Here is a 72089-nt window from a genome sequence, read left to right as displayed (position 1 = left end):
CCTAATGTTGTCCTCTGGAAGTGGATAATTATGTTTTTTACTGGGCCAGAGAAGATGTGTCATAAGCGTCGTAATGATCGGACCAAGCTGCAGCAGGGATGTGAATCATCTTCTTGATTTATTAAAGAAATTAACACTGAACAAAAGAACGACGAAAAACAGTCCTGTACGGTACTAAGACTATACATGGAACAACCACCCACAAACACAAGAGAAAATAAACCCACTTAAATATGGCCTCCAATTAGAAGCAACGACAACCAGCTGCTTCTAATTGGAGGTCGTTCCCAAAACTAACATAGCAATAGAAAAACTAGAAACCCCACATAGAAATAGAAAAACATAGAACATAAACCCAAAAACCCAAAACAAACACCCCCTGCCACGCCCTGACCAAACTACAATAACAAATAACCCCTTTTACTGGTCAGGAAGTGACAGTACCCCCCCCAAAGGTGCATACCCCGGATGCACCTGAAACAAAAACTAACAAAACAATAACCCCAAAATAAAGGGAGGGAAGGGAGGGTGGCCACCGTCACCGACGGTTCCTGTGCTACACCCCCCCTTCCCAAACCTCCCCCCACAGAGGTGGCTCTGGCTCCGGGCTTAATCCCCACTCTAACCTGTCCACCCCTGCTGAAGGCTCAGGGCTGTAGCCAACCGCTGAAGGCTCCGGGCTGAGGGCCGACTCCGGCTGCGCCGGACTGGCGGGCCGACTCCGGCTGCGCCGGACTGGCGGGACGTCGCCGGCTGCGCCGGACTGGCGGGACGTCGCCGGCTGCGCCGGACTGGCGGGACGTCGCCGGAAGCGCTGGACGGGGCACTGTCGCCTGAAGCTCTAGACGGGGCACTGTCGCCAGAAGCTCTAGACGGGGCACTGTCGCCGGAAGCTCTAGACAGGGACTGCGCACTGAAGGCCTGATGCGTGAGACTGGCTTTGGAGGCACCAGACTAGTGACACGCACCACAGGGTGTGGGCCGTCTCTGTCGGTTCCGGATTGTGGGCCGTCTTTGTCGGTTCCGGACTGTAGGACGTCGCCGGAAGCACTGGACGGGGCACTGTCGCCGGAAGCTCTAGACGGGGCACTGTCGCCAGAAAATCTAGACAGGGCACTGTCGCCAGAAGCTCTAGATGGGGCACTGTCGCCGGAAGCTCTAGATGGGGCACTGTCGCCGGAAGCTCTAGATGGGGCACTGTCGCCGGAAGCTCTAGATGGGGCACTGTCGCCGGAAGCTCTAGATGGGGCACTGTCGCCGGAAGCTCTAGACGGGGACTGCGCACTGAAGGCCTGATGCGTGGGACTGGCTTTGGAGGCGCCAGATTAGTGACACGCACCACAGGGATAGTGCGAGGAGCAGGAACAGGACATACTGGACTGGGCAGGCGCACTAAAGGCCTGGTGCGTGGGGCTGGCTTTGGAGGCGCCAGACTAGGGATGCGCACCACAGGGCTAGTGCGAGGAGCAGGAACTGGATACACTGGGCCTTGACTATGCACTGGAGGTCTGGAGCGCACAGCCTGCACAACCCGTCCTGGCTGGATTGTTACTGTAGCCCGGCACGGGCGGAGTGCTGGCACAGGGCGAACTGGGCTGTGCTGAGGCAAGATGGCTGCCATGCGTAGAGCAGGTGCAGGATAGCCTGGGCCCAGGAGACGCACTGGTGGCCAGATGTATTGCGCAGGCATACTTCTCCCTGGCTGGATGCCCACTCTAGCACGGCACTTGCGGGGGGCTGGTATCGCTCGCACAGGACTGTGTGTGCGGATGGGCGAGACCGTGCATACTTCCGCATAGAACGGTGCTCTCACCGCCAAACGCACCCCATAATAAGCACGGGGAGTTGGCTCAGGTCTATTGCCTGACCTAGCCAATCTTCCCGTGTGCCCCCCCTGCCTCTCAGGCTTCCTTGCCAGCCGTGTTCCCGCATAACGTTCCAGCCTTCCTCCATGGTCCTTCTCCAGCTAGTATCTCCTCCCAGGTCCATGACTCCTTATACTCCTCCTGCTGCTCCTTTCTCCGCTGCTTGGTCCTCTTATGGTGGGTAGTTCTGTCATAAGCATCGTAATGATCGGACCAAACTGCAGCATGGATGTGAATCATCTTCTTGATTTATTAAAGAAATGAACACTGAACAAAAGAATGACGAAAAACAGTCCTGTAAGGTACTAAGACTATACATGGAACAACCACCCACAAACACAAGAGAAAATAAACCCACTTAAATATGGCCTCCATTTAGAAGCAACGACAACCAGCTGCTTCTAATTGGAGGTTGTTCCCAAAACTAACATAGAAATAGAAAAACTAGAAACCCCACATAGAACATAAACCAAAAACCCCGAAACACACAAAACAAACACCCCCTGCCACGCCCTGACCAAACTACAATAACAAATAACCCCATGGATCATCCCTACAAGCTCCGGGCCATGGATCATCACTGGAGGCTTCGTGCCTTGGATCATCCCTACGGGCTCCGGGCCATGGATCAACACTGGAGGCTTCGTGCCATGGATTAACACTATAGGCTCCGGGCCATGGATCATCACTGGAGGCTTCATGCCATGGATTATCGCTGGAGACGTCGGACAATTGACCATCATTAGAGGCTTCCTTCGGGGCGCTGGAACTGGTCTCACCGGACTGGGGAGACGTACTTCGGACCGCGTACTCACAGCAGGCACCGGCCTTACCGGGCTATGGTGGCGCACTGGAGGTAGAGTGTGCGGAGCAGGCACAGGGTACACTGTCTCTTGGAGGCGCACTGGAGGTCTGGAGCGCACGGCCTGCACAACCTGTCCTGGCTGGATGGTCACTGTAGCCCGGCACCGGCGGAGCGCTGGCACAGGGCGAACTGGGCTGTGCTGGGGAATGAGGGCTGCCGTGCGTAGAGCAGGCGCAAGGTAAACTGGGCCGAGGAGACGCACTGGAGACCAGATCCGTTGTGCCGGGAAACTTCTTCCTGGCTGCCGGCCAACTCTCGCCCGGCAACGCTGCGGAGCCCTTATTGGCCGCACCGGACTGTGCATGCGTATGGGCGACACCGTGCACATTTCTGCGTAACAAGGTGCTTGCTTGATCCGTCGCATCCCCATAATAAGCACGGGGAGTTGGCTCAGGTCTCCTCTCTGACTCTGCCAAACTCCCCGTGTGCCCCCCCAAAAAAAAAAAATTGTGGGGGTGCCTCTCGGCCTCATGTAGCTCCCTTAATTTTTTCTCCCAGAAACGTCGTTCTGCCTCCCACGTCCATCCTTCTCCTCGGTGCTCCAATCCCCGCTGCTTGGGCCTTGTTTGGTGGGTGGTTCTGTCATAGGCGTCGTAAGGATTGGACCAAGTCGCAGTGGGTAAAGTGCTCATCTTCTTAATTTATTAAAGAAAACACTTAAACAAAATAAACAAACGACGAAACAGTTCCGTAAGGCAACACAGGCTATACAGGAAAACAACCACCCACAAAACACAAGTGAAACAAACACAACTAAATATGGCCTCCAATTAGAGATAACGACAACCAGCTGCCTCTATTTGGAGGTCATTGCCAAAAACCCAACATAGAAATAGAAAACTAAATATAAACATAGAAATAGATAACATAGAACCTAAACCCAGAAACACACAAAACAAACACCCCCTGCCACGCCCTGCCAAACTACAATGACAAATAACCCCTTTTACTGGTCAGGACGTGACAGTATCCCTCCTTAGTCATTACAGCTACACAGAAGAATTCCTATTTGTTAGTGTGGCTTGCGACAGCACCCACATTTTAGATATTGTACAAATTATTTCAGACACATAGTGATTATTATTCTTTACAACGCTACTCCTCTTACCCTGTTTAAGCTAGAAATGCAGTTCAAACTTTAACTGACATTTTTACCACTTTCCCAAAAGTTAGACAAAAAGCTAGCGAGTATGACATCTTTTTCTGCTTCTCTGCTATTCCAATCTGAAGTCAGAAAAAAAATCTCCTACCGATCTAACGATACAGTTGTTTTAGTAACCACATTAACACTTTTTCCCCAACTTTTTCCAAACCACTGAATTTTTTACTACTTACGCAGGACTTTAGACAAAAACGTATACAGTCTGACATCCTGGTCTACTTCTCTGCTATTCAAATCCGGAATCAGAACAGAATTATCTTCTACCAATCCAAAGTTACAGCTTTTTGTCTTATTGACTGACCTTCATATGTCTCAAAGTAATGATGGACTGTCGTTTAGAGTGATGAAAAGTAGCTAGCTAACGTCAGCTAACAGCTCTCATGTCTCATCATTGAGCAGCCCAAACGGATATGTTGCTATGTATACACATGCATTTCTATGGCTAAAATGGGCCATGGGCTAGAATGGTAAAAAATCTTCTTTTTTTTTACCCATCTCCTCTTTCACCGTTTAAGCTATCAACTCCAAACCAACGTTGAGATGTTCAGACTGACCTTTCTTAGATTGCTTGTTAAAAGATTTATACTTTAAAGACTTTTTGAAATATAACCATTTAGAATTTGCATAAATTAACATGAGTTTGTATTCCTGTGGTTTGCATTCAGAGGTAGTTAATCAAAATGGTCCTGCTCCTTGGCCAATTAAGCTACAAGACCAACTTTAAAACATTCAGGCTATCCTAACTTCAAATTATTTAAAACTTGTATCAACTATAACTATATAAAGTCTTCAGAGACTACGGTGAACGTTTCATCCCATGTAGGATCTGCACCTATTTTGTACAGTTCTGGGATAATACTGACTTGCCAAATTTTCGATGTGGAAACTGTCAACTTATTGAGAAATATATGTCTGGGCTGAACATCCAGAGTAAGCAAATTGAGACATTACAGCATATCCAGAAATGTTGGTATTGACTGAAACTTGGATCTCTGGGAACATTCTGGACTCTGATATTAATGTTGAGGGTTATAATGTGTTCAGAGCTGACAGACAGGGTAGAGGCGGTGGAGTGGCTATTTTTATCAAATAAAAATAAATGTTTTGTTTCTTTGTTGAAATACATTTCCCTTGCCAAAAACTGTTGAGCCACTATCTTTAAGCCTTTGTCTGGGAAAAATGTATCCATAACTGATCTACAGTCCTCCCTGCTAACCTTTGTGCACTCGAGGAGTTAACTAGTTTGTTGTCTTCTTTTACTAAATCAGAAGTTATTATCCTGGTTGACCTAAATTGTAATTGGGAAATGCAGGCTTCAGACAATCTAAAAGACGTGTAATGTTCTAAACCTAACCCAGCTGGTGACTAAGCCTACTCGGCCCAACCCTAAAGATCCTTCAAAGTTAACTCTGATTGATCTTATTTTAACAAATACACAAGAGAAATATGTTTCTACTGGTGTCTTCGCCCAAGACATTAGTAACCATTGCCCAGTTGTTTGTGTTAGAGATGTGAGAATTCAAAAATCTGAGCCTCATGTCATCACAAAGAGGAGCTTTAAAAACTTCTTCAGTGAACAGGCTTTAATAAATGATCTTTATTTTAGTGACCTTGCTTGTATTTCAGCTATGACTGAACCTGATTGAGCTTTGAGCCTTTTGATAGATGTCTTCAATACTATTAGGGATAATCATGCTCCCTTCAAAAAAATAAGGGTAAAAGGTAGATTGAATGCCTGGTACACTCCAGAATGATCAGAAGTAATTCATAAAAGAGATGATGCTTGGGTCAAGGTCAGGAACACAGGCTTAGGCCCGGACTGGCAAGCTTTTAAGCAACTGAGGAATCATTGTGTAAGACAAATCAGAAAGGCTAAATCTTATTATTATGTAAACGCTCATTCGGATTGTAATGGGGCTAAATTCTGGAAAACTTTCAAATCCTTTTCTTTGAAGGCTTTTAACAGAAAAATATGTAAAATCAAATCAAACTTTATTAGTCACATGCACCAAGTGTAGACCTTACCGTGAAATGCTGACTTACAAGCCCTTAACCAACAGTGCAGTTCAAGAAGAGTAAAGGAAATATTCACCAAATAAACTAAAGTAAAAAATAATAAAAGGTAACACAATAAAATAACAGTAACGAGGATATATACAGTCCTGGCTGCTTTGCTAGCAATAGACAACAAGAAATCCACAGGGGCCGACCAATTGGATCCTGGTCTACTTAAGTGTGCAGCGCCCATCATTGTTGGCTCAATAACCCACATTTATTATTTTACATTGTTATCAGGAAATACTCCAAAGGTATGGAAATCAGCTCTTGTGCTGCCACTCCATAAGGACGGAGATAGTAGTGATCTTAATCATTATCGCCCCATTTCAAGGATTCCTTGTCTAGCTTAGATTCTTGATCCTTGGTAAATGTACAACTTTGCTCTTTTTTATCTGAGAAATGTATTTTCAATGTAAACCAATCAGGGTTTAGACCTGGGTATAGCACTATGACATCATCCACATTAGTTGGTAATGATCTCCTCAATCCTTTAGACACTAAAATGAAATGTGCTACTTTGTTTGTGGACCTGTCAAAAGCTTTTGACACTGTTGATCATGCTATTTTATGAAATAAGTTGTCCTTGATAGGCCTGAGCTCTGACACCTGTTCATGGTTTCATGATTATCTTAGTGATAGAACTCAGGCCATCGTGATTGATGGGTTAAGTCTGAATTTCTTGAAGTACATAAAGGTGTACCAGAGAGGTCGATTTTGGAACCTGTTCTCTTCACTATTTATATTAACACCATTGGTCAATCTGTTAAAAATTGTACATTTCATCTGTATTTGGATGATACTATTATGTATGCTATTGCCCTGACTGATGATCTGGCTGTGTCAAAACTACAGTCAGATTGTATAGCTATGCAGGAATCCCTTGCTGATTTAAAACTTGTGCGGTAAAAACGAAATACCTGTTGTTTTTAAACTCTCATAAGAGTGTTTCAGATTAACTACATGTTCACTCATTAGATGGTTCTTCAGTCGAATGTGTTTCCTCATAAAAATACTTAGGTATTTGGATTGATATGGATTTGACATTTAAAAAACATATAGATGAGCTGGTTAAGAAGCTAAGATTTAAAGTTGGCTTTTTCTACAGAAACAGATGGTGCCTTTCTCTAAGCAGTAAAAATCTGATTATTCAGTCTGTAAGGACAGACGCTGGGAGACGAGAAGCAAGTACAGGGAGTGAATATTTAATAAAAAACAGACAGGAAACAAAACATGAACAGCGTATGGACAAGGGACACATAACGACATTAATGCTGATACAGGGATCAAACTGAGGAATAGACAAATAAAGAGGAGACAATCCATAAAGTGATGGAGTCCAAGTGAGTCCAATGAAGCGTTGATGCGCGTAACGATGGTGACAGTTGTGCGTAATGATGGGCAGGCTGGCACCCTCGAGCACCAGAGAGGGCGAGCGGGAGCAGGCGTGATAGTACCCCCCTTCTACGGGAGCCACCCGGCGTCCCACCTAGGCGAGCCTGAGGGGCCGGCAAAGGCATGGGAGCCGGATGAGCCAGCTGAGGCGTGGCCCCGGACGAGCCGGCTGAGGTGTGGGAGCCGGCTGAGGCGTAGGAGCCCGACGAGCCAGCTGAGGCATCTCTGGTTCCATCGACAGCGGCACCCGGACCTGACATCACCAACCCCCCCCCCCCAAAACTCTCTGATGCTTCCAATATTGGTGTCAGCATTCTGTAAAAACAGACGCTGGGAGACGAGAAGCAAGTACAGGGAGTGAATATTTAATGAATATAAGGAATACTAAAGTTTCTAAAAGGTGTCTGTGAGTATAACAGAAGATTTCAGGCAAAACCCTGAGACTTTTTCCCATTGAAAAACAGGGGTTTAGGAATATTTTGGCACTTCCTATTGCTTCCACTAGATGTCGCCAGGCCTTTCACAGTGGTTTGAGCCTTGTAGAGCACTCAGTGAATGACAGGAGTTGAAATGCACGGGGGCCATCACCATTATGACGCCATAGGGCGGCCATGTCTGCCCCCACCTTTGGAAACGGTTTTAAAGGCAGTGAAATCATCCCCCTCGAATCTTATTGGCTCTCTTGGTGTTAGTGGCCCTGAACATTTATTTTATACAACGTTTGACATGTTTGAACGAACCTACATGCGCGAGGATTGCTTTCAGTATGAAGTGCAGAGCTGCGTTTGGAGAGAGCCATAGGACGCGCTACCAACATCAGGCTAATGGAACGTGAAGTATGGACTTTTTGACCGAAAATACATCTGTTGTGGACCTGGGATGCTTTCTGATGAAGACAACTAAAGGTAGGCGATTATTGACAATATTATTGAAGATGAGATGGTTCATACTGTTGCATCCAAGATGGCGCCGAGCACTGTATATTAGCTGATTTTCTGAGTATCGCATCTCCTTTTATCGCAAAGTGTGATTACCCAGTAAAGTTAATTTAAAATCTGGTATGACGGGTGTTCTCAAGAGATATTCATCTATAAATGTTAGATTGACAATATACATTTAAAAAATCGTTATAGTATAGCAATTTATTGAAACGAAGCATTGTTTCATCGGGACGCTTTTGAGGGGTAGGTAGTCAACGTCAGACAGAGATGTAAAATGCTGTTTTTATATATAAATATGACCTTTATTGAACAAAAGAATGCATGCATTGTATAACATGATGTCCTAGGGGTGCCATCTGATGAAGTTTGTAAAAGGGTTAGTGCTACATTTAGCTGTTTAGTGATAAGTGGTTGGTTGGTGGGTGGGTTGGTTTTTTGAATATAATGAATAAACAGACAGGAAACAAAACACAAACAGCGTCTGGACAATGGACACATGACAACATTAATGCTAACACGAGGATCAAACTGAGGAATAGACAGATAAAGAGGAGGCAATCAATAAAGTGACGGAGTCCAGTTGAGTCCAATGAAGCGGCTGATGCGCGTAACAATGGTGACAGGTGTGCATAATGATGGGCAGCCTGGCGCCCTCAAGCGCCAGAGAACACAGTCTACCTTTCTATCTGTTCTTGATTATGGTAATATTATTTATCAAAGTGCAGCTCCTAAATTGGAATGGAAATGGTGCTCCACCAAACTGGAAGTCTTCCGACTAGCTTGGAAAGACAGTACTGTACAATATCGAAGAGCCCTCACTGCTGCTCGATCATCCTGTTTTACTCACCTAATTGAGGGGAATAAGAACAATCCAAAATGTATTTTTGATAATGTTGCAAAGCTAACTAAAAAGCAGCATTCGACAAGAGAGGATAGGTTTCACTTTTTCAATGAAAAGATCATGATCATTAGAAAGCAAATTACGGACTGCTCTTTGAGGAGGTCAGAGACCTGGCCGTGTGGTGCCAGGATAACAACTTCTCCCTGTATGTGATCAAAAACAAAGGAGATGATTGTGGACTACAGGAAAAGGAGGACGAGCATGCCCCCATTCTCATCAACGGGGCTGTAGTGGAGCAGGTTGAGAGCTTCAAGTTCCTCGGTGTCCACATCACCAACAAACTATCATGTTCCAAACACACCAAGGCAGTCGTGAAGAGGGCACGACAAAGCCTATTCCCCTCAGGAAACTGAAAAGATTTGGCATGGGTCCTCAGATCCTCAAAAAATTCTACAGCTGCACCATCGAGAGCATCCTGACTGGTTGCATCACCGCCTGTAACAGCAATTGCTTGGCCTCCGACCGCAAGGCACTACAGAGGGTAGAGCGTACGGCCTAGTACATCACTGGGGCCAAGCTTCCTGCCATCCAGGACCTCTATACCAGGCGGTGTCAGAGGAAGGCCCTAGAATTTGTCAAAGACTCCAGCCACCCTAGTCATAGACTGTTCTCTCTGCTACCGCACGGCAAGCTGTACCGGAACGCCAAGTCTAGGTCCAAAAGGCTTCTTAACAGCTTCTACCCCCAAGCCATTAGACTCCTGAACAGCTAATCAAATGGCTACCCAGACTATTTGCATTGCCCCCCCCCCCCTTTTACACCGCTGCTACTCTCTGTTTATTATCTATGCATAGTCACTTTAACTCTACCTATGTGTACATATTACCTCAATTACCTCGACTAATCGGTGCCCAAGCACATTGACTCTGTACCGGTACCCCACTGTATATAGCCTCACTACTGTTATTTTACTGCTGCTCTTTAATTATTTGGTACTTTTATTTTTTATTTATCTATTTTTTACTTAACACTTATTTTTCTTACAACTGCAGTGTTGTTTAAGGGTTTGTATGTAAGCATTTCACTCATGTGACGAATAAAATTTGATTTGATTTGATCTGCATATTTCTCCAAAGCTCAGTTGTCCTGAGTCTGCACAGAATTACGAGGACCTAGGATCAATGGAGACACTCAAGTTTTTTAATCCTGTATCTCTTGACACATTCATGAAAATAGTCATGGCCTGCATACTGGACCTTATTTCAACTAAACTACTGAAAGAGCTACTTCCTATGCTTGGCCCTCCTATGTTGAACATAATAAATGGCTCCCTGCCCACCAGATGTGTACCAAACTCACTAAAAGTGGAAGTAATAAAGCCTCTCTTGAAAAAGCCAAACCTTGACCCGGGAAATGTAAAAAAACGATTGTCCTATATCGAATCTGCCCTTCCTCTCAAAAATTTTAGAAAAAGCTGTTGCGCTGCAACTCACTGCTTTCCTGAAGACAAATAATGTATATGAAATGATTCGGTCTGATTTTAGACTGAGATTGCACTTGTGAAGGTGATAAATTACCTTTTAATTGCATCAGACCAAGACTCTGGATCTGTCATCGTGCTCCTAGACTTAAGTGCTGCTTTTGACACCATCAATCACCACATTCTTTTGGAGAGATTTGGTCTACGTGGACAAGTTCTGTCCTGGTTTAGATCTTATCTGTCGGAAAGATATCAGTTTGTCTCTGTGGATGGTTTGTCCTCTGACAAATCAATTGTACGTTTTGGCATTCCTCAAGGTTCCGTTTTAGGACCCCTATTGTTTTCACTATATATTCTACCTCTTGTTGATGTCATTCGGAAATACAATGTCAACTTTCACTGCTATGCGAACGACACACATGTTTCGATGAAACATGGTGAAGCCCAAAATTGCCTACCCTGGAAGCCTGTGTTTCAGACATAAGGAAGTGGATGGCGGCAAATGTTTTCGTTTTAAACTTAGACATAACAGAGATGCTAGTTCTAGGTCCCAAGAAACAAAGAGATCTGCTGTTGGATCTAACAATTAATCTTGATGGTTGTAATGTCGTTTCAAATAAAACTGTCAAGGACCTCTGTGTTACTCTGGACACTGATCTCTCTTTTGACAAACATATCAAGAATATTTCAAGGACAGCTTTTTTCCATCTTCGTAACATTGCAAAAATCAGAAACTTTCTGTCCAAAAATTATGCAGAAAAGCTAATCCATGCTTTTGTCGCCTCTAGATTAGACTACTGAAATGCTATACTCTCCAGCTACCCGGGTAAAGCACTAGAATCCTGCTAGAATCCTGACTAGAACCCCAAAATGTGATCATATTACTCCAGTGCTAGCATTGGCTTCCTGTTAAGGCTAGGGCTGATTTCAAGGTTGTACTGCTAACCTACAAAGCATTACATGGACTTGCTCCTTCCTATCTCTCCGATTTGGTCCTGCCGTACATACCTACACGTGCGCTACGGTCACAAGGCCTCCTTATTGTCCATAGAATTTCTAAGCAAACAGCTGGAGGGAGGGCTTTCTCCTATAGAGCAACATTTTTATGGAATGGTCTGCCTATCCATATGAGAGATGCAGTCTCGGTCTCGACCTTTAAGTCATTACTGAAGACTCATCTCTTCAGTAGGTCCTATGATTGAGTGTAGTCTGGCCCAGGTGTGTGAAGGCGAACGACAAGGCACTGGAGCGACGAACCGCCATTGCTGTCTCTGCCTGGCCGTCTCCCCTCTCTCCACTGGGATTCTCTGCCTCTGACACTAGTCACTGGCTTACTAGTGCTCTTCCATGCCGTCCTTAGGAGGGGTGCGTCACAGACGTGATCTTCCTGTCCGGTTGTGCGCCCCTCGGGCTCGTACACTGGAGGAGATCTTCGTGGGCTATGCGTAGCCTTGTGTCAGCATAGTAAGTTGGTCTGTTGATATCCCTTTAGTGGTGTGGGGGCTGTGCTTTGGCAAAGTGGGTGGGGTTATATCCTGCCTGGTTGGCCGTGTCCGGGGGTAACGTCGGACAGAGCCACAGTGTCCCCCGACCCACCCCTGGTATCAACTTAAACTCTATTAATTAGCATAAAATAATCCACCAACAGCAACTCTTGAACCGTTGAAGCTAGAGACACCAAATGACGTAAATGCAAACCAACTTTCACATGTTCAGGCTATTCTAACTTAAAATTCCTTAAAACGTTTCTAAACTAAAACGATACACATTTGCATAAATTAGCATAGAATAACCTACCAACAGTAACTCTTGAACCGTTCAAGCTAGAAACACCAAAACAACTTCCACATGTTCAGGCTATCATATCCACTGACACAAAAATACTTTTCAAGAGCTGAAGCAAGTCACATAATTTTTCTTCATGCAAAATTGACATCTAGTTTATAAATGCTATTTAATAAACTGCAAAGGGATATAACAAAATGCAGAATCAATGACTTCGCTTATTTTGATAAACAACATGAAATAACTTGTCTGATTCAATAAGAAAGCTAAAGTTATATATGTGTTTTTTGGTTGTTGAGTCAATTAGAGTTAGACCATGCCAATTTTAAGTTTATCTTATAAAAAAAGAGATAATAATAATAATATACAGTTGAAGTCAGAAGTTTACATGCACCTTAGCCAAATACATTTAAACTCAGTTTTTTACAATTCTTGGCATTTAATCCCAGTAAAAATGCTCTGTTTTAGGTCAGTTGGGATCACCACTTTATTTTAAGAATGTGAAATGTCAGAATAATAGTGGGAGAATGATTTATTTCAGCTTTTATTTCTTTCATCACATTCCCAGTGGGTCAGAAGTTTACATACACTCAATTAGTCTTTGGTTTTAACTTGGGTCAAATATTTTGGGTAGCCTTCCACAAGTTTCCCACAATAAGTTGGGTGGATTTGGGCCCATTCCTCCTCACAGAGCTGGTGTAACTGAGTCAGCTTTGTAGGCCTCCTTGCTCGCACACGCTTTTTCAGTTCTGTCCACACATTTTCTATAGGATTGATGTCAGGGCTTTGTGATGGCCACTCCAATACCTTGACTTTGTTGTCCTTAAGCCATTTCGCCACAACTTTGGAAGTATGCTTGGGGTCAATGTCCATTTGGAAGACCCATTTCCGACCAAGCTTTAACTTCCTGACTGATGTCTTGGTGTTGCTTCAATATATCCACATAATTTTCCTGCCTCATGATGCCATCTATTTTGTGAAGTGCACCAGTCCCTCCTGCAGCAAAGCACCCCCACAACATGATGCAGCCACCCCGGTGCTTCACGGTTGGGATGGTGTTCTTCGGCTTGCAAGCCTCACCCTTTTTTCCTCCAAACATAAGAATGGTGATTATGGCCAAACAGTTCTATTTTTGTTGCATCAGAGCAGACGACATTTCTCTAAAAAGTACGATCTTTGATCCCCTTGTGCAGTTGCAAACCGTAGTCTGGCTTTTTTATGGCGGTTTTGGAGCAGTGGCTTCTTCCTTGCTGAGCGGCCTTTCAGGTTATGTTGATATAGGACTCGTTTTACTGTGGATATAGATACTTTTGTACCTGTTTCCTCCAGCATCTTCACAAGGTCCTTTGCTGTTGTTCTGGGATTGATTTGCACTTTCTGTACCAAAGTACGTTAATCTCTAGGAGACAGAACGCGTCTCCTTCCTGAGCGTTATGACGGCTGTGTGGTCCCATGGTGTTCATACATGCGTACTATTGTTTGTACAGATGAACGTGGTAGGTGTTTGGAAATTGCTCCCAAGGACTTCTGGAGGTCTACATTTTTTTGTCTGAGGTCTTGGCTGATTTATTTAGATTTTTCCATGATGTCAAGCAAAGAGGCACTGAGTTTGAAGGTAGACCTTGAAATGCATCAACAGGTACAACTCCAATTGACTCAAATGATGTCAATTAGCCTAACAGAAGCTTCTAAAGCCAGGACATCATTTTCTGGAATTTTCCAAGCTGTTTAAAGGCACAGTCAATTTAGTGTATGTTAACTTCTGACCCACTGGAATTCTGATGTAGTGAATTATAAGTGAAATTATCTGTCTGTAAACAATCGTTGGAAAAAATGTATTGTGTCATACACAAAGTAGATGTCCTAACCGACTTGCCAAAACCAGTTTGTTAAAAAGAAATGTGTGGAGTGGATGAAAAACGAGTTCTAATGACTCCAACCTAAGTGTATGTAAACTTCCGACTTAAACTGTATATATATATGTGTGTGTGTGTGCGTGTGTGTGTGTGTTATTTCAGAGTATTTAGGCAAGTTAACTGGCTAACTGTTCAATTGCATAGCTGGGATGCACATTGCTCAGTTAATAGACAAGCCAGCTCAACTTCAGGGCGGGCTTTCGCGCGTGAGGAGCAGCGGGTGAGAGTGGAGGAGAGGGAAAAGCAGAGCGCGCGGCCGGAAAAATGTGGGGCTCGTCCTAAAACCTGACGTCAGCAGACACGAGCTTTAATAACATCCCCAGTCCCAGTCCCAGACAGTGGTCCTCGCGGAGGAGATGACAACTAGAAGATTGCCTGGGACTTGTGGAGTGCGAAATATTTTGTTTTTAGTAAAGGAATAATTCTGGGTTCAATGAATTTACAATACCTAACCAGTGATGAGCTGGCTGCTAAAGTGGATTCTTATAGCAGCAGGGATTCAACAGGTGAGAAAGTGCCATTATAATACTTTTTTAGCAACACATGGTTTAAGCCTTATTTACCAAATCTATTTCTTTCTGAAGTGCCAGATCTGATTCATGATTTATTTAGAATAGAATAGTATTATTGATGCTTCCAGTAAATTCGCCGTGTATTCGCAAGTTATCCCTCCATTTGTAAGTTGTACTTTACTGCCACCATGTGGTTATGTGGAGTCATGTTTTGCATTTTACTCCAGATTCAAGAACTTCTTGGACAGTACTGTAATAGCATGGAATCAACAAACATCAAATAGTATGTTTCTAGTTTAATTTGGCCCTATCCGCCAAGTTAGGAGAGGTTTTTCATTAATTCAATACTTCACACGTTAAAACTGCTCACACAGTCTCAAAATGTCTGGCCTCAAACATAAGTTATATCACTCACACTGCATCTAAATGGGAGAGAAAAAACAACTGCTTACACAAGGAGATGAAGGTGAGAGTCTATGATGCTCTATGTTGATTTGACCAGAGTTGTGCTCACGGTCTACCCTCAACATTCAGCTTGCACTTTCTCAACCTGACAACAGACTGCATGTGTGACACAACATTGGTCATTTCACCCAGGTTTGGCAGGGGTTAGAGGTCAGATCAGTTGAACACTCCACATCTGTGGAAAGAAAGTTCCAAGTTTCTTATCTGACCTATATGGCAGTATTGTCAAGGTCACATTAGATGTCAATCAAGATATTTGATAAACCATTTATCACTTTTTTCATTCCCAGATGCCCAAACAGCATTTGATGTTATGTCTGCTTGAGGTCACATTGGTCACAAGGTTACACAAAGGTCACACAAAAGGTCAAGGGGTTATAAGTCTGAACAGGTGATGGTATTCACAGTAATCTCAATAGCAGTTTTGGCTGTCTAGATATGATGGGGGTAAGGAACAATAAAACTTTGTATACACGTACATAAACCGACAAGCACAAAGCTTCTCAGCTCAACAGAAAACCCAGTTCACATTCATGTTATGCAATATGCATATATATATGGATTTTAAGATTTTTTTTGTATTCTCTTCATCCAATTTCCCTTCATTTTTAGATGAAAAAGCTACGTGGAGACAATAAACTGTTATGGTCATGATCAGTTGTTGTCCGTGTATTTTTCATTACCTTGTGAAACACCCCCAGAACGCCCTTTATTGCTAAAAGTGGCACGTTGGCTGAATCCCAAATGGCACCCTATTCCGAAATAGTGCACTATATAGGGAACAGGGTGCCATCTGGGATGTAACCGTGTTCTCTGATGTTGTTGTGTAATGACTGAGCCTGATGACAGCTGACTACTGCTTCAGCGGCAGATCCCCTGGGTACTGGCTCTCTGGTACACCCATGATTAAATCTCATTTATCTGCATTAAACATCCTATGCGCTCAATGGATTTACTATTTATTACTATAATTATATTTGAAAACCGTGAAGGCAACTGATGGGCTGCCAAGAACAAGCTTAGGAAAACAAAAATAGCATGATTACATTTACATTTAATTAATTGCAGATTAATTGTGTCTGTATTACCTAGCTGGATCAGAAGCTCTTTGACTTTTATGATATTAATATAAACATGTTGAGGTTGAAATGTAATTAGAGAGGTTTAATACAGAATAAGAGCCTGCAGTAACCTGCATGGGAATCTCCAAGAAAAGTTAATTTAGCACTGTTGGTCGGCCCATACTGGAGGCAGCGGTTGCTGTTATGACAGCATCAACATTAGTTACAATTGTTTTCATTGAGACGGTTTCCTGGACACAGATTAAGCCTAGTCCTGGACTAAAAAGCCCTAATCTGTGTCTGGGAAACCAGCCCCAAAAAGTTCCCTACAAAAAATCTGTTTGTTGAATGTTCAGACATCAGAAATGAAAGTTTGGCCCTCAGACGTTAGGCATAAAAGGCAGGGCCAAAGTAGAGTGTCTCGTTCACAAAATATGACATTTTAAAGTAGGCCATTAGGCGATCTGGCTACTCCATGTGTAATAATGGGTTATGGAACACTCTGTGTCCTGACTCACACGAGGAAGTCCTGCTCTTATAATGTGAGGCCAAGACTGAGAATCATTTTTGGAGTTATAAATACTGAGCCAGTCTGAGCCAGCGGACGAGACAGTTTCCTCTGTAGGGACTTCAACAGTCTGGATCCAAGACCAAATGCCATTTGTTTGGTTGTAAAACTCTTCCTAGTGGTTTGTTCAGACAGCACATCTGTTTTGAGTGCTTTAAAAAAAGGGGTGTTTTTCATTTGATCACACACACAAAAATTTGGTTTCTGATCTTGGCATAAATATATACAGTTTGTACAGGCAATATTCATGGGGTGAAATGTTGGACACGTTTTATTGTATTGTCACGTCAGCTGTGAAAATACTTTTATATGTTCAAAAGAACTATGAAAAATGGCCTACAGGCAGAATATTGTGTAGACAGGGGAACAAAAAGTACTTTGACTAATCAGCGTCATATTGATGAAATCATTTTGATTTCATATTCTTTCTTGTACCTCCCTTACCCTGTTAATCAACCTTGTTGTTGTTGTACAATCCGAACAAGAAGGTCAGCCAGACCTTTTAGCACATTCAGGAGGTGCAACACTTATCTAGCCAAATAGGGGATTTGGGTCTATTAGTTCTTAGGCCAATATAGGACATGTTGGAAATAAAAAAGATTAAGGACATGAAGCTAATTACAACGTTGATCCTTGGGGCAACAGCCTATTATTCCCCTGTAACAGTTGCTACGTCAACTTAGCAACAGTATTTTGGGTGGCACTTATATAATGTGATTGTGATACAGGTGATCCACGTGCTAACAAGTACATGTGCTTCACAGGAGGTTGGTGCCACCTTAATTGGGGAGGACGGGCTCGTGGTAATGGCTGGAGCGGAATGGAGGAACGGTATCCATGTGTTTGATGCCATTCCATCTACTCCATTCCAGACATTATTATGAGCCGTCCTCCCCTCAGCAGTCTCCACTGATTGTGCTTTTAATTGTCCTAGACATGGAAACCTACACAGATAACATACTGTACATCTTTGATGCTTTAGGAATGTCTGTTCTCTACTTACATGGTTTATTGTGTTACCAAAAGTCATAGCGTTTGACCATAGAAAACTAAAATATGTATTATGTATATCAAAGTGCATAACACTAACTCCTCCCTTTCCCTCTCATCTAGGCCTACTCCCAGACCCAGAATTCCTCTGCCATGCTGCCCCTAGCAGAATCCACAGACCTAGAGCCATACAACCGGACCCAGTACTGCCACTGGCCCTGTGAGTGCTCCCTGGTCCCCCCTTCCTGCCCTTCAGGGGTGAGCTTGCTCATGGATGGCTGTGACTGCTGCAAGGCCTGCGCCAGGCAGGTGGGGGAGGAGTGCAACGAGGCAGACACTTGCGACTACCATAAGGGACTGTACTGCGATTACAGCTCAGACAAGCCTAGGTACGAAAAAGGAGTGTGTGCATGTAAGTGTCATTTACCACACATACTCTAACATACTAAAGACACCAATCATGATTAAAGGAATAATCCACTCAAAAACTATATTTTGATATTTGTTTCGTTAGTTCAGTGCTGATGCAGTCCCAAAATATTTTGCATGTCAGCAATCTGGTTTTCAAGATATCAAATTGTAACTTCCCACATTATCATGATGATGTGGCAAGTTACAATTTGCTTCTTGAAAGTACTATATATTGAAAACCTGATTGCTGACATACAAAACATTTTGGGACTGTATCAGCAGTGGACTAATGAAACAAATACCAAAAGATGGGTAAAATGAATGTGAAACCTAATGTCATGACATGTTTGTTTTTGTTCAGATAACAGTAAAAACAGTCTGCTACATTACATTGTTATCATTACCTTATTCACTGTGTATCTCTCTGTGATGTAAGACTGCTGTCCTGATCTTCTTTGCCAGATATGGTTGGCACGGGCTGCGAGCATGACGGTGTGATCTACCGGAATGGGCAGAGCTTCAAACCCAGCTGTAAATACCAGTGTCTGTGTGTGAACGGGGCCATCGGGTGTGTGTCCCTGTGTACAGACTCCCAGCCCCCCCGGGTTTGGTGCCAGAACTCGAGGAGGGTCAAGATCCCCGGACGCTGCTGTGAACAGTGGATCTGTGACGAGCCCAAGAAGGGGAGGAAGACTGCTCCAAGACATGCAGTGGAAGGTAGGACACAGATCCATCAATCAATCAAACAACTGATCATGCAATCAGTCAGTCAGTCAGTCAATCAATTAATCAGTGGTGGCTGGTGTCACTTCAGATAGGAGTACAGGCTCATTGTAATGGCTGGAATGGAATAAATGGAACCGTTTCAAACACATTGTTACCATTAGTGATTGAGAAATAGTCCATGTGTTCAATACCATTCCATTCCAGTCATTACATGGATAGAGTCCCGTGTATTGAGAATTTTGTACCACTAATAACCATGGTAATATTGAGCAATTCTTTGAGAATTGTGAAGCAAAATAGTTTGAGGACATTGCTTCATAGTAGTTGACAGGTAGTACTGCTGTTGCAGCAGTAGTTGTGTGGGATCTTTCAACACTATCAGCGGTGGACTAGGGTGTGAATGTAGGTTGTTACTCCAGGGGGGAGAAGAGGTGCAGCTGTGTGTAAGAGAAGACCAAACTCTTTTCCTGTACACTCTCTCGCCCTCATTCTCACTGTTACTTTTAGGTTGTTCCAGTGCTCAGTGATCTTGTCCAGTAGTGTGCAAAGCCAAAAGGGAACTTAGATGTACTAGAGCAAGTCCATAAACAAACATTGACAGTAGAATGGCCTTACTGAAGAGCACAGTGACTGTTCCAGCAAGTCAGTTCGTCAAATTTCTGCCCTGCTAGAGCTGCCCCGGTCAACTGTAAGTGCTGTTATTGTGGAGTGGAAACGTCTAGGAGCAACAATGGCTCAGCCGCTAAGTGGTAGGCCACACAAGCTCACAGAACGGGACCGCCGAGTGCTGAAGCGCATAAAAATCATCTGTCTTTGGTTGCAACACTCACTAACTACTTCCAAACTGCCTCTGCAAGCAGCATCAGCACAAAAACTTTTTGTTGGGCGCTTCATGAAATGGGTTTCCATAACCGAGCAGCCGCACTCAAGCCTGAGATCACCTTGCGCAATGCCAAGCGTCGGCTGGAGTGGTGTAAAGCTTGCCGCCATTGGACTCTGGAGCAGTGGAAATGCGTTCTCTGGAGTGATGAATCACGCTTCACTATCTGGCAGTCCAACGGACAAATCTACCTGCCCCAATGCATAGTGCCATCTGTAAGGTTTGGTGGAGGATGAATAATGGTCTGGGGCTGTTTTTCATGGTTTGGGCTAGACCCCTTAGTTCCAGTGAAGGGAAATCTTAACGCTACAGCATACAATGACATTCTAGACAATTCTGTGCTTCCAATTTTGTGGCAACAGTTTGGGGAAGGACCTTTCCTGTTTCAGCATGACAATGCCCCCGTGCACAAAGCGAGGTCCATACAGAAATGGTTTGTCGAGATCGGTGTGGAAGAACTTGACTGGCCTGCGCAGAGCCCTGACCTCAACCTCATCGAACACCTTTGGGATGAATTTGGAATGCCGACTGCGAGCCAGGTCTAATCGCCCAACATCAGTGCCAGACATCACTAATGCTCTTGTGGCTGACTGGAATCAAGTCCCCGCAGCGATGTTCCCACATCTAGTGGAAAGCCTTCCCAGAAAAGTGGAGGCTGTTATAGCAGCAAAGGGGGGGACCAACTCCATATTAATGCCCATGATTTTGGAATGAGATGTTTCACGAGCAGGTGTCCATATACTTTTGGTCATGAAGTGTATGAGTGTATTAGGTCCAGTTTTGATGAATAATGTCTATAAAGCACTTCTGTCACTGCCCATATTCAATTGTATTCTCTCTCTCTCTCTCTCTCTCTCTCTCTGTCTCTCTCTCTGTCTCTGTCACTCTCTCTGTCTCTGTTGACATAGTTGTTCCTGTTGAGGCTCAGGGCCGGAGCAGGAACTGTGTGATCCAGACAACCTCCTGGAGTATCTGCTCTAAGACTTGTGGTCGAGGTCTGTCCCTGCGTGTCTCTAATGCCAACGACAGGTGTGAGATGGTAAAAGAGTCCCGCCTCTGCAACATACGGCCCTGTGAGGTGGACATCACCAAGCACATCAAGGTACATGTACAGAGTATGTGTATGCATACACACGTTTACACACACATATGGACACGGACACACATGCATGCATAGAGGTCATATGTTTGTTTGTTATGATTTCTATATTGAAGAGTTCACATTGCTAAAAAGACCACATTCCCAAGATTCTAGGAACATTACAAAGAAAATATCAATAGCATTGATTTAATCATTTAACTTGTCCTCTTTCTCTCTCTTATCTCTCAGCCAGGGAAGAACTGTATGAACATCTACAGAGAAGAGCAGCCAAAAAACTTTACCATCTCAGGCTGTGTCAGTAAGAAGTCGTACAGGCCTAAATACTGTGGGGTCTGCGTGGCCACGGACCATCGCTGCTGCATTCCCTACAAGTCCAAGACCATCCACGTGGAGTTTGTGTGTCCCAACGGGGCCGTGTTCACCTGGCAAGTCATGTGGATCAACGCCTGCTTCTGTAACCTCAGCTGCAAGAACCCCAATGATATCTTCGCCGAGCTGGAGAATTACTACGGCTACCCTGAGATTGTGAACTGAGACATTTCAATATAAGCCATACGCTTATTATGGGCTCTATTTAATCAGATCTGCTTAGCCAACATCCGCATAGCGGTTGTTTTGATGGTGTTAGAGGTGGAACTGCTTTAGAGCTGTCAATCCACAAGTGGCTCCCGGCATTATACCTAAAGCGGACATTGCCATTGGCTGCGCGGAGTCACATGAACAGCCACTGGAATGTGAGATGTAATCTACACCTCAATTATGATTATAGAAATGCGTATTATTTAGTTTAATGATTTTAAATTTGAGCGTCATTATTTCTATATAGCCTACACTTTCTCCTTCTGAACTTCTAACAGGAGTGTGGCGGGTGTGGATTTGTGCCAATGTGTAGCTGCTCACCGATTTGCAGTTCGACCTCTGAAACATCCACTATGCAGGTGTCTGCCATCGCTGGTTAATGCCTGATCTGATTGAATCTAGGCCTAAGCCTCCATCTACCCCTATTTTCACTTCCTTTTCACTTTCTCAATGTTTTTTGGTTTGTCAGACCTTCAGAAACTCTGTTATATGTGATTTTATTTTATACATAGAGGCCGGTATTCAATCTAAGGCACGTTTTAGAACAGCGCTCCATACAGAAGACAGTCCGCCTTTTAAAGGCAATTTCCCCGGCATTCGCAGAGATGGTATTCAGTCTCTAGATCGTCCATTGGCTCGAATTCCAGACAAAGTATTTTTCTTACAAGGGGATCTTTCTTTTGCTTTTTTTCCTATTGGAAAAATGTGTAAATCAATGTTTTTGTGTTTTTTAAGCTCGTCTTTATGGTCTGTACATGGTTGCTTTCGGAAATAGTTTATTGACTTACAAGTAAACCAAGTGTGTGAAATATTTTAGTTATAATTTATTGAAGTACATTTTGAATACTAAATGATTGAACAAATTGTTTGTCATACAGGTATTTTTATATTCACAGTAACAAGTTTCATGAAATCTCGTTCATGCTCATGTAAAGATTGATTTGATGGAGTGGCTCTGAATTGAGTAATGAGTAAGAGATGAAGTGAGATGCTACTATAGAATGCATGTGCTATATATATGGTTAAAGATCCTGTGGAATCATTTGATCTTACAATCATTCAAAATGACAACACCAGGACAAAAAGTTATAGGTTTTTAATAAATACAAATTGATATGCTATATTTAATGCTTCTCATCTACAGCATTAGGCAGTTATGTATCTTTATAAAGCGATGGAGGCCGGTGTTCTACAAAGCCGGCAAGTGTTGCTGTCATGCACGTAAGAGTGGGAGAGGGTTTTTGATAAGCTCTATGGCTAACTGGGATCTTTATATTACATCATGTGGATCGGCTTGACTTTCTCAAATCCATCACAACAAAGGAGCCTTAATAAGTCCGAGGGTCTCCATGGCACATTATCTTTGTTCTGCCGTGATTGCATAGAAATAATCATTTACATACACAAGAAGAAATATCCAAAAGAACAATTTTGCCTGAAGCCATGATCTGTTAATAAAGCAACATTATGTGTTTGTTTGATTAATGAAAGGATCATCTCATGAAATGTTCTACAATACATCCAGAAGAATGTTAACTTTAGATGAAAGACATCCTAAAAGAGAGGGATCATTACAGGAATGTTGTGTGTACATGATTCTTTTCAATTCCCTCCTTTCCAAAGTTTCAAAGACCAATAGCAATTTGAGAAGATAAAAGACGCCATATGTTTGTTTTTTATCCACTTGCCTACCTATTCTTCCGCCACTTCTCTCCTGTATCCCACAGTACATTAATCATAACATTGAAAAGTTAACGATGAACAATTAGAAAGTCATTTAGTCAGGTACACATTTGAGAAAGCTGTATCATATGTAATAAAGAACTATAGACAAAAAAAACCAAACAGAACTGTCATGATGATAGATTTAAACAAACTCCTGTATTAAGTACTGGTTCTGCAGCCACAGCTTTCTCCCACATTCTCCGTTGCGCTGTGTCACTCTGCTGCGTTGCCACTAACAACTAGATATTCCACCTGACTCGGCAGATGGGAAGGGATCCGTTTATTTCAGAATACGTTTTTCCCTCTAAGGAATTTCCTTCATAATGCAGTAGTATATACTTGCATAGCCTTACACACACACACAACCTCTTCGCATAACTCTTTGGCATAGAGACATTCTCTAGTTGTGTGTTTGTAGGTGTGGTTAGTGGCAGCGCAGCAGGAACCAGGGGGCCAGAGGTTAAAGGTTGAGTGTCATGTAAGGGTCATCTAGCAGGACACTTCGGTGGACTTGAGCGCGGTGCTGCTGTTCGCTGTGCCTTCCATACTGTCCGTGTGGGAGCGGCCACGCTTCTCGTTGGTGTGAGACCGGCTCCTGTTTCCCTCGTTGGTGTGAGACCGGCTCCTGTTGCCATCCATGGAGTGGATGCTGGAGCCGGATGCAGTGCGAGAGCGGACCAGTCTGGTCATGCTGGCGGCGGGCACTGAGGAAAGGAGGAGGAAGAGGAGACAAGGTTCAAGATCCATTCACACACTGTGTTCATGGTCAACTGAATTCTGATTGTGGGCAAAATATTTCATATTTATATTTCATAATCATTATAGAACAGGTTAACTGGCATCCTGTTGTTATCTGAAGGTGCAGTTACTAATCTCACCCACCAGGTGGCAGGCAAACTCATTCTTACAGGTTGACGTGAACACCCACGTTTATTTTGCAAACAGTAATAGGGTAACCAGACTTTTATGTTTCTACATAGTTAATTAAATACTTGTTAATATAATTACTGGTCAGCGTTGGTTACACAGAGAGTGTTTGTTGGAGTGTGTACTTACTGTAGCCCATTCCCTGAATGAAGTACTTGAAGGCCTCTGTCAGCTTTGCAGGCTGTTGGGTGAGCAAAGGAAAGTTAGCAACTTGTTTCCCTGGTATTATCCACATAATGACATATCAACAGACAGATTCATGTCCTATCCTACAAACTGTGATAATGAGAGGCATATGTATGACAGCTGTTGTAGCAGCAGGTGCTGAGCTGGTATTAGCTCTCCAGACCCGACGTTATGTGCCTCATTGCTACTGTCACTAATGCTCTTAAATCAAGCTGCCGTTGTAATAACCCCCTAATGATTATCCCTTTGCCACCCCACCTCACCTGCGTGAACGCGTTAACAAGTTAGAAACGCACCTGGTCAACCATGGGCAGGCCTCCGCAATCCGCCATCTGGATAAAATAAAAATAAAGAAGGCCATGAGATTATGGTCCGTTAACACGTTATTCAAGAGGGCAGAGTTAAGGTATCAGGTTAGCAGTGGTACGACATTAGTCACCCCCCATTACACAAAACAGCCTCCCATTTAACACTTCCTCAACGTGAAACAAGTGTTTTCCATCAGCCTCTGGACAGTTAACAGTTTAGCGTCTGCAAAACGTGCTCATTTCAGGGCTTTACAGAACGCATTAGGTCCCAGCCAGGGGCGTGAATGTCATAGGTAGGCCAGACAGGAAGGATTGTGACCTGGGTCATGTTTATCAGGAGCCAAACCGAGGTAAACAAACTCAAACAGGGAGGGCTCTAGCTGGATTTGGTCCAATAAGAAACAAAAATGTTCCATTGCAAAACGTTTTCCATTACGTGCCTAATGAACAGACCCTGGAGGCTGGGTACAGCAGCATAGCCTCAACCTGCAGTCTCAGGGGTCCAAAGCAAGGCTAGTAAATCAGTCACCAGGTAGTTGCTGAGCTCCTGGAAGCTCATCAGACTGCCTAGCCAATATTATGACCTATTATTAGCAGGAGGTAGATTGTAGGGGGCCACTCACCTTGAGCAGTGTGGTCTTTGTCGGGTCCAGCTTAGTATTGCACTCTACCTGTAGATGCACAGTACAGAGTCTAATTGAGCGACTAAATATTTACCCCAGTAGAGAAATAAATAGGTAACTGGGGGAGTAATATTTTATTGCTAGAAAAGCTTTTGTGGTGTTTGATTTCTTTCCCTTTTTTGTCCCATGTTTAAATCCTAAAAGTTTTAACCTTTGTTAATATCTTGTTGGGTAGGTTAGGGCTCTCCAACCCTTTTCCAGGAGGACTACCCTCCTGTAGGTTTTAACTAACCTGATTCAGGTTAGGTGCGCTAGATTAGGGTTGGAGTGAAAACCTACAGGACGGTAGCCCTCCTGGAACAGGGATGGAGAGCCCTGACTTAGATGAAAGGACAACACGTTCTTAGGAACCTAGGGACTAAAGACCAGAGGTATTACTGTTAATGATTTGTTTATGACCGTTAGGATTACAGTGTGTATTGGGACTTACCACAGCGTCAACAGCCGGAGAGCTGTCTCCTACCACCAACAGAGAAGGACACCTGAGAGCAAAAACATTAATTGCTATTTTGATACGCGAGGCTTATTTGATTTAATAGAAGTTTGGTAATGCTTAGGTTGTGACGACTGTACTGATATAAGTGTGATGCATGTGACATCCCGGCAACTTTTAGAAAAAAAAAAACTTTATATCGGAGTTGTCCCTGTTGACGGTCTATGCATATTCATGAGGCTAGCATAGCATCTCACTCTCCATCCAATCCGAAGAGTGGAAAAGGAAGGAGCTTGACAGCCCTCCGTTCCGCTCTGTGGTCAACGAATCCCATTGTTAGGGCGGAGACTAGCATCTTGTCATTATATCCATATGTGGTTATAGTACTACAGAGACAGGAGTTTTTCCCGGACCGAGTAACCACCAGACCAGGCTATAACTAGGGCCCAGAATTTCCAGGTCAGGGAAAACTCATGGCTCTAGCAATATGCCATGTGGGATGATTGAGGTATGCTGAAAAGTCTGAAGGTTTGGAACTCACTTCAGGGTTCTGACGGAGACTTTCCCACCAGGAATGGGCCTCTCAATCTCCAGATCCCGCCGGCTAAAAGGGAAAAAGGTGGGATATCAGTGAGGCCCAAGCTGAACATACTGACATTTTACAAATATAATATTACATATATGTTTATTATCTATTATAGATATGTAATAACATATATTGAAATATTATAAATACATAGATAAGATACAGTATGTGTCTATAATGAATATGCATGCGTCCTCTGGAGGACTTGTAAGACACGATTATGTATATTAAATAAATACCTGTTTATGTGGAGTCAAAGGATGTTAATGGTAATCTGTGTTATTCTCCGCAGTGAGGAGTCTAGTGTATTTACATGTTGTACGACTTGATTAAAAGGGATACTTTGGGATTTTGGCAATGAAGCCCTTTATCTAGTTCCCCATAGTCGGATGAACTCATGGATACCATTTATATGATTATTCTCTGCAGGAGCCCAGTGTAGTTACCTGTTGTAAGCTTTGACAAAGTGGTGCAGGTTGTACTGGTTCATGTCGTTCATGATGTGATGGCGGTAGGTGGCGATAAGATCGTGGTTGTTGGATATTTCCTCCTACAGAGATAGAAATAAACACCTACTCAGACTCTGTGACCTAGTGACAGTACTGCAACATGTAAGCCTGCCACGAACTGTCCTATATCCATGTAGCCAATAATTGGAATAGATTCAATGGGATTATGCTGATGAGATTTGCAGTTTCAATCACTGTCTATTTTGGTGCCCACTGCTCACCTTCCCGAAGAGATGGCCGATGAGCATTTCGGGCAAAGCAGTGACCTGAAAAGAGATTGAAAAGAAGATTTGTAGATTTTTTTTCATGGGTCAAATAGCAATCATATACATAGCTACGTTAATACTGTATAAACAAGCTACGTGACAATGTTGACAATCTAAAAAGGGCTTTATAAATCATCAAAGTTGATGGATTGTTGTGGATTTGTGGTTGTGCGGAGATGGTCCTGTATAGTACCTTGTTTGCAGCCCAGTCCATCCATCCCTCAGCACAGTGGTTGATGTTAACCAGAACCAGGCCTTCCACCAACGCTGGGTAGTCCAGCTAAAAACAGAGACAAACATTTGGTCAATGACTTCGTAATGGTGAAATTATACAAACAGTGCTCATTGAAACCTCATAGGGGTCCATTTCATTCACTATTACTCATTGAAACCTCAACGTTTCGTAACAGAGAGAAGTTAGTTATGGGTCAGTTAGGAGTTAAAACATTATTGGTATCCCTCCATCATCTGGGTTTCAGCAGATTGAGACGGAGTCCCTACAGGGGCGGGTGTTTTGGTACGGAGCCAGTCTACAACATTGCCAGACTCTCAGCAGCAGGCTAAAGCAATAAACAGGACTGTTCACCCAAAATCAGCACAGCATCACTGGGAACATTAATCTACTATAACTTCTAATCCCAGTTTGATTAAAACTCTTCATAATGAACCAAACTTAAGAATAATTGAAAGGGGAAGGTAGGAGGGGGGAGGGCGTCAAACTCACAGCGAATCTCGCCAGGATGTAGGCTCCAGCTCCGACGGCTATTCCAATTATGCTTTTCAGGCTGTGGTTAACAAACAAACAGAATATCATCAGAAGTTTTTGGGCCAATGGATGAGGGTCTAAGGCATCATGGTCTTTATTCATAAAGCATCTCAAAACAGGAGTTCTCTTCATTATGATCTAGAAGGCAAAACAGCACTTCTAATCTGAGACACTATGAATATAGATCCCGAACGGTAAGTAGCATGATATGCAAAATAAATTGACACATACATGTTATTCAATCATTGCACCCACACTGCTCGCGAGCGTCTGCGTAGCCAGGCACTAAAATAGAACTTGGTTCTATTTGTGACGCTCGACGCAGTGCATGTCCTGCCTCTCCCATCTCCTCATTGGTTTTTAGGAGCATATACCCACGTGGGTGATTGAAAGATGAACTGAGGTCCACACCCCAGTTGGTGGTGGTAACGCACCTTAAAGTTGGTTGCAAACCACCATATAAAGTCAAAAGAAGAAGAAGCCTGAAGGAGGAGAGATAATTAGAAACTAACTCGGTTTACCGTTTTATCTGTGGATTCATTGTCGGATTAGAGGACCTTGTGCATTTCAGGTAAAATAACAACCTAAGGACAATCCCAGGACAAATTAGCTAGCAACAGCAAGCTAGCTAGCTACATTTCTATAAATGTTTAATGCACGTGTCCTGATCGCGTCTGGTGTGGGTGGACAAAATCAACATGCACGCGAGCGGTCTGGTCAGCATTTGAGCCCTATGGACTGGGGTTCAAATGTATGAGGAGAAATATATTTCATAATGAAAATATTTGATCAATTTCTAAATCTTATAAAGTCCTTGTTTGGACTTACCCAAAATGCTTGAGGACCAGGGGGAGGGACTCAGACAGCTGATCCATGGAGGGGTACTCGTACCTGGAGACAAAACAACAATGTCAGGGTTAAAGTACTTCCATTATCAACACTTTACAATGCTTCTTATCACTGCCCTCCATATCTCCATTCCATCAACGGCCTCATACTGGTTTCTCCTATCCTTTCTTCACTTTGATCATCTCTCCTATTCAGATCAAAGGGGATCTGGACTCAAGATGCAGACGATCATAAAAATGAAGCACCAGAGCAATCAGGTAAAAAAACTATATTCACCTAACAAGCAAATGATTTATCAAGAGATCAGTGTAAATGGGCCACAACATATCTAGATGCTACAGTACAGAGGTCAAAGGGTGACAGACGAACAGGCTGGCCTACATTTGGTGCAAAGGCGGCGAGGTCTACGGTGGTCAAGTGGTCTAAGCCGCTGCCTCCAGAACTCATACCGCTGCAGCACGGGTTTGAATACGGCCCAGTGCCATTTCAGCCCACTCTCCTCCATCTTTCCTCTTTACATCTGTCCTATCCAATCAAAAACAAATAAGATAAGGCTAGGCGACTAGGCTCACCCAGTAGAGAAAGTGTTGGCCCCCTCGTGCTGCCCAGGGGCATCGACGTGGCAAACAGCAAAGTGCTGCATGATCTCCTGCATGTCCTCATGCTGGAACATGGAGTCAAAGCACGTCTTGTCTGAAACATGGAGATCCGGTACAGGATGTTAGTGAGGAGGCTGGATCTCACATGATTTGTGGATGTCAGATGTCTATCACGGTGGCCATTGTGTGCTTCTTCTCAACTTTCAAATGTATCCATTTATTTAAATGTTCATCTTTATTTAGCCCGGTAAGTCATTGAGAATCAATGATCTTTTACAAATGAAGTAAATTCACTTTTCATGATGTTGACTAGCCGTTATAGTCAATGAATTCTCATTCTTAAAAGTAACAATATCAAAGTGCATGGGGACATTAGTCTTACATTGAGGGGTGACATCAAATCCATTAACTAGGATGGGATGAATGAAGCATATGGGGCTTACGGTTCAGTCCAATGTCATGGAAGGTGAGGATGACGGGCCGGTCTCCTTTGGGCATCCCCTTCATGGTGCAGTGGATCCTTCCATGGGGAGTCTCCACATCGTGCTCCTAAAGATGGAATAAACCACGGTTAGCAAATAGGGGTACCACAGAACTCTGTTCAACTTTAAAAGAAAATATTCAAACATAAAGAAAAAACACCGAAGAACTCTACTCGACCTGGACAAGGTAAACCCTAAGCGAAACAGAGTTGAACTGCACCAAGGTATCCATGCTTAGCAGAGGATGATAATCCAGAACACTGTTCAAGAGCACGAAGCTCATGTTGTCAGCTTTGAAGATGCAGAGAAAACACTTGAATTTTCACCTGAATGAATCACTATGGATTTAGTCTTTACCTTCAGAATCACTTGTTTTTAACTTGGGCTGCATGTATTTTCTCCAACACAACACATTGTAATCAGAATACATCCAAACAGACTTATACTTCGCTCTGACTAAGGGGCAGCAGGTAGCCTAGTGGTTAGAATGTTGGGCCAGTAACCAAAAGGTTGCGGGATCAAATCCCTGAGCTGACAAGGTAAAATCTGTTGTTCTGCCCCTGAACAAGGCAGCTAACCTGCTGTCATTGTAAATAAGAATTTGTTCTTAATTGACTTGCCTAGTTAAATAAGTAAAAAAATGATAATTACCAAAATGTAAAGGCTTCATCAAAAAGTTCCATTGAAAACAAATGTATTCTACTTTCAGTGAAACAGACAATTGGCTCATGCAAAAGCAGTTAGCCTTTCTGCATTCAGTACGTTCAGTTTCTCAAGGAGTCATCATCAGAGCATTTGGCAATAATGTTTTAACAATGACCAACAATATGATTCAATCCCACATGATTTCTGACTGATGCATATTACTTCCAAAGGACCATCAGTCCATCATGTTTTTCACAATCAGAGATTGTTTATTTCAATCCCACAATAGTACAGAAGAAAAGATAAAGGTAATCAAGCCCAAGACGGCCTATCAAAGCCCACCATCAATTATTCCATAACAGACAGAGATCCAAAAGTACTTACAGAGGTTTCAATCTCAGCAACAACACTCTCCATGTCCGAATCCCCCTCAAGAACCATGTTTCCTAGTGGCTTTTGGTCACCCGTACTGAGTAGTAAACAGAGGTAGTGCTCTGAGCTATAGATCCAATTGAAGGTAAGCTTCTGTAAAGGTCTTTATGAGGGGACTTGTCTGAGGGTTGTGTTTTATACCCCTGGTACTTACTACTCTGCATAAGCCCTGGCCTCCCATGGTGCTTTGCAAGGTGGTCAAAACAAGATAATTCTAGCTGAAGAGATCCCTAAATTGGATCAGCACAATGTCCGAAAGTGGGACAGCATGGGATATTTAATGAAGAGTAGTGCAAAGTGAAGAGTAAGCAAGCCATCAGATCAATGGGAATACAGTATAAAAGAGCAATGAATCACTTTTAACCCAGTTGCCAAAATATCTGAATTTGATGACATATCAGGCAGTCAAGAAAGAGAAAAATAAAGACATTTTTTGTAATAGCACTGGCATAATCATGTCTGAAGCCTTTATGGTGTTTAAAGTCATTCTGTTAGGTATGTCTGTGTGGCAATGTTTCAATAGATTGAAAACTAACTCAGTATCGTTATGAGATACCGTACAAATACATTGTTTCATGTCTCAATGTTATCAGTGTGGGGAGATTATCTTTAGTTTACTATTCCAAAAATAAGATAGATTATTGGCTCCTAGGTGCAATTTTGTTTGCGGCACGTTCAATTTCATAGGCCTAGCCCACTAGACCTACTGATACTGCAAGTATGAGTGGTTACCAATAAAATAATATTGCCACTGGAATAGGGGAGGAATCCTGATGTCATAAACCCCATATACTGACCAAAACAACTCTTACAAGGAAGGTAGTTAGGTCCAGGTTAAGACCCTGGGGAGTTGTGTCCCAAATGGCAACCTATTCCCCACATAGTGCACAAATTTTTACCAAATGAATTTGGGCTCTGGTCAAAAGTAATATACTGCATTGGGAATATGTTGCCATTTGGGACGCAATAAGAGTCAACGATGTAGTCAAATCCAGTTCAACCAATGCTTCCCTCCAGGTTCACATAACCTATTTACATGACCTGAGGTAGACATCTGACGGCAGTGTCGTCTAGGTAGCCACGGCTTATTTGGTGGCAGTTTGATATAGACACATGCTGTGCTAATCTCATTGAGCTAGCTAGAGGAGGGGGGAGATGAGAAAGAAGGAGGAGGGATACATGTGTAACTAGTGTGCCTGAGCTTAAAGGGGGGAGGGGGAGGCAGCCTGGGAACAGGACAGGTGGCTGAGGTGTCCCTCCTCTACCTACGTCAGTAGGGCTCTAAGACACAAAGCGATATTAAACGCTTGCCCTGGAAACCTGAGTTGACTAATCCCAGTAGGCGTGAGGGTCGGTTTGCACGAGATGGTTAGGCAAAATCCCTCTACTGCCACCACTGACAATTCTCAGGTCAACATACAGTATAATCAGTTTCAGGATATTGGCATGTGGTAGGATGTTTATAAGGTACTTTGACAAGTTAAGAATGAAAGCATTGATTGTTAGGTACTGGGTTCCCAGTGGTGCAGTCCAAGGTCCTGAATGTATGTAGTTGGTATGCTGCTGGCTGTATGTCAAGTCAACATACACATTCATACTACAGTGTGCTCAAAATGTAATTATACTTTTCCCTCTTTAGATTACACAAAGGGCTACAGATAAAACAGTGCAGTAGTCATGTAACATCATCTGTCAGTATCAAAGAGACCTAAATGTATGCAAAACGTCCACCAGAAACACCTAAGTACTGCATTTACATTTTACATTACATTTTAGTCAGTTAGCAGACGCTCTTATCCAGAGCGACTCACAGTAGTGAATGCATACATTTCATTAAAACATTTTTTTTTACGTACTGGTCCCCCGTGGGAATCGAACCCACAACCCACACGGGACCCGTGTGGCTCAGTTGATTCATCAATAATTTTCCTTTCACATTACTAAAATATCCCAACCTAATCCATGTGGACATTAATCTGACTACTCTACACTGAAACCTGTGGATTATGTCAACATTTGTAGCTTTTGATGGATATCTACGTGTGCACCATAGGGACATACCTTTATCACAAGTTGTGCAACAGCTGCTCTGAGCCCCTAGAAATGACAGAGACAACGGTTATAGAGAGTGAAGCTTTGCCAATAAGATATGATGAAATACAGAATATATGTAATTGTCCTATGGGCTGCATTGTGTTTTAAATATAAAGAAAGGTATCCATAAAGGACCAGTATCACATTTCAGACTGTTCCTGACAGCTAAACAGTCAGCATTTATCTATGGAGTTCAGTTCTCATATAACCAAGTTTCAACATTTTGCTCAGACAAATAAACCATTGTCTATAGTACATGCAAATCAAATGTATGATCATAGTAATGATCATGTGTTTACGTACTGGCAATTCCCTGTCAACAAGCAGGGGTGCTTTTGGCGCAACTTGGATGTCATCCATGTCTTTCAGTTGAAGAAGCCGAGAGAGGGAGAGAGAGAGAGAGAGAGAGAGAGAGGACTGTTATTTAGATATACGCTGACTGCTTCAACCAGAGCGTTCCTCTTTGAGAAGTTTGAGAAGTTTCATATTACAAAACACACATACCTTTCTGATCCCTGTACATTTGTTTTGATATCATGTTATTACGTTAATAACTTAACACTGAGAAAACAAGACTGGTGCACTCTCGTTCAACAGTGCATTTGAGTATTTTCAGATACAGTGTACTTTCCAAGTGTATTTCCAAATACAGTCCAATACTACTTGTCTTTTCAAATAAATAATACCTAAATACTTACTTCGAAATAATTGAAAAGTTATTAAAAATATATATTAAAAGAAATGTATAGCATTTGAACCCAGGTCTGGATCGTATAGGTACCATGCTTTCCTTCCCAACCTTTATATGATACTTCTACGGATCTAAACGTCTCCAAAACAACTTGAAGAAGGGAACTTCACCAGGTGGTTTCCAGGAGTTGTTTACCAGGAGTTGTTTGCCAACCTTCCACTGTACATAGTTAGCCATGACCACCTGATTTCTACACAAGGAATGACAGATGACTAAAACAACATCCATGTTGCCCTCTTGTAGGGATTGATGTATGACACTGTTTTAAGACTAGAACACTAGCAGTACACCAGGCCCTAGCTACAGCTACAGTTTTCAAAGCATTTTAAACCAGAATGAACTAAAATGAGAGTCGCTACGGCTATTTCGACAGAGGGAGGGAGTGGGCGAAAAATTCAATCAAGCTGCTGTCTAGAGATCATGCTGCTGTGGATTGTGTGGCTCTGCTGTGCATGCAAATCAAATCAGATGGTAAACAGACAGGGTCTTTGTGTCCAGCAAGGCCTTGGCAGGACAGGCAGTCGAGGCAGGGCGGGCAGGCAGGCAGGCGAGGCTGGTAAAGGAGTCAGGCTCTTCCTCCATGGCGGGCTTACTGGGCTTGGCCAACACACAAGAAGCTACTGACACTGCACAGCTTCCATAGCTCCCTTCATACACAAACACAGTACTCTTTCTCGCTTCCTGCCTCACACCATATTTCTGTGTCTCCCTCTCTCCGCTGTACAGCTATAACAATATCCTTTGGATCTGATCTATGTACAGGTTTGAGATGTGCCTCTCCATTTAACACAAGAGTTTTGGGTGTCTGGGCAGGCATCCATCAGAACGGCTACATCCCAAATGGCACGCTATTCGGCCTAGAGCACTACATAGGGAGCAGAGTGCAATGTGGGAGGCAGACCATAACAGAGGCCTCTGCCAGGCCTCACAATAGTAGAGAGAGGAAGAGGAGTATCAATCACACAGTTTCATTTTACGGAAGTGTTTTTTTTAAGACATGACGCCTTCCACTACAAATCCTTTGTTGGAGAAACTGTTCGCCATTTCCCACTGAAATTCCAACATTCTATTCAATCCAACCATGTGAGAGAAGTTACACAGCCCAACATAATCTGGAAATGTTGATAAAAACTGTTTTGTATTTATAGCAGCGCAGTTAATCCTAGTGGTGTTAAAGAGGCTAGTCATGATCTTGAAACCCATGTCTGTATTTTCAAACCTTATGTTTTGGTTTCAAATTATGGCCAAGTAAACCAAACACCATTAAACCCAAACCAGTTTCCAGACCTGTAGATAGGCTTGGTGCTGAGTAGGCAGTTTGAGACAACTAGGCCAAATGTTGTTTACAAGCTAGGATGCCCTTTTGACTCGCCTAAGCTAATCTTTTACCTGGCGGTATAAAAAAAAAAACTACCTCTCAGGACATCAGTAATACCTCACGAGTACAGAACATGTTCGCGCTCCTTCTCTGCCCCCTCCCTCTCTGTGTCTAAGGAAATTATCCCTCTCTTCCTTGCTATATACAGTGGCTCGCGAAAGTATTCACCCCCTTGGCATTTTTCCTATTTTGTTGCCTTACAACCTGGAATTCAAATTGATTTTGGGGGGGTTTGTATCATTTGATTTACACAACATGCCTACCACATTGAAGATGCAAAATATTTTCTCTTGTGAAACAAACAAGAAATAAGACAACAACAAAAAAAATCTTGAACGTGCATAACTATACACCCCCCAAAGTCAATACTTTGTAGAGCCACCTTTTGCAGCAATTACAGCTGCAAGTCTCTTGGGGAATGTCTATCAGCTTGGCACTGGGATTTATGCCCATTCTTCAAGGCAAAACTGCTCGAACTCCTTCAAGTTGGATGGGTTCTGCTGGTGTACAGCAATCTTTAAGTCATACCACAGATTCTCAATTGGATTGAGGTCTGGGCTTTGACTAAGCCATTCCAAGACATTTAAATGTTTCCCCTTAAACCACTCGAGTGTTGCTTTAGCAGTATGCTTAGGGTCATTGTCCCATCCCAGTCTCAAATCTCTGGAAGACTGAAACAGGTTTCCTCTCAGGAATTTCCCTGTATTTAGCGCCATCGATCATTCCTTAAATTCTGACCAGTTTCCCAGTCCCTGCCGACGAAAAACATCCCCACAGCATGATGCTGCCACCACCATGCTTCACTGTGGGGATGGTGTTCTCGAGGTGATGAGAGGTGTTGGGTTTGCGTCAGACATGGTGTTTTCCTTGATGGCCAAAAAGCTCGATTTTAGTCTCATCTGACCAGAGTACCTTCTTCCATATGTTTGGGGAGTCTCCCACATGCCTTTTGGTGAGCACCAAACATGTTTGCTTATTTTTTTATTTAAGCAATGGCTTTTTTCTGGCCACTCTTCCGTAAAGCCCAGCTCTGTGGAGTGTGCGGCTTAAAGTGGTCCTATGGACAGATACTCCAATCTCCGCTGTGGAGCTTTGCAGCTTCTTCAGGGTTAACTTTGTTGCCTTTCTGATTAATGCCTTCCTTGCCTGGTCCATGAGTTTTGATGGGAGGCACTCTATTGGCAGGTTTGTTGTGGTGCCATATTCTTTCAGTTTTTTAATAATGGATTTAATGGTGCTCCGTGGGATGTTAAACGTTTCGGATATTTTTTTATAACCCAACCCTGATCTGTACTTCGCCACAACTCTGTCCCTGACCCATTTGGAGAGCTCCTTGGTCTTCATAGTGTCACTTGCTTTGTGGTGCCCCTTGCTTTGTGGTGTTGCAGACTCTGGGGGCCTTTCAGAACAGGTGTTCAGTACACTGAGATCATGTAACAGATCATGTGACACCTGTGTGCAATCTAACTAATTATGTGAATTCTGAAGGTAATTGGTTGTACCAGATCTTATTTAGGGGCTTCCTAGCAAAGGGGGTGAATACATATGCACGCACCACTTTTCCGTTTTTTTTTTTTCGAATTTTTTGAACCAATTTTTTATTTATTTTTTTCACCAATTTTGACTATTTTGTGTATGTCCATTACATGAAATCCAAATAAAAATCCATTTAAATTTCAGGTTTTAATGCAACAAAACAGGAAAAACGCCAATGGGTGTGAATACTTTTGCAAGGCACTGTATCTACAGCACCTGTCAGACGTTTAGACACACATACTCATTCAAGGATTTTTCTTTATTTTTACTATTTTCTACATTGTAGAATAATAGTGAAGACATCAAGACCAGGAAATAACACATGTTGAATCATGTAGTAAGAAAAAAAGCGTTAAACAAATCAAAATATATTTTATATTTGAGATTCTTCAAAGTAGCCACTCTTTGCCTTGATGACAGCTTTGCACACTCTTGGCATTCTCTCAACCAGATTCATGAGGAAGTCACCTGGAATGTATTTCAATTAACAGGTGTGCCTTGTTAAAAGTTCATTTGTGGAATTTCTTTCCTTCTTAATGTGTTTCAGCCAATCAGTTGTGTTGTGACAATGTAGGGGGCTAAACAGAAGGTAGCCCTATTTGGTAAAATACCAAGTCCATATTATGGCAAGAACAGCTTAAATAAGCAAAGAGTGCAGTCGCAAAAACCATCAAGCGCTATGATGAAACTGTCTCTCATTAGGACCGCCACAGGAAAGTAAGACCCATAGTTACCTTTGCTGCAGAGGATGTTCATTAGAGTTAACAGCCTCAGAAATTGCAGCCCAAATAAATGCTTCAGAGTTCAAGTAACAGACACATCAACATCAACTGTCCAGAGGAGACTGCTTGAAAATCAGGCCTTCGTGGTCGATTTGCTGCAAAGAAACCACTACTTAAGGACACCAATAAGAAGAAGAAACTTGCAAAGGGCCAAGAAACACGAGCAATGGACATTAGACCAGTGGAAATATGTCCTTTGGTCTGATGAGTCCAAATTTGAGATTTTTGGTTCCAACCGCCGTGTCTTTGTGAGACGCAGAGTAGGTGAATGGATGATCTCCCATCTGGTTTGTGCTTAGTGGGACATTCATTTGTTTTTCAACAGGACAATGACCCAACACACCTCCAGGCTGTGTAAGGGCTGTTTGACGAAGAAGGAATCAATCACCCGACCTGAGACGGTTTGGGATGAGTTGGACCACAGAGTGAAGGAAAAGCAACCAACAAGTGCTCAGCATATGTGGGAACTCCTTCAAGATGGTTGGGAAAGCTTTCCAGGTGAAGCTGGTCGAGAGAATGCCAAGACTGTGCAAAGCTGTCATCAAGGCAAAGGGTGGCTACTTTGAAGAATCAAAAATATATTTTGATTTGTTTAACACTTTATTGCTTTCGTCATGTTTCCATATGTGTTATTTCATAGTTTTGATGTCTTCACTATTATTCTGCAATGTAGAAAAATAGTAAAAATAAAGAAAAACCCTTGAATGAGTAGGTGTCTCCAAACTTTTGACTGGTACTGTATATACTGCAGTTCTCTCTTCCTTCATTGCTCTCACTGTGTCCGTCTTCCCGTCTCTCTATCCCTCTGTTCCTCCCTCTGTATGAGAAGATGAAAATCTTACTACCTCCTAAGCACATCCACAACATCTATTTTTTTACAGTGTGGTGCTCTACCACGTATCAGATCCTGATCTCTCCTTCCACACTTCTGTTTTTCAAGAACTTGAGCGTAGATGAGGACAACAGACAATTCCCTAAAATAATCTTAGCATGCAGAAGTGAGACTGCCTTATGCATTCATCCAACACAGGAATACTGGAACCATAAAGAGTCTGCGTGACAAATATTGGCACAATACTCTAACACTTTCTGACTGAGTAGGCCTAAATGTTGAGGAGAGAGAGAGAGAGACAGCGAGAGAGAGAGAGACACAGCGAGAGAGAGAGAGCGAGAGAGAGAGACACAGTGAGAGAGAGAGAGCGAGAGAGCGAGAGAGAGAGACACAGTGAGAGAGAGAGACACAGCGAGAGAGAGAGAGACACAGCGAGAGAGAGAGCGAGAGAGACACAGCGAGAGAGAGAGCGAGAGAGAGAGACACAGCGAGAGAGAGAGCGAGAGAGAGAGACACAGCGAGAGAGACACAGCGAGAGAGAGAGACACAGCGAGAGAGACACAGCGAGAGAGAGAGAGACACAGCGAGAGAGAGAGAGACACAGCGAGAGAGAAAGCGAGAGAGAGACACAGTGAGAGAGACACAGCGAGAGAGAGAGAGAGAGAGAGAGAGAGAGAGAGAGACACAGAGAGAGAGAGAGACACAGAGAGAGAGAGAGACACAGAGAGAGACACAGAGAGAGAGAGAGACACAGAGAGAGACACAGAGAGAGAGACACAGAGACACAGAGAGACACAGAGACACAGAGAGACAGTGAGAGAGAGAGCGAGAGAGCGAGAGAGCGAGAGAGCGAGAGAGCGAGAGAGCGAGAGACACAGTGAGAGAGAGCGAGAGAGAGAGCGAGAGAGAGAGAGAGAGACACAGCGAGAGAGAGCGAGAGAGAGAGAGAGAGACACAGCGAGAGAGAGAGCGAGAGAGAGAGCGAGAGAGACACAGCGAGAGAGAAAGCGAGAGAGACAGCGAGAGAGAGACACAGCGAGAGAGACAGCGAGAGAGACAGCGAGAGAGACAGCGAGAGAGACACAGCGAGAGAGAGAGAGAGAGACACAGCGAGAGAGAGAGAGACAGCGAGAGAGAGAGAGAGACAGCGAGAGAGAGAGAGAGAGACAGCGAGAGAGAGAGAGAGAGACAGCGAGAGAGAGAGAGAGAGACAGCGAGAGAGAGAGAGAGACACAGCGAGAGAGAGAGAGAGAGAGAGAGAGACACAGCGACACAGAGAGAGAGACACAGCGACACAGAGAGAGAGACACAGCGAGAGAGAGAGAGAGAGACACAGCGAGAGAGAGAGAGAGAGACACAGCGAGAGAGAGAGAGACACAGCGAGAGAGAGAGAGAGAGACACAGCGAGAGAGAGAGAGAGAGACACAGCGAGAGAGAGAGAGAGAGACACAGCGAGAGAGAGAGAGAGAGACACAGCGAGAGAGAGAGAGAGAGACACAGCGAGAGAGAGAGAGAGAGAGAGAGACACAGCGAGAGAGAGAGAGAGAGAGAGACACACAGCGAGAGAGAGAGAGACACACAGCGAGAGAGAGAGAGAGACACACAGCGAGAGAGAGAGAGAGACACACAGCGAGAGAGAGAGAGACACACAGCGAGAGAGAGAGAGACACACAGCGAGAGAGAGAGAGACACAGCGAGAGAGAGAGAGACACAGCGAGAGAGAGAGAGACACAGCGAGAGAGAGAGAGACACAGCGAGAGAGAGAGAGACACAGCGAGAGAGAGAGAGAGAGACACAGCGAGAGAGAGAGAGAGACACAGCGAGAGAGAGAGAGACACAGCGAGAGAGAGAGAGACACAGCGAGAGAGAGAGAGACACAGCGAGAGAGAGAGAGACACAGCGAGAGAGAGAGAGACACAGCGAGAGAGAGAGAGAGAGACAGTTTAAATCCAAATGATTTAAATCATGTTACAAAACACCTACTCTCCACTACTTGGTTAACAAAACACTACTGATTGGAATTGGGAAGCAAAGTCTCCCTTTTAGGTAGCTAGATTTAAGGCCACTGCCACCTTCCTTTTTTCTGGGTGAAAAAGTTTGGGAACCCCTGTGCTAGATGGTCAGAGGGTCACTTAGCCCAAAGGCCAGCAGATGGCAATATTGATCTGGTATTGATGGTTTAATCTTACCATCTACACGCATTGTATTCAGCTGGCAATACACTCGTATCCCCTGTGGCCTGGTCTGTCCCTAAAACATTCTCCATTCAGGCTGCAAAGGCGTCAATTTCCACCTTAACTAGATTTAACGGTAAGAAGGCAGAAAACTGGGAAAATGAGTACTTTCTTTATGAAAAATAATTTCCCACCACCATTCTAGTGGCTAATGCTATTTCCTGATGTTGTGCCCTGCGTTCAGACAGAGATATTAGAGAAAGGAGGAGATAGAAATCTGATTTGTTAATGAATGGAGAAACGTAAGATGCCCCACCCAGAAGACTATCGACCAATCTCAAAGTCAAGGCACTGAGAAACTGCCTATTTTCCTTAAAAGTACATCTTGTCACAATTCCAAAGCGATAGTTAATTATCTCACATCTCAGAAAATATCTGCAATGTTGTACTTCTTGTTCACAAAATTAATGTTAATTAATTAATGACCAATGGAGTGTCCCCCAACTCCTCAAAAGCATCTCTGGTTTAGCCAGATTGGCTGAACACGATTCACAACATCCGGGACTAGGATTCCTAAATATTAGCCACTTTAGCATGGTGGTGGAAAACGGTGTTTCATAAAGAAAGTAGGCAAATTTTCCCACCTTCTCGCCATTGATGGTTTGCAGCCTGAATGGATAACGTTTCCTGGTACGAACCGGTCCACAGGAGGATAACAGCGTATTGCAGGCTGCATACAGGAAGTACCCGTGCCACGGTCTATTCAACGCTCGTCGGAATCCGGAATCCATGCTTCAAGATAGTTTTGATTACCGGACTGGGATATGTTCCGGGTTGCCTCTGAGAACAACATTGACGTATACACGGACAAAGTGACTGAGCTCATCAGGAAGTGTTTAGGCGATGTTGTTCCCACTGTGGCTATTAAAACCTACACAAACCAGAAACCGTGGATAGACGGCAGCATTTGCGCAAAACTGAAAGCGCAAACCACTGCATTTAACCATGGCAAAGTGACTAGGAATATGGTTGAATACAAACAGTGTAGTTATTCTCTCTGTAAGGCAATCAAACAGGCAAAACGGCAGTATAGAGACAAAGTGGAGTCGCAATTCAGCGGTTCAGACACAAAACGTATGTGGCGGGATCTACTGCCAATCACAGATTACCAAGGGAAAACCAGTCAGGTTGTGGACACCGACATCTTGCTCTCGGACAAGCTAAACACCTTCTGTGCCCGCTTTGAGGATAACACAGTGCCACCAACGTGGCCTGCTCCCAAGGACGTTCTCCGTGGCTGACGTGAATAAGACATTTTAGAGTGTTAACCCTCACAAGGCTGCCGGCCCAGACCGCATCCCTAGCCATGTCCTCAGAGCATGTGCAGACCAGCTTGCTGGAGTGTTTACGGACATATTAAATCTTTCCCTATCCCAGTCTGCTGTCCCCACTTACTTCAAGATGTCCACCATTGTTTGTGTACATAAGACAGCTAAGGTAACTGAACTCAAAGACTATCACCCTGTAGCACTCACTTGTCATCATGAAGTTCTTTGAGGCTAGTTAAGGATCATATCACCTCTACCTTACCTGACAACCTAGACCCACCTCAATTTGCATACCACCCCAATAGATCCACAGACGATGCAATCACCAACACCATAGTACCCTCCAAGCTCAAATCAAATCAAATGTTTTATTGGCCACAACTGGGTGTGCAACTGGGTCCTGGACTTACAGATGGGCCGCCCTCAGGTGGTGAAGGTGGGAAACACATCCACTTCACTGATCCTCAACACAGGGGCCCCACAAGGGTGCGTTCTCAGCCCCCTCCTGTACTCCCTGTTCACCCACGACTGAGTGACCACGCACGCCTCCAACTCAATCATCAAGTTTGCAGACGACACAAAAGTAGTAGGTCTGATTACCAACAGTGCCCTCGTTTGGGTGTAGGGACTGATCAGAGCCTGGTAGTAGGTCTGATTATTTCTTAATTCCATTCTTCTACTTTTGGATTTGTGTATATTGTTGTGAATTGTTAGATACTACTGCACTGTTGGAGCTAGGAACACAAGCATTTCACTACACCCGTAATAACATCTGCTAAATATGTGTTTGTGACCAATAAAATTGTATTTGATTTACTATGCGTTTGGACGGTAAGATGGAAAAGACTCAATATCGCCATCTGCCGGCCGTTTGCCTAGATAGTTACTGTGTATGTACCGATGCTCATTTCAAAGTAACATCCCATGATCAATGACATCAGAAGCAAGATCATACGGATTACGCTGTGGTTCCGGTGCTTTCTTCGATTCCAAGTTGCTTTCAAACAACGAGTACTTACAATGTACACTAAACAAAAATAAACGAAACATGCAACAATTTAAAATCTTTTCCGGAGTTACAGTTCATTTAAGGAAATCAGTAAATTGAAATAAATTAATTAGGCTCTAATCTATGGATTTCACATGACTGGGAATACAGATATGCATCTGGTATTGGTGTGGATCAGAAAACCAGTCAGTATCTGGTTAGACCACCATTTGCCTCAGGCAGCAGGACACGTCTCCTTCGCATAGAGTGGATCAGGCTGTTGATTGTTGTCCCACTCCTCTTCAACGGTTGTGTGAAGTGTCTGGATATCGTCGGGAACTGGAACACCCTGTCATACACCTAGATCCAGAGCATCCCAAACATGCTCAATGGGTACCATGTCTGGTGAGTATGCAGGCCATGGAAGAACTGGGACATTTTCAGCTTCCAGGAATTGGGTACAGATCCTTGTGACATGGGGCCTTGCATTATTCTATTTGTAAAAATGTTTAGTCATTTAGAAGATGCTCTTATCCAGAGCGAGTGCACACATTTTAATTGGTACTGGTCCCCTGTGGGAATCACACCCACAACCCGGGCATTAAAAGTGCCATGCTCTACCAACTGAGCCACACAGGACCACGCTGAGACATGAGTTGGTGGCGGCAGATAACACGACAATGGTCCTCAGGATCTCCTCACGGTATCCCTGTGCTTTCAAATTGCCATTGATAGAGTGTATGGCGTTGTGTGGGTGAGCGGTTTGCTGATGTCAACGTTGTGAACAGAGTACCCCATGGTGAGGTTATGGTATAGGCAGGCAGGAATACGCTAAGGACAACAAACACAATTGCATTTTGTCTGCAATCTGGCCGTTACAGTTGAAACCGGGATTCAGAAAAGCACATTAAAGCATATTCTCCAGCGTGCCAGTGGCCATCGAAGGTGAGCATTTGCCCACTGACGCCAAACTGTTGTCAGGTCAAGACCCTGGTGAGGTGGACGAGCACACAGATGAGCTTCCCCGAGACGGTTTCTGAAGTTTGTGCAGAAATTCTTCAGTTGTGCAAACCCACAGTTTCATCAGCAGTCCAGGTGGCTGATCTCAGATGATCCTGCAGGTGAAGAAGCCAGATATGGACGTCCTGGGCTGGCGTGGTTACACGTGGTCTGCAGTTGTGAGGCCAGTTTGACGCACAAATTCTCTAACAAGGCGTTGGAGAGGGGTTTGGTAGATACATTACATTATCTGGCAACAATTCTGGTGGACATTCCTGATGCCAATTGCACTTCCCTCAACTTGATACATTTGTGGCATTGTTGTGTGAAAAAACTGCACATTTTATAATGGCCTTTTAGTGTCCCCAGCACAAGGTGCACCTGTGTAATGATCATGCTGGTGTGGCATATCAGTTTCTTGAGATGCCACACCTGTCAGGTGGATGGATTATTTTGGCAAAGGAGAAATGCTCACTATCAGGGATGTAAACAAATTTGGGCATAACATTTGAGTGGAATAAGCTTTTTGTGCGTTTGGAACATTTCTGGGATCTTTTATTTCAGCTCATGTAACATGACACCAACACTTTCCATGTTGTGTTTATATTTTTGTTCAGTTTGGATTTATTCAAAGAACGTCTCCTGCATGGTAGCTCAGCAGGTAGAGTCGGGTTTCAAAGATCATAACGCTGGCGAATGCAAATAAATATGATTTTTTTTGACACCACACTTTCTGCACATGCGTTTTATTTAGTATAAGCTTCTAGACTAAATAATGCAATAGATTCACAGTGACAGCAAAAAAGAATGACAGAAGGCGCGAACCTGTAACAATAACTGACAATAGGCTATAAACACCCGAGACAAACCACTACGCCACGGAGATTTTATCAACTTTGTGAAAAATATTTATATATGAACAAACGCTGCTTTTCATTGCTAGCCAGCATATATTACTAATTTGTATTGTGTTAAAAGCTCCAAGTAGCCTAATAAATAGCTTTTCGGCACAATTTGGTGAAAATCCCAAACGCTTCCGAAGCCTCGGTTTCCCATCACTACCCACTAACACACGAACGCAGGGGTTGCAGCGATGAGACACGATCGTATTTGGATCGCAATTGGATATCATGTCATTGGGGAGTAAAAAGGGGGGTAAAATGATCAAATACAAAAAGTATTTGTTCAAAAATGTAAACAAAACAAAAAACTTTCTGTTTGGCATAATGGCGCTCGTGGTGCGTGCATATGCTGGTTTGACGCAGTCGCTACACTGGGCTGGTACTAACACCTGGAAAGTTTAAAGGACCTGTATTTAGATCAATTGAATTGTGCTGTAATATCCAGAGAGCGATTCAAAAACACTCACCTGTTAAGTTTGATTGTCCACTGTTGATCACCCACACAAAGTAGTTAAACACTTTAAATGGTTTGCAAATAGCCTCAGTAATATTTATTCACTAAGTTTTAGTTATATTTACTAGTTACTTGCATCTGAGGGAAGGTGTATCAGGGCGTTTATAAAGCATTCGGAGACAGCCCAGCCCCCTTCCCCTTCTCCACTTGCTATTGGGCAATATCACTGCATTTGGTAATACTGCTATACTGTTCCCAGTGGTTGCATGAGAAAAGGGATGACACAGAGGCTGCTGATTGAAGTCTGTCAGTAGAACAGTTGTTTTGAAGTAGCCTACATCCATTGATGCCCACTTCTCACCTCTAACTACATGTATTTATCCAGACATTTTTGCATTTGTAGTGCAATTATTACATTTACTAATCTTGCAACGCGTTTGGCATCCAAGAGGGTTACTTTTGATGTGGGTTTATTTCAGGAACGCTTGTTAGTTTGTCAACAGTCCATGCTTCATGATTAGGTGGTCATTACTGGGATTTTAATAGGTTACACTTTCACTACTGCGGTCAACAGCACTGCACCCCCCACAGCTGCTCGCCCAAGCTTTCCCCATTTCTCCTTCTCCCAAATCCAGTCAGCTGATGTTCTGAAAGAGCTGCAAAATCTGGACCCCTACAAATCAGCCGGGCTAGACAATCTGGACCCTTTCTTTCTAAAATGATCTGCCGAAATTGTTGGAACCCTTATTACTAGCCTGTTCAACCTCTCTTTCGTGTCATCTGAGATTCCAAAAGATAGGAAAGCAGCTGCTGTCATCCCCCTCTTCAAAGGAGACTCTTGACCCAAACTGCTACAGACCTATATCTATCCTACCCTGCCTTTCTAAGGTCTTCGAAAGCCAAGTCAACAAAGAAATTACCGACCATTTTGAATCCCACCGCACCTTCTCCGCTATGCAATCTGGTTTCAGAGCTGGTCATGGGTGCACCTCAGCCACGCTCAAGGTCCTAAACGATATTGTAACCGCCATCGATAAGAAACAATACTGTGCTGCCATATTCATTGACCTGGCCAAGGCTTTCAACTCTGTTAATCACCACATCATCATCAGCAGACTCAATAGCCTTGGTTTCTCAAATGATTGCCTCACCAACTACTGGTTCACCAACTACTTCTCTGATAGAGTTCAATGTATCAAATCGGATGGCCTGTTGTCCAGGCCTCTGGTAGTCTCTATGGGGGTGCCACAGGGTTCAATTCTTGGGCCAACTATTTTCTCTGTATACATCAATGATGTCGCTCTTGCTGCTGGTGAGTCTCTGATCCACCTCTACGCAGACGACACCATTCTGTATACTTCTGGCCCTTCTTTGGACACTGTGTTAACAACCCTCCAGACGAGCTTCATTGCCATACAACTCTCCTTCCGTGGCCTCCAACTGCTCTTAAATACAAGTAAAACTAAATGCATACTCTTCAACCGATCGCTGCCCGCACCTGCCCGCCCGTCCAGCATCACTACTCTGGACGGTTCTTACTAGAATATGTGGACAACTACAAATACCTAGGTGTCTGGTTAGACTGTAAGCTCTCCTTCCAGACTCACATCAAACATCTCCAATCCAAAGTTAAATCTAGAATTGGCTTCCTATTTCGCAACAAAGCAACCTTCACTCATGCTGCCAAACATACCCTCGTAAAACTGACCATCCTATCGATCCTCGACTTTGGCGATTTCATTTACAAAATAGCCTCCAATACCCTACTCAATAAACTGGATGCAGTCTATCACAGTGCCATCCGTTTTGTCACCAAAGCCCCATATACTACCCACCACTGCGACCTGTATGCTCTCGTTGGCTGGCCCTCGCTTCATACTCGTCGCCAAACCCACTGGCTCCAGATCATCTACAAGACCCTGCAAGGTAAAGTCACCCCTTATCTCAGCTCACTGGTCACCGTAGCAGCACCCACCTGTAGCACGCGCTCCAGCAGGTATATCTCTCTGGTCACCCCCAAAGCCAATTCCTCCTTTGGCCGTCTCTACTTCCAGTTCTCTGCTGCCAATGACTGGAACGAACTACAAAAATCTCTGAAACTGGAAACACTTATCTCCCTCACTAGCTTTAAGCACCAGCTGTCAGAGCAGCTCACAGATCACTTCACCTGTACATAGCCCATCTATAATTTAGCCCAAACAACTACCTCTTGCCTTACTGTATTTATTTATTTATTTTGCTCCTTTGCACCCCATTATTTCTATTTCTACTTTGCACTTTCTTCCACTACAAATCTACCATTCCAGTATTTTACTTGCTATATTGTATTTACTTTGCCACCATGGCCTTTTTTGCCTTTACCTCCCTTATCACACCTCATTTGCTCACATTGTATATAGACTTATTTTTCTACTGTATTATTGACTGTATGTTTGTTTTACTCCATGTGTAACTCTGTGTTGTTGTATGTGTCGAACTGCTTTGCTTTATCTTGGCCAGGTCGCAATTGTAAATGAGAACTTGTTCTCAACTTGCCTACCTGGTTAAATAAAGGTGAAATAAAAAATAAAATAAATAAAATAAAGTAGACAGTGGCCGGGTGTGTACTGGAATCTTGGCAACCCTGTCGTATTTATACAAAGCCATGCCAAAACTAAGTAATCTATGTTGTATCTTAAAGAGAAAGGGAGTCAGGAAGGTATTCTTCACTCCCTCTGACTGCCTGTCAACCTGCCAAGGGCAACTTTTCAGCACAAACTTTAAGCAACAGTTAACATCAGGCATGAGAAGAGGAGGAGGAGGAGGAAAAGGAGGAGGAAGAGAAGGAATGCAAGCACGCAACCTTGGGTTTTAATTTTCCAGAGTAGCTCTGGTCCAGGTCTTTTAGTGCATGTTCCTTCACTAAGGATCACACACTTACGCCCTTGACCAGAGCTACCCAGAGAGAAGTCTGTATAAAGGGAAGCCCTTCCCCTTCCCACAGTATTTCTGGATATGTTATTAGGGATCCTCTACAAATAGTGCTTTCTGTCTCTGTGTTGCTCAATCAATACTAACCTATGTCATTGACTTCAGTTTTCTTGTGATCTATTGAATGGCACCCTATTTCCCACATACTGCATTACTTTCAGTGTTGAGGAACCTACTCTGAAAAGAGAGTTTACCAAGCTACCAATTATTTCCCACTGCAAGAAGTTAAGCTACACTAAAACAACGCTTAAGAAAAATGTAGTTTACTTAATTAAAGTTACTTTGAAAAAGTAGTTCACTACATCCAAACTACTTCATGAAAAAGTATCCTATCTAAATCTGAAATGTCATAGAATACAAAAGTGCAAAAACAGATCACTCTTGTTAACAAAATGTTGTAATTTATCCGTTTTAAGTGAGAATTAGGCAGGTCTGATGCCAAAAAAGAAATTATATTCTTGCCTACTTCACCCATATATTATTTTAGTAAAAAAAAGCAGTGTGCAGTTCCAGTAGTTATCTACACCGCTACATGGAAAAGTAATTAACTACTGAAAACAATACCAAGATTGTAATTTATTTTTAACTACCACCAAGCTACTGCAAAATGTCGTTTATTTTATTAATTGAACTACAGTCGTGGCTAAAGGTTTTGAGAATGACACAAATATTAATTTTCACAAAGTCTGCTGCCTCAGTTTGCATGATGGCAATTTGCATATACTCCAGAATGTTATGAAGAATGATCAGATGAATTGCAATTAATTGCAAAGTCCCTCTTTGCCATGCAAATGAACTGAATCCCCCAAAAAACATTTCCACTGCATTTCTGCAGAAGCCTTCAGGGCCCAAGAAAGTCCAGTAAGCGCAAGGACCGTCTCCTAAAGTTGATTCAGCTGCGGGATCGGGGCACCACCAGTACAGAGCTTGCTCAGGAATGGCAGCAGGCAGGTGTGAGTGCATCTGCACGCACAATAAGGCGAAGACTTTTGGAGGATGACCTGGTGTCAAGGAAAAACATCAGGGACAGACTGATATTCTGCAAAAGGTACAGGGATTGGACTGCTGAGAACTGGGGTAAAGTCATTTCCTCTGATGAATCCCCTTTCCGATTGTTTGGGGCATCCGGAAAAAAGCTTGTCCGGAGAAGACAAGGTGAGCGCTACCATCAGTCCTGTGTCATGCCAACAGTAAAGCATCCTGAGACCATTCATGTGTGGGGTTGCTTCTCAGCCAAGGGAGTGGGCTCACTCACAATTTTGCCTAAGAACACAGCCATGAATAAAAAATGGTACCAACACATCCTCTGAGAGCCACTTCTCCCAACCATCCAGGAACAGTTTGGTGACGAACAATGCCTTTTCCAGCATGATGGAGCACCTTGCCATAAGGCAAAAGTGATAACTAAGGGGCTCGGGGAACAAAACTTCAATATTTTGGGTCCATGGCCAGGAAACTCCCCAGACCTTAATCCCATTGAGAACTTGTGGTCAATCTTAAAGAGGCGAGTGGACAAACAAAAACCCACAAATTCTGACAAACTCCAAGCATTGATTATGCAAGAATGGGCTGCCATCAGTCAGGATGTGGCCCAGAAGATAATTGACAGCATGCCAGTGCGGATTGCAGAGGTCTTGAAAAAGAAGGGTCAACACTGCAAATATTGACTCTTTGCATTAACTTCATGTAATTGTCAATAAAAGCCTTTGACACTTATGAAATGCTTGTAATTATACTTCAGTATTCCATAGTAACATCTGACAAAAATATCTAAAGACACTGAAGCAGCAAACTTTGTGGAAATTAATATTTGTGTCATTCTCAAAACTTTTGGCCACAACCGTACATGTATTTCACTTTTCCCCAACACTGATTACTTTTGACCAAGGCCCAAAGGCATCCTATTCTCTACATGGTGCACAACATTTGACCAGGGCCACATGGTACCCTATTCCCTATGTGGTGCACTACTTTTGAACAGAGCCCTATGAGCTCTCATCTTGAAAACCCAACCTTAGGGTCAGGTTTTCGAGACTATATGAACTCTGCTCAAAAATAGTTCACTATGTAGGGAATAGGGTGCTGTTTGGGACGCATCCATGATCCAGGGAGAGGTACGCTTCTACAGTTGTACTGTATTGGATTGGTTCATAATTGATGTGTCTTCTTTGTAATGAGAGATGCTGTGTATACGATCATTCACACTTATTAGTACCAATGGTAACACTTTGACAGATAACAGCAATGTTGTGGTTCGTCAATAAACTGTTGCATTGCATGACTGTGTGTCAGTGGGTCAATACAATGCCTTCAATGTGGGTATGTAATGTGAGGCCCTCAATAGGAAGACATGGAATACAACGGAAGCATTAGATAGAAAATATAACCATTGTGCTAATCACTAAGTCACTAAGTACTAGGCCAACAAACTGAATAAGAGCAAATAACCGTAGATCCATTACACAACTGTAGTTTCCCATCCAGGAACATTAAATTCATACTACACAGAAAACATTCTTGCAATCTAGCAAATCATGTTTCACTATATTAAAGAAAAGGTTCCACCATTTTGAATGTAATGTTGCTTTTGTGCATCTCTGAGTGATATTTTATCGATTCCCTGGGTCATTTCATGTGATCATGTGTAACTGAGTTATTGGCGTTCAGGCAGGTAGAAATCTGTCCGGTATGACGTAGAACCGTGATAAAGTCGCTCTCACTACACTAGAAGTTATTAGGAATGCGACTTTTAGATCACGAAAATCTCTCATACATGGCAGATTTCATTAATGGTTGATGTCATAACTCGGGGGGATGTCTTCTCTCGAATGAGAAATTGATCATATTTTAGCGATATTCCTACCTCGAAATTTGTAATTTAACTGAGTGTCTAGCACATTGTTCCTATTTGTCTGCCTCTTCAGTCCAGGGTGCATTGCATGTTGCCGTTGCCAGAGACATTATAGAAAGGAGATAGAAATCCAATGAACGAAGAACTTATAACGCCCCACACAGCAGACTGTTGACCAATCGCATATACATTGTCATGCTACATCATGCAGTTGCTAAGCTAATCGTCATGCAATCCTTTCTCAAAGTCAGTGTATATGTCGAGAAACGTGCCTATTTTCCTCGAAAGTATGTAATGTTACGATTCCACAGCTATACTATACTACAGATAGCAAGTTAATTATCTCACATCTCTGAAAAGATTTGTAATGTTGTACTTCTTGTTGACAAAATTTGTGCTAGTGTTTGGTGCCCAATAGCCTCCCATTCACTCCTTGAAAGAGAGCGCTCCTTGTCCTAAAATCACCCAGAATGCACCGCGAGACATAGCATAGGCAAAGTTTCCCATCTCCTCAAAAGTATATCTGCCGTTGCGAATGTTAGACTCTACTCTGTGAGGCACATCGATCTGCAGGTTGAACACGGTGAAATTGTAGACTCCTAAATTGATAGTGCAGTTTGTTTAGGAAATTTTACAGCTAACTAGCTACGTTACTTGCTCATATTATCTTTGGTATTATTGCGTGTAGCTGTGTTTGCTAGCTAGATAGCCAGCCAGCCCATAGAGAGAGCATTGCATTGTGGATTTTGTAGTTGACTTGAGCTGCAACGGATTTCCACAACAATTTTCCATGTTGCTACCAACCTTATTAATATAACGCCAAAATGAAACATCAAATCAATTTTTTTGGGGTCACATACACATATTTAGCAGATGTAATTGCGGGTGAAGCAAATGCTTGCAGTGTCTAGCACATTTGTACAAAAAATATTGTTCTCACATATTAGTATTATTGTATTACTGTATTACTGTAAATTAAAGGAATGAGTGGTTTTGGGTGGATTTTTCCTTTAAGTTATGATTTGCTGAGATTTGCATACTTACAAAGAGACAGAGGGCCATATCGAATAGAAACAGGTGCAGTAAAAAGTATATACTACAAATATACAGATAACTGCCAAAATAATGGAAACACTTGAGTGAATGAGGGATACATAGTATATTGAAAGCAGGTGCTTCCACAAAGGTGTGGTTCCTGAGTTAATTAAGTAATTAACATCCCATCATACGTAGGGTCATGTATAAAAATGCAGGGCATATTTTGGCTGCTCCGATTGGTCACTGAATGGTTTGATGATCATGAAAACAATGTAAACCATATGCCGTGGCCATCGCAGTCAAAAAATAAAAGGAGAGCCTCACACTCTAGGAGCTCAGATGCAAAACCTCTACAACCAACGTTTCGACAGACAAGCTGTTCTCACTGATGAAGACAGCTTGTTTGTCGAAATGTTGGTGTGAGGCTCTCCTTTTCTTTTTCAAGTGTTCTGCTCCGCTAGCCTAGCCAAGTGTGCGTTTCTTTTACCTCCAGAGTGGTCATCTCAGTCACCAGATCTCAACCCAATTGAACACTTATTGGAGATTCTGGAGCGGCACCTGAGACAGCATTTTCCACCACCTTCAACAAACACCAAATGATGGGATTTCTTGTGGAAGAATGGTTTTGCATCCCTCCGATAGAGTTCCAGACATAGAATCTATGCCAAGGTGCATTGAAACTGTTTTGGGGCTCGTGGTGGCTCAATGCCCTATTTATACACTTTACGTTGGTGTTTTCTTTATTTTGGCAGTTATCGAATGAAATTGTATTGGTCACATACACAAGGTTATCAGATGTTATTGCGAGTGTAGCGAAATGGCTTTTTCTTCGCAACTCTGCCTAGAAGGCTAGCATCCCGAGTCGCATCTTCACTGTTGATGTTGAGTCTGGTGTTTTGCGGGTACTATTTAATGAAGATGCCAGGTGAGGACTTATGAGGCGTCTGTTTCTCAAACTAGACACTCTAATGTACTTGTCCTCTTTCTCAGTTGTGCACCGGGGCCTCTCACTCCTCTTTCTATTCTGGTTAGAGCCAGTTTGCGGTGTTCTGTGAAGGGATAAGTACACAGCGTTGTACGAGATCTTCAGTTTCTTGGCAATTTCTCGCAAGGAATAGCCTTCAGTTCTCAGAACAAGAATAGACTGACAAGTTTCAGAAGAAAGGTCTTTGTTTCTGGCCATTTTCAGTCTGTAATCGAACCCACAAATGCTGATGCTCCAGATACTCAACTAGTCTAAAGTAGGCCAGATTTATTGCTTCTTTAATCAGGATACAGTATTCAGCTGTGCTAACATAATTGCAAAATGGTTTTCTAATGATCAATTAGCCTTTTAAAATTATAAACTTGGATTAGCTAACACAACATGCCATTGGAACACAGGAGTGATGGTTGCTGATAATGGGCCTCTGTACGCCTATGTAAATATTTCATAAAAATCAGCCGTTTCCAGCTACAATAGTCATTTACAACATTGACAATGTCTACACTGTATTTCTGATCAATTTGATGTTATTTTAATGGACAAAAAAGTTGCTTTTCTTTCAAAAACAAGGACATTTCTAAATGACTCCAAACTTTTGACCGGTAGTGTACATATGAGATACAGTTAAAGTCTGAAGTTTACATACACTTAGGTTGGAGTCATTAAAACTCGTTTTTCAACCACTCCACAAATTTCTTGTTAACAAACTATAGTTTTGGCAAGTCGGTTAGGACATCTACTTAGTGCATGACACAAGTAATTTTTACAACAACTGTTAACAGACCACTTCCCTGTGGCTCAGTTGGTAGAGCATGGTGTTTGCAGTGCCAGTGTGGTTTGTGCAACGCCAGGGTTGTGGGTTCGATCCCCATGGGGGGCCAGTACAAAAAAATAAATAACTAAATAAAAAGTGCAGGAAATGAAATGTATTTATTCACTACTGTAAGTCGCTAAATGACTGAAATGTAAATGTAGACACATTATTTCACTTCTAATTCACGGTATCACAATTCTAGTGGGTCAGAAGTTTACATACACTAAGTTGACTGTGCCTTTAAACAGCTTGGAAAATTCCAGAAAATGATGTCATGGCTTTAGAAGCTTCTGATTGGCTAATTTACGTCAATTGGAGGTGTACCTGTGGATGTATTTCCAGGCCTACCTTCAAATCTAAAGAAATCAGCCAAGACCTCAGAAAAAAAAATTGTAGACCTCCACAAGTCTGGTTCATCCTTGGGAGCAATTTCCAAATGCCTGAAGGTACCACATTCATCTGTACAAACAATAGTATGCAAGTATAAACACCACGCAGCCATCATACCGCTCAGGAAGGAGATGCATTCTGTCTCCTGGAGATAAACGTACATTGGTGTAAAAAGTGAAAATCAATCCCAGAACAACACCAAAGGACCTTGTGAAGATGCTGGAGGAAACAGGTACAAAAGTATCTATATCCACAGTAAAACGAGTCCTATATTGACATAACCTGAAAGGCCGCTCAGAATGGAAGAAGCCACTGCTCAAAAACCGCCATAAAAAAAGCCAGACTACGGTTTGCATCTGCACATGGGGACAAATATTGTACTTCTTGGAGTAATGTCTTCTGGTCTGATGAAACAAAAATAGAACTGTTTGGCCATAATGAACATCGTTATGTTTGGAGGAAAAGGGGGAGATTTGCAAGCCGAAGAACACCATCCCAACCGTGAAGCACGGGGGTGGCAGCATCATGTTGTGGGGGTGCTTTCTGCAGGAGGGACTGGTGCACTTCACAAAACAAATGGCATCATGAGGAAGGAGAATTATGTGGATATATTGAAGCAACATCTCAAGATATCAGTCAGGAAGTTAAAGCTTGGTCGCAAATGGGTCTTCCAAATGGACAATGACCCCAAGCATACTTCCAAAGTTGTGGCGAAATGGCTTAAGGACAACAAAGTCAAGGTATTGGAGTGGCCATCGCAACGCCCTGACCTCAATCCTATACAAAATTTGTGGGCAGAACTGAAAAATCGTGTGAGCAAGGAGGACTACAAAACTGACTCAGTTACACCTGCTCTGTCAGGAGGAATGGGCCAAAATTCACCCAACTTATTGTGGGAAGGTTGTGGAAGGCTACCCGAAACGTTTGACCCAAGTTAAACAATTTAAAGGCAATGCTACCAAATACTAATTGAGTGTATGTAAACTTCTGACTCACTGGGAATGTGATGAAAGAAATTAAAGCTGAAATAAATAATTCTCTATACTAATATTCTGACATTTCACATTCTTAAAATAAAGTGGTGATCCTAACTGACCTAAAACAGGGAATATTTTCTAGGATTAAATGTCAGGAATTGTAAAAACCTGAGTTTAAACCTGAGTCTAAAGGTGTATGTAAACTTCCGACTTCAACTATAAGTAAAGCAAGATATGTAAACTTTATTAAAGTGACTATTGTTACATTTATTGAAGTGGCCAATGATTTCAAGTCTGTATGTAGGCAGCAGCCTCTCTATGTTAGCGATGGCTGTATAACAGTCTGATGGCCTTGAGATAGAAGCTGTTTTTCAGTCTCTCTGTCCCAGCTTTGATGCACCTGTACTGACCTTGTTACTTGTAACTTCAGTCTTGAATGATGATAATTCTCAGTAGATTTCATGTTTGATATAATGCAGGACGTGAGTAGTTAATAGGAGTTTTAGGACTGTGTATTTGGGTCAAAGAGTGTCTCAACACTTGATAAGAATAGTGGACTTCTACCTGGCTGATTACGGTGTTTGTGAGAGAAGTCAGAAAGGCCTCTCCCAGCAACCATGTGTGTGTGTTCATGCATATGCAGATGAAAGAAGACCAGGGTTCCTCACACACTATCTGGTGTCTGACATTTAAGTGCACTATGTATGTGAACAAGAGTCTGGGGCATTGGGAGTCAGGTTATGAGGGGTGTAGGACTTGCTGATTGGTGATTTATTTGATTCATAATCATCATCAATATTTTTCCTCATTCTATTTTCCCCCTCGCAAACGTTTCTAATTTACATCTGTCAAGAGCGACTTACAAGAGCAATTAGTGTTAAGTGCCTTGTTCAAGGGCACATCATCAGATTTTTCACATAGTCAGCTTTGGGATTCGAATCAGTGGCCTTTCAGTTACTAGTCCAATCCTCTTAACCGCTAGGCTACCTGCCGCCCTACCATTTGAGGGTCATAGAGTTTAGGGTCCTGTTTGATTTGTGAGCATGCTGGGATCATGCATTGCTCTACTGCCCTGATCTTCACTATAAACACAATTCAAGTCCTGTTTGTCCCACCTCACCTGACCTCTCTTTGTGGTGTGATCAAATCTATTGGACATGTAGGAGTGAACCTTTCTCCCCTCACCCCAGGCTCCTGGAAGATAGGTTAACAAGTTAGAGTAGAGAGAACATGTAGGGAGGGATGGAAATTAAGCTAGCCCACTAGCTCATGGCTAGTACTTCTCAGACCGGCTAGTAGAAAATGTGTCCAACTAGCTACCCGGCTAGTAAAATGTTGTCTTTTCATATATCGCATGGCACAGATTTTGGACACGGGCTAGTAAAAATTGCAGTCTACTAGCCAGTGGCCAAAATCCTTACATCCCTGCATGTAAAGTCTTTAGTCTGTAGCACTGTTCAGAGGAAGGATGGATATTCAGTAATAATATGCCATTTAGCAGACACTTTTTTACAAAACCACTTACAATATAGTGTGTGCATAAGTCTGTGGCGTTGTCATCACGATATCCATTTTGACTGGATCGAATCAGCATTCAGAGGTAGAGTGATGCAACTGGTGTGTAACAATGATGACGGCTTGTGACTCAGATACTTGTCATATGACAGTTAGGCAAAAATGGATTGCATCGTAAATGCTGGCCAGGCCAATGATCTAGTGAGGCTCTTTCCATTGATGGTACTTAGCATTCCCACATGAAAAAATACTATAGTGTATGACAACTATAGTTTTTTCTGACCTTACTGTAGTATTTACTGCAGTATATTGTAGTAATTACATTTTACTATAGTATAAATACGGTATTAAAAAGAGTAGTATATACTATATTAAATACTGTGGTGTTTTGCGGACACTACAGTAATTGCAGTTGAGATGAAAAATTAGATCAAGTATGTTCGCGTCCTAAATGGTACCCTATTCAAATCGAATCAAATTTTATTGGTGACTATTTAACAGTCTAATGTCCTGGAGCTAAAAGCTGTTTTTCAGTCTCTCGGTCCCAGCTATGATGCATCTGTACTGTCCCCGCCTTCTAGATGGTAGCGGAGTGAACAGGCCGTGGCTCGGGGGCCAAGCAAATTTCTTCAGCCTCCTGAGGTTGAATAGGCACTGTTGCACCATCTTCACCACACCGTCTGTGTGGATGGACCATTTCAGGTTGTCAGTGATTTGCACGCCAAGGAACTTGAAGCTTTTCACCCTCGCCACTGCGGCCCTGTCGATGTGGATGGGGGCATGCTCACTCTGCTGTCTCCTGAAATCCATGATCAGCTCCTTCGTTTTGTAGTGCACTACTATGTAGAGAATAGGGTGCCATTTGGGATGCAGAAAGATGTAGGCCACATCTAACTAGTGTTGTAAATGTTGTACCAGGCAAACCATTTCTGTATGGACCTTGCTTTGTGCACGGGGGAATTGTCATGCTGAAACAGGAAAGGGCCTTCCCCAAACTGTTGCTACAAAATTGGAAGCACAGAATCTTCTAGAATGTCATTGTATGCTGTAGTGTTAAGATTTCTCTTCACTGGAACTAAGGGGCCTAGCCCAAATCATGAAAAACAAGCCATTATTTCTCCTCCACTAAACTTTACAGATGGCACTATGCATTCGGGCAGGTATCGTTCTCCTGGCATCCCGCCAAACCCATATTCATCCGTCAAACTGCTCCAGTGGCGGTGAGCTTTACACCACTCCAACCGATGCTTGGCATTGGGCATGGTGATCTTAGGTTTATGTGCGGCTGCTCGGCCATGGAAACCCATTTCATGAAGCTCCCGACAAACAGTTCTTGTGCTGAAGTTGCTTCTAGAGGCAGTTTGGAACTGCGTGTAGTGAGTGTTGCAACTGAGGACAGATGATTTTTATGCGCTATGTGCTTCAGAACTTGGCGGTCCCGCTCTGTGAGATTCTGTGGCCTACCACTTCGCGGCTGAGCCATTCGTGGCTGAGCCATGTTCCTAGACGTTTCCACTTCACAATAACAATACTTACAGTTGACCAGGGCAGCTCTAGCAGGGCAGAAATTTGATGAACTGACTTGTTGAAAAGGTTGCATCCTATGCCGGTGCCATGTTGTAAAGTCACTGAGCCCCTCAGTAAGGCCATTCTACTGCCAATGCTTGTCTATGGAGATTGCATGGCTGTGTGCTGTTTTATACCCCTGTCATCAATGGGTGTGGCTGAAATAGAAAAATCCACTAATTTGAAGGGATGTCCACATATTTTTTGTATATATAGTGTACTTCTGCCAGGTAAACCTACTTTGCAGTTAACATTTAATTGAGAAGGTTTTGGTGAAAGCATTTCTGTCAACCCACAAGATGATTATGACATCAACTGGCTACAGATGGAGTATTAGACAAACAGAAGCACCACACAGACAGACAGGGGCAAAATTGCTGGAAATGAATTGGCAGATATTGTGTTAGGTTTGGTTTTTTAAGCCAATAGTGGCTAACCAGGGGTGGGATAATGTAAAAGTTGCATTAATTAGATAGCTGTGAGTTTGAGGTGTCTGATGCTACTCATAGGTGGGTTACTGGTAGCTCGCCATAGCTCGAGATCAACCTGTTAGAGACCACTGATCTATTGGTTTTCACTACAGCCCTTAAATCCTTGAAAAGAACTTCCCCCTCAAAATAGGTAAACAATTAAGTTTTTGTTATCTTTTATACACTACATGTTATTCAGTAAATATGCATACAAACTGCCCTAACTTGCTTGTGACCGAGGTTAATGATTATAGTTTGAGGTAGAGTTGGTGGACACTTGAGTATTTGGCCTGGATATCAGAAGAGACCTGTTAATGATTTCATTAACCTAACCTATCCTAACCTTACAGTCAAGAGATGCTTTTTTCTACTCCCCTTCGTGTGCAAGTGTACACACACACACACACACACACACACACACACACACACACACACACACACACACACACACACACACACACACACACACACACACACACACACACACACACAAAGGGTACATTTATTGTTGTGTTATAAACTAAAGGTTGTTGTATTATCTATCATCATTCATTAAGCATTATAAATAGGGTTATTAAAAGTAATGAATGAAGTAGTAAATGTGGTTAATATTGATAGAAGCCACCTAGCAATGGCTTTTTATCTCAAAATGTGACATTTTATAGATGTACAGACACAACATGTTTTCTAGTTAATGTTGTTGAAAGCAATTTGAGTCAAAGCCTAAACAAAAAGACAATTCAAAAAAGCAGAATTGCAATTCTGCTCTCTTCATCTTTCAGCACTGGATATTAGTCTCTATGCAGAATTGGGTATTGACAAGTGTGAGCAACACATAGCCTATATTTGGTTCATTAAAACCAAATGTAGGCCTTTTATAAGTTTCCTTTTTTTTGGCGAGTGCAAATGGCAGTGGGATAAGCTAGAATTTAACTTTGAACAGTGACGGGACATCCGTTTATCTCTGGACGCCAGCTTGGTTGTCTTAATAAAGAGGTGTGAGTCACAAGGTGTTGTCCTGACATGAAAGATGTGCGCAGTGTGACTGCCACGTGTTTACTGTAGTACTATTATTGGGTGGGGAGTAAAGTGTGTGTTTGGTGTTTATTATCCTCCTGCTTCTGCAAGCATGTGGCACCCCTCGAGGCAATAGTAATTGCACTAAGGGGTTGGTTACCATGTGTAATGTGTTGAATCTAATTTCATTTCTAAATTCATAACAAGTGGATGTAATGCAACCATTGAGAACATGACTTTAGCAGCTAATTTATCAATGTATCATACTCTGCAGACATCTTTCATAGGAACAGAAAGTTGAGAACTATCACCGCTACAGTGCAATTCATGTATTGTTTAGTGTTGTGTAGTGGCTTTGCTGGCATGCATCCCACTTTGACACAGTAGACTAGACTAGATACGGTAGACTGGTTTGCTAACTACCTCTCTCAAAGAGTGCAGTGTATAAAGTCAGAACATCTGCTGTCTCAGCCATTGCCTGTCACCAAGGGAGTACCCATCTTCTCAATTTACATCAACAACAAAACTCAAGCAGTAGGAAGCTCTCTCATCCATTTAGATGCAGATTATACAGTCTTATACTCAGCTGGCCCCTCCCCGGATTTTGTGTTAAATGCTCTACAACAACGCTTTCTTAATGTCCCACAAGCTTTCGCTGCTCTAAACCTTGTTCTGAACAACTCAAAAACAAAGGTAATGTGAATTGTTAAGAAGAATGCCCCTCTACCCACTGGTGTGATTACTAACTCTGAGGGTTTAGAGCTTGAGGTAGTACCTCATACAGGTACTTGGGAGTATGGCTAGATGGTACACTGTCCTTCTCTCAGCACATATCAAAGCTGCAGGCTAAGATTAAATCTAGACTTGGTTTCCTCTATCGTAATCGCTCCTCTTTCAGCCCAGCAGCCAAACTAACCCTGATTCAGATTACCATCCTACCCATGTTAGATTACAGAGATGTAAATTGTAGATTGGCAGGTAAGGGTGCTCTCGAGCGCCTAGATGTTCTTTACCATTCGGCCATCAGATTTGCCACCAATGCTCCTTATAGGACACATCACTGCACTCTATACTCCTCTGTAAACTGGTCATCTCTGTAAACCCGTCACAAGACACACTTGTTGATGCTTATTTATAAAGCCCTCTTAGGCCTCACTCCTCCCTATCTGAGATATCTACTGCAGCCCTCATCCTCCACATACAACACCCGTTCTGCCAGTTACATTCTGTTAAAGGTCCCCAAAGCACACATCCCTGGGTCGCTCGTCTTTTCAGTTCTATGAAACTAGTGACTGGAACGAGCTGCAAAAAAACACTCAAACTGGACCGATCTCTTCATTCAAAGACTCAATCATGGACACTCTTACTGACAGTTGTGGCTGCTTCGCATGCTGTTGTCTGTGCCCAATAATGTTTGTACCATGTTTTGTGCCGCTACCATGTTGTGCTGCTGCCATGTTGTGTTGCTACCATGTTGTGTTTTCATGTGTTGCTGCCTTGCTATGTTGTTGTCTTAGGTCTCTCTTTATGTAGTGTTGTGGTGTCTCTCTTGTTGTGATGTGTGTTTTGTCCTATATTTTTATCTTATGTTTTATTTTTAATCCCAGCCCCCGTCCCTGCAGGATGCCTTTGCCTTTTGGTAGGCCTTCATTGTAAATAAGGATTTGTTCTTAACTGACTTGCCTAGTTAAATAAAAGTGAAATAAATAAAATAAAATAAATTGCACAGTATAAATTGCAGGGAAACAGATTAATGGCTGAACCAGTTTACATATCCAATCATCATAGCTTCCATTTACTATGATTGTTCAATTCCAGGGAATCCGTTGGAATAACCATGGCTATTTTCGAATCCAATTATTCTGGGTTGGATGTTTATTTTGCTAAAATGCACTTCTGATACGACATGTCATCATATTTACCTTATAAACATCGTATTGGTATGATCATCCTGTTTGCATGGGAAGTAAATATTTGGAACAAAAAGCTGAGAAAGAGAGAGAGAGAGAGAGAGAGAGAGAGAGAGAGAGAGTGAGAGAGAGACCCCATCTGGCAGGAAACACTTAAACAAATCTCATGAATACGCTACAATGTCCAGTATCACATTAGCAAGACCACATAGTGCAAGATACAGGAAATAGGGTGCCATTTGGGACGTAGCCCACAACAAGGTTGTCTCTGTTGTGTGTAATCTCTGTTGATCACTCGGAGAGAGGGAGGGAGGGAGGGAGGGGAGGGAGGGAGGGGGGGGGGGGGAGGGAGGGAGGGAGGGAGGGAGGGAGGGAGGGAGGGAGGGAGGGAGGGAGGAGGGAGGGAGGAGGGAGGGAGGGAGGGAGGGAGGGAGGGAGGGGGAGGGAGGGAGGGAGGTCACAATCTAGGTCAGCCATCAGTAATCCATAGAATAGAAGTATGCTGTGGATAGAGTGCTGACTGACAGCACCATCATCCTCTCTTTCTTCCTCTCCGGACTGCAGATCCGTGACTAGCTCCCTCCACAGTCACACATTCACACGATGCAGCTAAGACTATCAATAGTCTAATGTCATACCTACAGATCTCTGTTCATAATACTGATATGTAGGTAGTCTCTTATACCAGGCTGGAATGCAACGCTAATATGTGATGTAACAATATAAACTTCAACAAAGATGGTGATAGGTGTCATAACATCTCATTCAGTGTTCCATCATTTGTGTTAGTGGGTTCAATTCCCCCCCAAATGTATGCACGCATGACTAAATCGCTTTAGATTAAAGCATCTGTTAAATGGCATCTATAGTTTGAAAGTCATTGGCTGAATTTTGTTCTGATTCTGAAATTAAAAACAGCTGACATTCTTATAGAACAAGATATCCTACATGTAGTGTAAGGCAGGATCACCTTGTGCTGCTCTTTCATGAGATGTATCTATCAACCAATCAAACTTTATTTATACAGCACATTTCTTACAGAAAATGCAATTCAAAGTGCTTAACAAATATTAAAAGGTAAGAAAGACAAAAACACAATAGGTGTATTAAAGGCTTTATGGATATAAAACCAACTGAGGCCCTCCTGTGGACTACGAGGTGAACAGCCAGCTAGCACAGATGCTGTTGTACTATACACGTCTGACTCTGATAGCGTTGTCCCAAATGGCACCCTATTCCCTATATAGTGCACTACTGTTGATCAGGGCCCATAGTCAAAAGTAGTGCACTATGTAGGGAATAGGGTGCCATTTGGGATGCCGCCAAAGTCTCAAATATTAAGATCCACAACATCCTGGATTGTGGCTTTACAGCAGGACGTAGACTTTATGATACATCTCAGCTGTGGCCTGTGGGTTTGTGGGTGAGTAAACCTACTGTCTTCTGAACAGTGGGTGTGTCAGAACAACAAACAGTGTAGGCCTACATGTCATATTGACACTCACTAGTGGAGAGGGGCATATATTTAAAGTGGTTTCCGTCATACCTTTTAGTTCTTGAACTTTGCATCTTTTTGCATTGACCCGGCAGAGTTCGGTGCTATTCAGGAAGGAGTTGCAGGTCAAGTCGGCCACCTTGCTGAGTTGAATGGGCCACAGAAGTAGCCTAACAGACTGCAAGCACAAACGCACACACACACACACAGACACACAATGCCCTTCTACCCTCTACAAATTAGTCTGACCTATCTACCATTCCAGTGTTTAATTGCTATATTGTAATTACTTCGCCACCATGGCCTATTTATTGCCTTAACCCCCTTATCTTACCTCATTTGCACTCACTGTATATATACTTTTTATTTTATTTTGTTCTACTGTATTATTGACTGTATGTTTTGTTTATTCCATGTGTAACTCTGTGTTGTTGTATGTGTCGAATTGCTATGCTTTATCTTGGCCTTGTTCTCAACTGGCCTACCTGGTTAAATAAAGGTGAAATAAAAAAAATAAAAAAAAATAGTCCATGTGTCAGTCAGGTGCAGTGCGGCAAGGTGCCAACCACATAGCATACACCCTGCACAGACAACTCTACATAGAATTGCAAACACAGATTTCACTCACTCCATATTTGCTAACCTTGATGGTGGTCAGGTGCTCAGTCAACTTTGAATGACATAACCCTTCAACAGTGTTGATAACTGGAGCCAACTGGAGCCATCCCCTGCTGATTTTGTACGTTTGCCCACTTACAAAGAAATGATCGGTCGATAATTTTAATGGTAGGTTTATTTGAACAGTGAGAGACAGAGTAACAAAAAAATCCAGAAAAACGCATGTCAACAATGTTATAAAATTATTTGCATTTTAATGAGGGAAATAAGTATTTGACCCCTCTGCAAAACATGACTTAGTACTTGGTGGCAAAACCCTTGTTGGCAAACACAGAGGTCAGACGTTTCTTGTAGTTGGCCACCAGGTTTGCACACATCTCAGGAGGGATTTTGTCCCACTCCTCTTTGTAGATCTTCTCCAAGTCATTAAGGTTTCGAGGCTGACGTTTGGCAACTCGAACCTTCAGCTCCCTCCACAGATTTTCTATGGGATTAAGGTCTGGAGACTGGCTAGGCCACTCCAGGACCTTAATGTGCTTCTTCTTGAGCCACTCCTTTGTTGCCTTGGCCGTGTGTTTTGGGTCATTGTCATGCTGGAATACCCATCCACGACCCATTTTCAATGCCATGGTAGAGGGAAGGAGGTTCTCACCCAAGATTTGACAGTACATGGCCCCGTCAAATGATGCGGTGAAGTTGTCCTGTCCCCTTAGCAGAAAAACACCCCTAAAGCATAATGTTTCCACCTCCATGTTTGACGGTGGAGATGGTGTTCTTGGGGTCATAGGCAGCATTCCTCCTCCTCCAAACACGGCGAGTTGAGTTGATGCCAAAGAGCTCCATTTTGGTCTCATCTGACCACAACACTTTCACCCAGTTGTCCTCTGAATCATTCAGATGTTCATTGGCAAACTTCAGACGGGCATGTATATGTATTCTTGAGCAGGGGGACCTTGCGGGCGCTGCAGGATTTCAGTCCTTCACGGCGTAGTGTGTTACCAATTGTTTTCTTGGTGACTATGGTCCCAGCTGCCTTGAGATCATTGACAAGACCCTCCCGTGTAGTTCTGGGCTGATTCCTCACCGTTCTCATGATCATTGCAACTCCACGAGGTGAGATCTTGCATGGAGCCCCAGGCCGAGGGACATTGACAGTTCTTTTGTGTTTCTTCCATTTGCGAATAATCACACCAAATGTTGTCACCTTCTCACCAAGCTGCTTGGCGATGGTCTTGTAGCCCATTCCAACCTTGTGTAGGTCTACAATCTTGTCCCTGACATCCTTGGAGAGCTCTTTGGTCTTGGCCATGGTGGAGAGTTTGGAATCTGATTGATTGATTGCTTCTGTGGACAGGTGTCTTTTATACAGGTAACAAGCTGAGATTAGGAGCACTCCCTTTAAGAGTGTGCTCCTAATCTCAGCTCGTTACCTGTATAAAAGACACCTGGGAGCCAGAAATCTTTCTGATTGAGAGGGGGTCAAATACGTATTTCTCTCATTAAAATGCAAATCGATTTATAACATTTTTGACATGCGTTTTTCTGGATTTTTTGTTGTTGTTATTCTGTCTCTCACTGTTCAAATAAACCTAACATTAAAATTATTGACTGATCATTTCTTTGTCAGTGGGCAAACATACAAAATCAGCAGGGGATCAAATACTTTTTTCCCCCACTGTGCTTTGTTTATTAAAAATAATGCAATTCATATTATTCGCTGCAGCATAACTAGTAGTGCTCATTTACAATGTGTTTTTATTTATGGTATATTTACCAAAGGAGTTGCTTTGTGACTGAACTGACTTTTGAAATATACAGCCTACTCTGCCAGGGCTTTGCTAAAGGTTGTGATGAAGTGTTCAGTAGGTGTACTACTGCCATCTAGTGGTTAATCATATTACATGCAGTTACAGTGTAGGCCATAAACCAGGCATATTGCACATGTCAAGACCGAATATGCCTACTGAAATAATATTACAAACAATACAAAAAATGGGGAATTGATTTTGGCAAACCAACTAGAACTACATTGTATAAGGCCTTTGATTGAATCAAGCTTTAAAGCTGTAATCCTTGATGGTAAAATGTTCAGGTACATTTGCGGTATTACAACAACAAAGAAGTTACTGCAAAACAACAAACACTTGTCTTTTTCCATCGGGCATCATTGCACACGGCATAAAACAGCAGAACTATACTGCAATGGTTTTTTACCATGCTGGGTGACGCTCCTCACCTCTGCTTCATCAACAAAACAATAAAAACGCTTGGGGGCAGAAAGTGGCGCTGTTTCTCCTATAGCAGATTTCATCTATGGGTTGACAGAATTGTGTAAGTATTTATTAAAAAACTAAGATTTTTTGTTTGTAATGTAACGGCCATATCCACATTCAATTACTTTCTAAATGTGATCCGTTACAGTTACCTGCAAAACATTTTAAATCAGAAACATAACTTTTGGATGACCCAAACTCAGTAACGTAATTTGATTACCTTCGGTTACCTTTGGATTACTTTTCCCTTAAAGAGGCATTAGCAGAAGACAAAAAGGATCCATCAAATGCATTTGGTGTGTCATCATAGTGCTCTCTGACTTATGATTGGACTCACTCAGGTGGAACAAACTGAAACTTGCGACTTTTCCGATGCTGAATTGAATGTCATTGAGAAAACAGAAAGATGTCAATTTTTTTTCTCACAAACATTCATCTAGTTTTTCACAAGTAATTATCCCTAATAATTAGAAATAATACATTTGAGTTAAATTAGACAACCACATGCGTCATGGCGCATCGATATGTCTATTGCTACTGTTGAAAATGGACGAGGAAACCAGACTACTTTTGTTTTGTGTAATATTTGCAACATTTTAATTTAATATCACTTTCTCACTATCCACATTATGGCGATACATATGCCAGGGGCTTTTCATGAGGAACCTCCTTAGTTGGTGGGGGTTCTTGCAGGAACTGCCCAACTGAAACATTTGGATTTGAAAGGACAGCAGGTGCAGGCACTTAAATGAAAAATGTAAATTGTATGATCTAAATTCATATTGTTTTATGATGATACCATCTATCTTTTAATATTTGTGGAAATATTTCTCAAACAGAAAATGGGCAAAAACGAGTTGAATCAACGTTGTTTCCGCGTCATTTCAGCCCCCAAAATATATGTACTGACGTTGATTTAACGTGGAAAACTAACTGGATTTTAGTAATCACTCTAGGGCATTTTTTTTCACCCAACTTCAACCTAAATCCAACGACATTGTGAAATGTTTTGTTGATTTCACGTTGAATTCATGTTAGTTGACAACTCAACCAAATAGAGGTCGAACAGACGTCTGTGCCCAGTGGGGCGCTTTTTAACCAGTTATCGAATCAATTTAAATAATTCGATGATATCATTTTATTTTCCAAGTAGACTTTATTGAAAACATATATACAAGTTAAACGTGCACAATAATAATAGGTGAAAAAAAGTTTGTTACAATCCAAAATGGTGAGCGTTACAAGCGTATGTGGCCACAGGGTACTTCAAATAACAGTTACGTGGTGGGTCGGCAAAACGAGGAGCAACACTGGGTCTGGAGTGGGTCAGATAGGAGGGATCAGCACACATGCGCATCTTCTTGATATGCCTTACATCATCATCATCACCAATGAGTCCGTGGACTGTGGCTGCCACTGTCGTGTAGCTGGGGTAACCGTCACCTGCGCGGGGAACAAGGTTCATCTCCACAGGTGGAGAGTCCCAGCTCATCCTCGTGGTTCCAACTCCTCTCTCCGCGCGCAATGGCGGTTGATCCGTTGGCGCGCTGGACACAACCGCCAATGCAGCGGGTCTTGGGCACAGACGAGAAGTACTGTCTCTGTTCAAGATGGATTCGATGGAGAAAGCGCCTCTGAACTTCACCTCATTATTATTCTGCATATGAGGGCTGGTGAGGGTTGGTTTTGGTGAGAAGACCGCGGCAAATCGCTCTGATATCTGTTCTGCCTCCATTCGCACTTTGGTGGACAAGTCGGGGAACAAGTCCAGTATGCCCTTGAAGTGGCGTCTCGCCATCTTCGCTGTAATTTGACTCTCGTCGACTTTCCAGAAGTTCTTCTTTGAGTGTGGCATATATGGACTGACTGGAACCTGAAATAGATAAACACGTCAAATTAATGTATGTTGATCTCAGGGGGGTTGAATGAAAGATACAATAAATAATGTCGCATATAGTTGATATAATTATTGTGGACATACCTTGACAAAACAATCGTTGGATGATAAGCAGACCCTGATGTTGTTCTCGATGCCTTTTCTGTCTCCTGAGAGGAAAGCTCCCAACTTGTCCATCAACTGCAAATCATAACACTCCATATTAGCACTCGTCATTAATTAAGCAACATTATTCATTTTCAGAACACAGTTGAAATTACACCCTGGGTGATAAAATATATTGTTTCACCTGACTAAATGTGAGCATCTTGTCTGGAGAGTCCTGAATGACATAAGCAATCAGTCCCAGATAGGTTGTGCTCTTCTTCTTGCCATAACGTTGGTTCTTCCTTCGCTGAACAACGTTGGACGGAGCCTGTGGATTTAGGAGAGTTCCCATGATGTTCTCTGTTACGTTCTGCATCTTTTTCGTTGTAGAGTTCTTCACACACCAAGTCACACACAGACCACTGATATCAGGACCTTGTTCGATGGAACTGTTAACCTGGAATGAGGCAGTTCCAGACCTCTGGATATATGTCCTGCTAGAACAATAGGACGAAAGAAGGTGTGCATTCTACATTAACTAGGCCTATAGGATCTTTTCATACTGAGAGAAGGTGTTAAACGGTGGGGCGGGGCGCTGAGGGGGACATGTACAGTTTGTCCTTCCCTTTAAGATATTTTTAGTTTCAGTGTTCGACTTTAATTTTCGTTATTAAGTAAACAGTTATATGACAAACACGCAAGCCTGTGAACTCAACATTGTGATATTGTCCAGTACCAGTTCATGCGTTTTGTATGGTCATACCATCTTTGCGCCATCGAGCAGATCCTGAAGGGGCGTGGGGGCTGGGTCTTTTTTTTACTAAAACGTCGCTAAAGTCCGAATTAAACGCTATCTATGAAAAACTGTAGCTCTCACGAACATGCACGTGTACCATGATTAGTGAGGCTACCCAAGCTACATAAGAGTCATTAGAAGGTAAAGGGTTCTTCTACATAGAAGATCATAGGAAATCCTGAACATAGTCACAAACTAAAAACTCCCAACAACAAAACTCCAAACAGTTGTCACTGACTCGTTGGATATTCATATCTCTCTGAGCAAACCATTTCTGTACTTACAGCATTCATATAAATTCATTTTTATCAGGTTTTTGCTTTGGCTGGCCGTTTTATTTATTGAACATTTTCAATTCAACTCGTGAATACAATGATTGTGTTGTACTTGTGACCATGGTTGTCCTGAAAAGAAACAGGAAAACACTTCATAGTGAGGCTAAGTACAGCATAAGGGCTGGACGTGCAGATAAATGAAAGTCAGACAAATGAAAAGTCGATGTTTGCTGGTCTCTCCAGGCTGATACAGTTACTTATTGCTGCTAATACCTTTTGTAGGCCAATGCACTTTTCCTAAACCTAAAATCAAGTATATTCAACGTTTTGAATCCCACAGCTTTATTTTCTTACTCTGGTTGTCCATTTTCCAGATATAAAGATTTAATATTCCAAAAACAAATGTTAGAATGCATAACAGGGTAATTCACATTTTAAATGAATGTAAAGACCAAATGTAATTTAATAATGAAAATATAGTGTCTGGGCCCAATGTAAGATCTGAGGTTCCATATTAAGACAAGGGAATCTTTGAAAACTCTATTTGTATTCATCACCTGAGAATGAGTAGTCCATGTTAAATTGTATTTACTCAAATAACTGGTAATACGTGATTATTTCATTTGGGATGTCTACACAAACAAAGTTTCTTTTTTCTTTTTAAGTTCGACCCTATACCACACTAATCTGTTCCATTGTCACGGGTAATGCGTTCTGTATAACAAAGGCGTCTGTCGCATTTGCATCCACTAAATATGTATCAGAGATTCACAGGACTATAACATTGGAATGTTGAGAAGTGCTGCCTCGCCCTGGCTGGACAATCACAGTTGAAACCTATAGAGGATTTACATGAAAGGAATTACAGAGCAGAATTAAATGAGGTACATTTTTGCTCTTGAATATGTTCTTGCCACTGTTGCCAGTATAATTTCACCTGTCGACATTCTCCAACAGATGGCATATTTGTAATCAATGTCTTATCTGCCAAGAGAGGATAGTAAAAAAAAGTTGTTTTGCATGAAATAAAATGTATTGAACTTGTTTTTGTTGGTTGGTTAATTATTGAATTTGAATGTATATAAATTATATTGGTTGATATAGAAATTCTTATTATTGGAGAGAAAGATATAGACATGTTTGGAAAATGTTTATTATGTGAAATGTTTTAATGGAAAGCGTTTTAAATGTTATTTTGACACCTGGTGGCCATTGGCTTACCTGTAGAATGGCATTTAAGAGGTTAATAGGAAGATGGCGTCAGTAAAACATAATTGGAGCAGGTGATAGGGGCCTGGTAAGGAAGATGCCAAGGCAAAGAGTTTGCAACCCTTTATACCATTTAAATTATCCATACATTTTTTTTTTTTTTATCGTTTTTAACTTGCCATTATGTATCTTTTTTAGTTATTGTTTTATTATCAATATCACGTGGAATCTTTTTGTAGGATATTAACTGGAGTCTACCTGGTCAGAGTAATACATTACTTTCTCTCTTTATTGAGGAAATATTTGATAAGGTTCTTTATGGGTGCCTGTAACATTGAGACCTGTGGACTAACTGAAATCTCAGGTGAAATCAGTTACTTCTTAGTCAAACACGTCTATTAAAGTAGTTGTTTGTGGAAAATAGACTACCCAAATCAAATCATCCCTGGGATTCGAGTAGACTCTACACTCTAAGAAGAAAAGGTTCCTGGAGTATCCTTTAGGGGTTCTTCAAATTGAAACTGTGGGGGAACCCCTATAAGTTCTTCAAATAACCCCTTTTAATGGATCCTCAAAGAACCTTTTGAAAAACATTTTGGGGATTTGTTTTTGAACTGCCCCCTTCCCTATTATTATTAATCATAATAATACACATAACAAAAACAACAATAACACAATATTTTAGTTGTCAGTGTTTATTATGTGAGGTAAACCCAAATGTGAGGTAAACTCGCATCAGAGCCCCAAGTCCAATGGGTTAGGGTTGATGTTAATGTGTTGATGTTCTCTGTATCCATAGCCAGAATTATTTTGCAGTGAATGTTTAACAAACAGGTTTCCTTTTATATTCATCAGAGGTGTAGGGAGGGGGATGTCTGTGAATCCAACAAATAGGAATTATACAGATGATTAACAGAACATACACACAGCAGTATGCATACCTTGGTTTTTGTCATGAATGAAAAAACTGTAAGGGAGGAGGATGGTAAATGTGATCTGCATACCAATACCAATACCAATACCAATAGACATACCTTTGTATGCCTCCTCGTCTGTATACCTGCAGACAGACACAAAAGTGAGCAGTTCAGTCATCTGGATTCAATACAGCTATCCATCAACATATTCTTATAGCCTACATAATCTTACCTCTTTACTTACTTACTGACTGACTGACTGACTGACTGACTGACTGACTGACTGACTGACTGACTTACTTACTTACTTACTTTATTGTCCCCATGGGGACATTTTGTTGCAGTGTCATGTACACGTTTAAAGTGTCGTTTAAATACAAAACAAAATTGACAATACAACTTTCATAACAGTTACATACCAATAAAACATTTTTTTTTTTTAAAGACTAGCCTGCTGGCCGTACTGAGTCGATAGGAACATTAGACCGAGCCATTTAGGAGGGATATCACACCTGGCACAAATGATTGTCTAGTTGTGTTTTTCCTGCTGAGGGGTGCCCTATACCTGAGCCCAGAGGGGAGTAGTTCAACGTCCAGGTACAGGGGGTGGCTTGGGTCTAAAATGATTTTGTGAGCCTTGCGGAGGGCCCTGACCTTAAAGATCTCATCCAGTCCTGTCTGTTTGACTCCAAGTACCTTGCTTACTGTGATGATAATCCTTCTCAGCATATTTCTCTGGCTGACAGTGACATTGCCAAACCAACAAACAATACAAAACGTTAAAATACTCTCAATGAAAGATATGT

General features: G+C 42.6%; 3 protein-coding genes across 4 annotated transcripts; 1 reads left to right on the top strand and 2 right to left on the bottom strand.

The window, feature by feature from the left end:
• The first annotated feature begins 14591 nt into the window (after positions 1-14591).
• On the top strand, positions 14592-23084 carry LOC106570416 (CCN family member 4). The gene is made up of 5 exons (XM_014142718.2): positions 14592-14811; positions 18025-18313; positions 18775-19029; positions 20827-21020; positions 21249-23084. The coding sequence occupies exons 1-5, from the start codon at positions 14764-14766 to the stop codon at positions 21552-21554; spliced, it is 1092 nt and encodes a 363-aa protein (XP_013998193.1). The 5' UTR covers positions 14592-14763; the 3' UTR covers positions 21555-23084.
• Positions 22681-45423, bottom strand: LOC106570415 (protein NDRG1). 2 transcript variants are annotated; one of them, XM_014142716.2, is made up of 16 exons: positions 45227-45423; positions 33393-33451; positions 33057-33092; positions 29880-29985; positions 29410-29530; positions 28817-28879; positions 27947-28007; positions 27416-27502; positions 27178-27222; positions 26894-26997; positions 26403-26465; positions 25859-25910; positions 25369-25416; positions 24734-24769; positions 24381-24432; positions 22681-24028 (listed from the first exon to the last, which is right to left on the bottom strand). In XM_014142716.2, the coding sequence occupies exons 2-16, from the start codon at positions 33447-33449 to the stop codon at positions 23814-23816; spliced, it is 1146 nt and encodes a 381-aa protein (XP_013998191.1). In that variant the 5' UTR covers positions 33450-33451; positions 45227-45423; the 3' UTR covers positions 22681-23813. The 2 variants fall into 2 exon arrangements, with proteins under 2 accessions (XP_013998191.1, XP_013998192.1); XM_014142717.2 differs by lacking the exons at positions 33057-33092; positions 33393-33451; positions 45227-45423 and adding an exon at positions 30948-31124.
• Positions 45424-67291: 21868 nt separating this feature from the next.
• Positions 67292-68801, bottom strand: si:rp71-45k5.2 (forkhead box protein H1). The gene is made up of 3 exons (XM_014142763.2): positions 68289-68801; positions 68084-68179; positions 67292-67975 (listed from the first exon to the last, which is right to left on the bottom strand). Exons 1-3 carry the CDS (start codon positions 68460-68462, stop codon positions 67319-67321), a joined length of 927 nt encoding a protein of 308 aa, XP_013998238.1. The 5' UTR covers positions 68463-68801; the 3' UTR covers positions 67292-67318.
• Positions 68802-72089: the final 3288 nt, after the last annotated feature.

The sequence above is a fragment of the Salmo salar genome, chromosome ssa14 (genome assembly GCF_905237065.1).
Source record: "Salmo salar chromosome ssa14, Ssal_v3.1, whole genome shotgun sequence".
Taxonomy (NCBI): Eukaryota; Metazoa; Chordata; class Actinopteri; order Salmoniformes; family Salmonidae; genus Salmo; species Salmo salar.
The sequence above is the reverse complement of the archived record's forward strand: the minus strand, read 5'-3'. Positions and strand labels throughout refer to the sequence as shown.

Bases quoted from the DNA above. Each gene is read 5' to 3' on its own strand.
- LOC106570416 (XM_014142718.2), top strand. From the start codon at position 14,764: ATGAGCTGGCTGCTAAAGTGGATTCTTATAGCAGCAGGGATTCAACAG. The intron at 14,812-18,024 runs GTGAGAAAGTGC...CCTCTCATCTAG, and splicing joins TAGCAGCAGGGATTCAACAG to GCCTACTCCCAGACCCAGAA. The intron at 18,314-18,774 runs GTAAGTGTCATT...CTTCTTTGCCAG, and splicing joins CGAAAAAGGAGTGTGTGCAT to ATATGGTTGGCACGGGCTGC.
- LOC106570415 (XM_014142716.2), bottom strand. From the start codon at position 33,449: ATGGATGACATCCAAGTTGCGCCAAAAGCACCCCTGCTTGTTGACAGG. The intron at 29,531-29,879 runs GTAAGCCCCATA...TCCATGTTTCAG, and splicing joins CCATGACATTGGACTGAACC to ACAAGACGTGCTTTGACTCC. The intron at 24,029-24,380 runs GTAAGTACACAC...TCCTTTCCTCAG, and splicing joins CATTCAGGGAATGGGCTACA to TGCCCGCCGCCAGCATGACC.
- si:rp71-45k5.2 (XM_014142763.2), bottom strand. From the start codon at position 68,462: ATGCAGAACGTAACAGAGAACATCATGGGAACTCTCCTAAATCCACAG. The intron at 68,180-68,288 runs GTGAAACAATAT...TATGATTTGCAG, and splicing joins AGATGCTCACATTTAGTCAG to TTGATGGACAAGTTGGGAGC. The intron at 67,976-68,083 runs GTATGTCCACAA...TATCTATTTCAG, and splicing joins CCAACGATTGTTTTGTCAAG to GTTCCAGTCAGTCCATATAT.